The sequence below is a fragment of the Xyrauchen texanus genome, chromosome 29 (genome assembly GCF_025860055.1).
Source record: "Xyrauchen texanus isolate HMW12.3.18 chromosome 29, RBS_HiC_50CHRs, whole genome shotgun sequence".
Taxonomy (NCBI): domain Eukaryota; kingdom Metazoa; phylum Chordata; class Actinopteri; order Cypriniformes; family Catostomidae; genus Xyrauchen; species Xyrauchen texanus.
Window position 1 is genome coordinate 28,897,023 of NC_068304.1, and position 71,193 is coordinate 28,968,215.

At 40.8% G+C, this 71,193-nt stretch overlaps 5 protein-coding genes across 5 annotated transcripts; all 5 read right to left on the reverse strand.

The window, feature by feature from the left end:
• Positions 1-11,950: 11,950 nt before the first annotated feature.
• Positions 11,951-19,109, reverse strand: LOC127622816 (extracellular calcium-sensing receptor-like). Its single transcript, XM_052096918.1, has 6 exons — positions 18,889-19,109; positions 18,474-18,765; positions 16,951-17,745; positions 14,434-14,661; positions 14,117-14,240; positions 11,951-13,997 (listed from the first exon to the last, which is right to left on the reverse strand). The coding sequence occupies exons 1-6, from the start codon at positions 19,107-19,109 to the stop codon at positions 13,084-13,086; spliced, it is 2,574 nt and encodes an 857-aa protein (XP_051952878.1). The 3' UTR covers positions 11,951-13,083.
• Positions 19,110-24,918: 5,809 nt separating this feature from the next.
• Positions 24,919-34,117, reverse strand: LOC127622817 (extracellular calcium-sensing receptor-like). The gene is made up of 6 exons (XM_052096919.1): positions 33,897-34,117; positions 33,482-33,773; positions 32,056-32,850; positions 26,255-26,482; positions 25,948-26,071; positions 24,919-25,832 (listed from the first exon to the last, which is right to left on the reverse strand). Exons 1-6 carry the CDS (start codon positions 34,115-34,117, stop codon positions 24,919-24,921), a joined length of 2,574 nt encoding a protein of 857 aa, XP_051952879.1.
• A 5,023-nt stretch (positions 34,118-39,140) lies between these two features.
• Positions 39,141-42,515, reverse strand: LOC127622825 (extracellular calcium-sensing receptor). The gene is made up of 6 exons (XM_052096926.1): positions 42,310-42,515; positions 41,940-42,225; positions 40,737-41,549; positions 40,419-40,646; positions 40,184-40,307; positions 39,141-40,054 (listed from the first exon to the last, which is right to left on the reverse strand). The coding sequence occupies exons 1-6, from the start codon at positions 42,513-42,515 to the stop codon at positions 39,141-39,143; spliced, it is 2,571 nt and encodes an 856-aa protein (XP_051952886.1).
• Positions 42,516-43,879: 1,364 nt separating this feature from the next.
• On the reverse strand, positions 43,880-47,249 carry LOC127623044 (extracellular calcium-sensing receptor). The gene is made up of 6 exons (XM_052097252.1): positions 47,047-47,249; positions 46,568-46,856; positions 45,656-46,474; positions 45,313-45,540; positions 45,090-45,213; positions 43,880-44,790 (listed from the first exon to the last, which is right to left on the reverse strand). The coding sequence occupies exons 1-6, from the start codon at positions 47,247-47,249 to the stop codon at positions 43,880-43,882; spliced, it is 2,574 nt and encodes an 857-aa protein (XP_051953212.1).
• A 1,336-nt stretch (positions 47,250-48,585) lies between these two features.
• Positions 48,586-52,585, reverse strand: LOC127622833 (extracellular calcium-sensing receptor-like). Its single transcript, XM_052096935.1, has 6 exons — positions 52,280-52,585; positions 51,735-52,023; positions 50,839-51,594; positions 50,472-50,699; positions 49,660-49,783; positions 48,586-49,499 (listed from the first exon to the last, which is right to left on the reverse strand). Exons 1-6 carry the CDS (start codon positions 52,486-52,488, stop codon positions 48,586-48,588), a joined length of 2,520 nt encoding a protein of 839 aa, XP_051952895.1. The 5' UTR covers positions 52,489-52,585.
• Positions 52,586-71,193: the final 18,608 nt, after the last annotated feature.

Consider the following 71,193-nt stretch of genomic DNA (forward strand, 5'->3'; position numbering starts at 1 on the left):
CGCATCAAGAATTAAGCTGCAGACAAATGTTATCAGACAGTGAGTTATAAAGTGGTATGATTGTAATGTATACTTATTGTAAGAAAAGTATTATATGATCTAAAAAACGTACTGCTGCCTTTGGGAAATGCATTATGTTGATGACCATTTCCATTATTTTATTTTATAATTTTTTTTGTGCAGCACATTTAAGAGAGACAATAACAAATAACGTCTAGGTTATGTATGTAACCTCCGTTCCCCGATGGAGGGAACGAGACGTCGTGTCAGAGAAGCGACCCTAGGGGTCTCTCTTGAGTGCCGATATATACCTCTGCTCTATGAAATAAGGCCAATGAGAAGTTGGCAGATGGTATTTGCATATCCCGCCCCCCGGACATACAGGTATTTAAGCGGGGAAAATACGGGAGTTCATTCAGGATTTTTCTGAGGAGCCAGAACAGTGGCTCGACTCAGCGACGTGGCGGGGATGACACAACGTCTCGTTCCCTCCATCGGGGAACGGAGGTTACATACAAAACCTAGACGTTCCCCTTCTGTCGCTCTCTCCACGTTGTGTCGGGGAAGCGACACTAGGGGTCCCACTTCAATCATGCCATGCGCTGAGCCGTGTACGTGAACTGCTGATACAGGAGTGGGCATGTATTCTTACATGCAAAGGCGACCAGCTGTATCAGGCTGTACGTACCCTTTCCCAATGCCCCATAAAAGTCATCAGAATCCTTCTGGTTACCCTAGTGAGGGGAACAAGGTGATGCTGGCCAACCTGGGAATGGGCCAAGCCTGGCTGGGCCTCTTTTCTCTCTATGTTTCTCGCAACTACGGCTGGGGCCCTTACATGCATTAAGGGAAGGTGGTCTTACCCCGTTTCCTATTCTTTCAGGGGGAGAAGACCCTGCAGAGGCCACACCTACCCTGCAGGGGAGGCAAAGAGTGGCAAATACATCACATGGCTGCTTAGGTCCTATATGGGAAAGTTAGCGCGGTGGTAGATCCAGCCTCGTGTAGGGTACAGCAGCTGTAACTGCCTAAGGGAGACACGGGAGTCCGCTCGTGAGGGGACAGTACTGCAGAATTACAAACAGGGGGAGTGCGAACAGGAGGCCTTAGCCTGTGGAGCACCTATTCCAGTACAGGGTAGATTGAGTACCCATAGTGGCTTGGGTCGGCGAGTTCCTCCGCTGAACTGCAGACCCAAAAGGGCTAGGGAGGAATCAACCAGGGACCCGAAAGATGGGGTCTCCTGGGAACAAGGGTGCACTATTTTACCTCGGCTGAGGGAAAGGGCGCTAGCCGCAAGTGATTCACCTGGCCAGATAGTCAGCGTGTTACCGAGTTCTACGGGCTCGGACCTGAGGGACGATACTGACTCAATTCGGAGATTGTAGAGTCTCGCGAAAGTGTTAGGTGTTGTCCACCCTGCTGCTCTGCAGATGTCTGCTAGGGAGGTGCCCCTGGCCAGTGCCCATGAGGATGCAACACTCCTGGTTGAGTGAGCTCGGACCCGCAAGGGGGGGACACGGCCTGGGTTTGATAAGCCAGTGAAATGGCCTCGACAACCCAGTGGGCGAGCCTCTGTTTGGAGACATCGTTCCCTTTCTGCTGTCCCCCAAAGCAGACAAAGAGCTGCTCAGAACGTCTAGAGCTCTGCGTGTGGTCCAGATAGATACGCAAATCACGTACCGGACACAGCAACGAAAGGGCTGGGTCTGCCTCCTCCCGGGGCAGCGCTTGCAGGTTCACTACCTGATCTGAAGGGTGTGGTAGGAACCTTGGTCACATAGCCCGGACGCGGTCATAGGATCAAGAAAGTGTCTGCCGGACCGAATTCCAGGCAAGTGTTGCTGACAGAGAACGCTTGCAGGTCCCCGACCCTCTTGATGGAGGCGAGCGCGATCAGCAGGGCCGTTTTGAGAGAAAGGGCCCTGAGTCCAGCTGAATCTAGTGGCTCGAAGGGGGGTCTCTGGAGGCCCGTGAGGACGATCTAAAGATCCCAGGAGGGGAACAGGCTTGGCCGGGAGGGAGTTAGCCTCCGGGCGCCTTTTAGGAACCTGATAATTAAGTCGTGCTTACCTAGAGACTTGTCGTCTATCGTGTCGTGGTGAGCCACGATGGAGGCGACATACACCTTGAGGGTGGAGGGGGACAGCCTCCTCTCCAGCCTCTCCTGTAGGAACACGAGCACTGACCTAACCGTGCACCTCTGTGGGTCTTCAGCCCGGGAAGAACACCAATTTGCGAATAAGCGCCACTTTAGGGCATAAAGATGCCTGGTAGAGGGGGCTCTGGATTGGTTGAGAGTATCTACGACGGTCGATGGTAGACCGGCTAGATCTCCGGCTAGATCCCGGGACAGACGTGGAGGTTCCAGAGGTCTGGGTGCGGGTGCCAGAGCGTGCCCCGTCCCTGAGGAGAAGGTCCTTCCTCAGGGGAATTCGCCAGGGAGGGGCTGTCGCAAGAAGCGTGAGGTCTGAGAACCAAGTCCGGGTGGGCCAGTAGGGGGCCACCAAGATGACTTGCTCCTCGTCCTCCCTGACCTTGCACAGCACCTGTGCAAGAAGGCAACACTGGGGGAAATGCGTACTTACGCAGCCCCGCGGGCCAGCTGTGTGCCAAAGTGTCTGCCCCGAGGGGAGCCTCTGTCCGGGCATACCAGAGCGGGCAGTGGGAGGTTTCTTGGGAGGCAAACAGGTCTACCTGAGCCTTGCAGAACCGGTCCCAGATCAGCTGGACCGACTGGGGGTGGAGCCTCCACTCCCCGCTGGGCAAGCGTTGTCGTGACAGTGCGTCCGCTATCACATTGAGGTTGCCGGGGATGTGAGTGGCGCACAGTGACTTGAGTCGCTGCTGGCTCCAAAGGAGGAGATGACGGGCGAGCTGTGACATGTGGTGGGAGCGTACTCCGCCTTGGTGATTTATGTAGGCTACCACTGTGGTGCTGTCTGACCTGACTAGGACATGTTTGTCTCAAATTAACGGGAGAAACTTCTTCAGGGCAAAGAAAACAGCCAGCAGCTCTAGGCAGTTGATGTGCCAACGCAGCGGGGCCCGGTTCCAATGGCCTGCGGCTGCGTGCCCATTGCACGCGGCGCCCCAACCCAGTTCGGAGGTGTCGGTTGTGACCAGGACGCTTCGGGACACCTGCTGCAAGGGTACTCCTGCCTGTAGAAAGCAGAGGTCTGTCCAGGGTTTGAAGGTTTGGCGGCAGGCGGTGGTAACTCTCCATGCTCGTCTCGGGACTCGAGTCTGGAGCCAGTGCTGAAGTGGTCTCCTATGCATCAACCCTAGCGGTGCGGCCACCGCGGAGGATGCCATATGCCCCAGGAGCTTTTGGAAAAGTTTTAAGGGGAACATGGTGCCTGGCTAGAAGGAAGTGAGGCATTTCAGCACCGACTGTGCACGCTCGTTGGAAAGACGTGCTGACATTGAGACTGAGTCCAACTGGGAAAAGCGAGCTTGCGCTTTTTCCAGTTGACCTGAAGCCCCAAACGGCTGAGGTGCCTGAGCACCTGGTCTCTGTTCGCGCATAGTAACTCTCGCGAGGGGGCCAGGATTAGCCAATCGTCGAGGTAATTGAGTATGCATATGCCGGCTTCTCGGAGCTGGGCAAGGGCTGCCTCTGCATCTTTCGTGAAGACGTGAGGGGACAGAGACAGGCCGAAGGGGAGGACTTTGTACTGGTACGCCTGACCGTCGAACGCGAACCGTAGAAGGGGTCGGTGTCTTGGCAGGATCGAGACGTGCAAGTACGTGTCCTTCAGGTCTACCGCTGTGAACCAATCTAGATGCCGGATAGAATTTGTTTCTGGGTGAGCTTTTTTCAATGGGAGTTTGGACAGAGCCCGGTTGAAAACTCGCAGGTCCAAAATTGGTCGTAAGCCACCGCCTTTCTTGGGTACAACGAAGTAAGGGCTGTAGAAACCCTTCTTCGTTTCGGTTGGAGGGACAGGCTCTATCGCGTCTTTGAGTCTTTGAATGGTCCGGTGCAGCCAGCGTGACGGGTTGGGCAGTGAGAGCCACGCCTCTAAACACCGTGCTAGGGGCATCAAGGGGACGAGTATTTTAGATGTACCCGGCGGGGCTTCGCAGCGGGGCGGAACAGGTAATACGGCGTCGGGAGGCAGTGAAGCGTCCCGAGGCTCTGGTGCTGAGAATAGACTCTAAGCACTTGCCTTGCTCCGCGCACCCGGCAGGGGGCGGGTTCATGACTGAGGAGGAGGTCTGATGTTGGCGTCCTCTGGACTCATCTGAACCGGCCGGCCGGGGAACAGTCGTGGGGCTGAGGGTGGGTGTACCGCGTTCAGGAAGCTGGGACTGTTGAGATCTGGAAGCAAAGTGCAGTGAGAATGGCATTTGTGGGCCAGATGACCCAGAGACAAAGGAAATAGCTTTTTTATTGAGAATTTGGGTACCGCAGCCCTTGTTAGGGGGTGGGCCCGGGTTGAGGCGGAGCATCAGGTTTCCTAGCCGCAGGGGGACGCCCTCGGCGAGCAGACGGGGCATGGCCCAGGGCGGCAGGTTTGCGGCGGGGCATGATGTGTGAGATGGCCTCCGTCTGCTTCTTCACCGTGGAGAAATGCTGGGTGAAGTCCTCGACGGTGTCGCCGAAGAGGCCAAACTGGGAGAGAGGGGCGTTGAGGAAGCGAGTCTTGTCAGCTTCACGCATCTCGACCAGGTTCAGCCACAGTTGACGTTCCTGGACCACGAGCGTTGCCATCGCCTGCCCGAGTGCCTGCGCTGTGACCTTCGTCGCTCTCGGCGAGGGCGGTCGCTGAGCGCCGTTCCTGCAGCGTGTCGGGATCAGGGCCACCCCCGTGTATGTGTCTGAGTGCCTTGGCCTGGTGGACTTGCAGGAGAGCCATGGCATGCAGGGCATGTTCTGCCGTCAAGGGTGGTGTGACGAGTGGAGAGGGGTGCTCTCCACGATGATGTCAGCTCATCATGCACCTCCAGAAAAAAGGCTGTGAGGGGCGCCCGGACCCCAGGAACCAGTCGTCCAGCCGTGATGGCTGTGGGGAGGATGGAGGGTTCCAATCCAAGCCCACGCTAGTGGCTGCCCAGGAAAGCATGTCGGTCATCTGCACGTCGGCCTCAGCCTGGGCATGCAGGCCCGAAAGCAGCAGCCCAGGGGAGTCCTCAGCGTCAGATACCGTGCTCTCCAATGCAGCGGAGAGCTCATCCACTTCGGTCTCAAGAGGATAGGCAGAATGGCTGTAAGGCGAGCCGCTGTTGCCTCGAGCACGGACGAGAGTCATCGAGCGTGCCGGGGGCGGGTGGTCCGAGGGGGCATACCCGGCGGAGCTGCACCCGCTGCCATCCCCAAATCACCTCCATCGCAACCGCATTGTCCTCAATCCCGTGGGAAGAAGGAGCAATGCGGGGGGCGGCTGGAGTGGCTTGCTTCCGGTTGAAAGCAAGCCGCGACCGCAACATTGTCATGGTCATGTTCTTGCAGTGAGAACATGAGCCATCCACAAACGAAGCCTCGGTGTGATCGCTACGCAGACACACAAGACAAAGCCTGTGGCCATCTGAAGCGGAGAGCACTCTACCGCATCCAGGAACAACACAGGTGCGGAATGGCATCTTTATAAAGACAGGTCCTTAAAAGGACTTTCAACGCCACTGTGTTTTGCTCTTTTAGAGGAAATTACTCTTTTAAATAAAATCACTCTTTTATGAAAAAACTCGTCTGAGTTTTTTTATCTGCGCTGTCGAAGCACCCAGGGGCAAGAATGCACAGCCGTGCACGAAATAGAATGCCGCTGTTGTGCGCCGTAAGATCCAACAGCATGCAGAGCATCAGAGGAATAACAGGAACTTGGTGTGTAACTCGCAGCAACTGCATACACGACCATCGGCTCCGAAGAAATTTCCTGAATGAATTTGCCCCACTTAAATACCCGTATGTCCGGGGGCAGGATATGCAAATACCGTCTGCCAACTTCTCATTGGCCTTTTTTCATAGAACAGAGGTATATACACTCACCTAAAGGATTATTAGGAACACCTGTTCAATTTCTCATTAATGCAATTATCTAATCAACCAATCACATGGCAGTTGCTTCAATGCATTTAGGGGTGTGGTCCTGGTCAAGACAATCTCCTGAACTCCAAACTGAATGTCAGAATGGGAAAGAAAGGTGATTTAAGCAATTTTGAGCGTGGCATGGTTGTTGGTGCCAGACGGGCCGGTCTGAGTATTTCACAATCTGCTCAGTTACTGGGATCTTCACGCACAACCATTTCTAGGGTTTACAAAGAATGGTGTGAAAAGGGAAAAACATCCAGTATGCGGCAGTCATGTGGGCGAAAATGCCTTGTTGATGCTAGAGGTCAGAGGAGAATGGGCCGACTGATTCAAGCTGATAGATGAGCAACTTTGCCTGAAATAACCACTCGTTACAACCGAGGTATGCAGCAAAGCATTTGTGAAGCCACAACACGCGCACAACCTTGAGGCGGATGGGCTACAACAGCAGAAGACCCCACCGGGTACCACTCATCTCCACTACAAATAGGAAAAAGAGGCTACAATTTGCAAGATCTCACCAAAATTGGACAGTTGAAGACTGGAAAAATGTTGCCTGGTCTGATGAGTCTTGATTTCTGTTGAGACATTCAGATGGTAGAGTCAGAATTTGGCGTAAACAGAATGAGAACATGGATCCATCATGCCTTGTTTCCACTGTGCAGGCTGGTGGTGGTGGTGTAATGGTGTGGGGGATGTTTTCTTGGCACACTTTAGGCCCCTTAGTGCCAATTGGGCATCGTTTAAATGCCACGGCCTACCTGAGCATTGTTTCTGACCAGGTCCATCCCTTTATGGCCACCATGTACCCATCCTCTGATGGCTACTTCCAGCAGGATAATGCACCATGTCACAAAGCTCAAATCATTTCAAATTGGTTTCTTGAACATGACAATGAGTTCACTGTACTAAAATGGCCCCCACAGTCACCAGATATAGAGCATCTTTGGGATGTGGTGGAACGGGAGCTTCGTGCCCTGGATGTGCATCCCACAAATCTCCATCAACTGCAAGATGCTATCCTATCAATATGGGCCAATATTTCTAAAGAATGCTTTCAGCACCTTGTTGAATCAATGTCACGTAGAATTAAGGCAGTTCTGAAGGCGAAAGGGGGTCAAACACAGTATTAGTATGGTGTTCCTAATAATCCTTTAGGTGAGTGTATATCGGCGCTCAAGAGAGACCCCTAGTGTCGCTTCTCTGACACAACGTGGAGAGAGTAAAAGAAGGGGAACCAAGCTTTGATGCCAAAACAAACCAAGGGCAAACAAGGGTAAGTAAGGGATTTATATGTAAATTGGTAAAACTTTTGACCATTTATTTTTTAGTTTGCATCCATTTGTGGTAGATGGATGACACAGTGCCATTAATAAACAAAAAGTGGTTTTATTGAATTTTATTTCAAAGATGGAAATTTGGTTGACAAGGACTCTGGTCCAAGACTCTTAATTTAATTGGAGTAGATCCAGTATACCTGTTAAAAGGTTTTATAAAGGGCCGTTTGATGCTGGAGTATGCATATTATGAAATGGTTGTAAAAAATTTTTTGTGTGTATATATATATATATATATATATAATGTTGGATTTACACTTTTAAAGAAAATATGTTTCTAATTACATTATTTATTTGTTAAATAAAGAGATCTTAAAAGTCAAAGTCTCTCTCTCTCTCTCTCTCTCTCTCTCTCTCTCTCTCTCTCTCTCGCTCTCGCTCTCTGAAAACAGAACAGGGGAATGAAGCCATGAAAAGAGTCATTTAACCATCTGAAAGAACCATAAGTTTCTTCCTTCAAAGCACCTTTGTTAACAAAGGTGTTTACAGCTTACACTGAACCTCTGTTTAGTTAGTTAATTGTATGATACTTGCAATGCCTTGATATTAAGAGAGGCCCGGATGCAGTCTCAGGAGAAAATCTTGACGGTTCCTTGAGTCGATGGTGTTGAAGTTGCAATCAACTTCTTCTGCGTTGAATGAAGAAATTATGATGAACTTGTGGTGATAGTTTGAGTGTTATGGTCCAGATAGTTACACATGGCTTGATGTGTTGAGGCCTGCCGGCCTGTTTCCGGTCCGAAACTTCCAGGAGAAGGAGGAAGAGAGCGGGAGGTCACTCCGACAGTTCCCTTTAACTCCTGAGGGAGGTCACACCTCTTGAGTTTGACTCGACCAATGAGAAAGGTGCAATTTTCCAGTGGGAAAAGTTCCTTTCTTTGGAAGCTGACTCATTTGCATGATTAGAGTAAGCTGGCAGTTTGTGCCAATTAATAATTGTGTTTCTGATTGGTCCAGATGCTACAGGTGGTTTTAATTTTGTGACTGATCGGTGTAGATATCGTCTTGGTTACTGATGTAACCTCTGTACACTGGTGGAGGTAACAAGACGATGTGTCGATGTAGTGACACTAAGGGTTTGCTCTTGAGAGCCACAATCACCTTTGCTTTATTCAGAAAAGGCTAATGAAAATTGCAGTGGAATTTGCATGCAGCTCTCCACCCCGAACATACTAGTATAAAAGGAGATGGCATGTACCACTCATTCAGATTTGTGCTGAGGAGCTGAGAGAGAGTCCTGACCATGTCAGCGGTCGGTTCAGCGCCACGGCAGGAGGGACACAACGTCTCGTTCCCTCCATCAGTGAACAGAGGTTGCATTAATAACTAAAACAATCCCTGTCTGTCACTCACCTGGCGTTGTGTTGATGTAGTGTCACTAGGGTTTCCTATATAAAATGGCGCAGGCACTGAGCCGTGTCACAATGTACGGAGGAGTGGACATGTGCAAGCTGCTGCATGCCTCGCAGGGTCTTCCCAGTGGTATCATTCCATATCTAAAGAGAGGGTACACAGCAACAATGGCCGAGGCAGAGTGAAGCTCCATTGAGGGGAAACACAGGATTTACCTGAGGGGAAACCTAACGGTGGAAATGTATCATACAGTATTACCGAGGGGGAATCACCACGTATGGAGCACTGAGCCCAAGTATGCAGGCTCACCTGAAAAGTCACCGAACAGTGCTTAAGAAATTAAAGAAGGGTCCAGTGTTCACCAGTTGCGGGGAACTTTTGTAGAAAAAAAAACAAACACATTATCCCCTAAAAAGGGGAAAGGCGCTGACACAAGCAATATATCCAACCGGCTGTCTGGCCTACCTGTTGTTACCACCGTAACCAGTTCTATGCACAGGTTGTAGAACCTAGCAAAGGTATTGGGTGTAGCCCAACCCCCTGCTCTGCATATGTCTGTTAGAGAGGCGGCCCTTTCCAGTGTGCTGGAGGACGCAACACCTCAAGAAGAGTGCACACAGACTCCCTAGGGGCATTGGTAAGCCTCAATCCCATGGGTCATCCTCAGTTTGAAGACAGCTTACCCCTTCTGCTGTCCTCCAAAAAAGACAAGGAGCTGCTCAGAGCGTCTAAAGCTCTTTGTGCGGTCCAGATAGATGTGCAGAGCACGAACTGGACACAGCAACGACAAGGCCAGGTCTTCCTCCTCTGAAGGGAGCGCTTGCAGGTTCACCACCTGTTCCCGAAAGGGAGTGGTGGGAACTTTGGGCATGTAACCGGGCCGAGGTCTCAAGATAACTTGAGAGTGTGCCGGCCCAAACTCCAGCCCTTTTCTGGTGACAGAAAGTGCCTTCAGGTTCCCAACTATCTTTATAGAAGTGAGCGCCACCAGGAAGGCTGTCTTCAGTGACAAAGTGCTGAGCTCTGCCTGCTCAAGGGGCTCAAAGGGGGCACGTCTTAAGGTCAATATTAGGTCAAAAATGGCACAAAAAAAAGAAACCGCTTTCTCTAGAGACTTATCAGTCAATCATTGTATTTAGGAATGAATGCTATATAATGCTTGAAATTGCCAAAAAAACTGAAGATTTCATACAAAGGTGTATACTACAGTCTTCAAAGACAAAGGACAACTGGCTCTAATAAGGACAGATGGAGATGTGGAAGGCCCAGATGTTCAACTTAGCAAGATCATAAGTACATCAGAGTCTCTAGGATGAGAAATGGATTCTCACGTGTCCTCAGCTAACAGCTTCACTAATGCTACCTGCTCAACACCAGTTTCATGTACATTCGTTAAGAGAAGACTCAGGGTTGCAGGCCTTATGGGAAGAATTGCAAAGAAACAGCCATATTTGAAACAGAAAAACAAAAAGAAAAGGTTGAAGTGGGAAAAGAAACACAGACATTGGACAACAGATAATAGGAAATGAGTATTGGAAGTAAGTGGATCTTAACCCACTGAGCTTTTGTGGGATCAGCTAGACTGTAACGTGCATGAGAAGTGCCCGACAAGACATCTATGACAAGTGCTACAGGAAGCATGGGGTGAAATGTCACCTGCGTATCTGGACAAACTGACATCTAGAATGCCAAGGAATACCTGTTGATTTAACGCATTAATTCAGTGCGATTGATTATATTATAAATATATTATAATAAAAATTAACACAATTTCCCAGGGCCATAAAAAAAAAAAAACACACTCAGGCTTGCTTAACACAAGCAATAGCACAAGATGTGAACATGTTCTTGCTTTCAAGATCAGCTGGATGAAGCATAATTCTGAATGCAGGGATCACAAGACATGTTTCTTGACAGTTTAATTAATGCTTTTAAGTCGATTAACAGCCCTGAGATTTATATACAGTGTATTTAGAAAGTATTCAGACCCTTAAAAAAAATGTCACAGGTCAAATCAATGTACTATAGTAGTTTTATTCAATTTGTTCTCATGTTGGTCCAAATTAATTTATTTTAGCAATCATTGGTATATGCCAATTGAGCAAATGTAAGGACAGTGAAACTATTGAAACGTTTTCAATTTAATTGCAATTGCTTATAGCGAAGCAGCGCTCAAATCAAGGATCACTTGAACATGAAAGTCCATCCTCACCTGAAGCACAAATGCCATTCTTCACCACAATGATAACCCTAAAAACTCCAGCATAACAGACTCCTTTTTGACCAATTTAAAAGAACAGTGAGCATTATGCATGATGAGAATATAAAGAGATTTGTTAAAGCACTTAATTTCAACACTTATTCTCCCTAGACAATCCCATTCAAAGCATGAAGGGAAAATGAATTCTGCAGCCCAGTTTCATCAATGCTACATTAAAGCCACAAAAAGTATTCATGTGATGCCAACTCGGATGAAGTAATTTCAATTTCAAATAGATAATGTAGAACACAATAACATGAAGTTCTAGAATTATTTTGTTTTAGATCATTTTAATTAAGGATACTGAACAAGCAGCAAAAATAATTTGTGTGTAGCCTACAGTCAACAGTATTAGTTAAAAGAATTGGATTTGCATTTGTAATGATGTGGAAGGCTTAACTCATATGTACATATTTAGACATAAACTTAGATTCATACACAAATTATAAACAAAATAAAATTACTGTAATGTGTAAAATATTGGATGCACTGATAGGGATGTTAGTTTACCAACACAATGGAGTGTCTATTTAAAGACATGATCTGAAATCCTTCAGAGACCTTTTGGCCATTTGTTTTCTACAAACACAACAAAATGGAATTACTAATCATAAACTGTTAAACAAGACACATTACTCATAACAGACAGATCAAACAATTCACACAAACTTGAATCTAAATATACTTTTACCAAACACAATATCATAAAGGAAAATATTTAACATTTCCAATACAAATCAAATAACTTACTTTTGGTTCACACAACAAACATCATACAATGAGAATTGAGCAAACCACAGCCTTAAATACTCAATGGAAAGAGCTCTAACCAATCAGTGGTTGATTGAATAATTAAGGTAATTACTGTAGGTAGCCAATCTCACCCCCCTTTCTTTCTTTCTACATAAGGTTTACTCTAAGAAATGCATAAAATTTAATTTCCATTTTTTGTCAAATGCAAAAAGTCAATGTCATTTTTTATTAAGTAGTACACAATGCAGGTCCAGAACATGGCTGTCATGGAGATGGTCATTGAGAGTCCATTGTGCCTAGTGCTGATTTGGGCTACACGGCACAGCCTCCCACAGCCTGTGGAGAGCAGAACTAATGGGTCAGACAGCCCTGATAGTAACAGTGCTATTGTGTAGCCAACATTACTCATGATATGTTTCCACAAAATAAAACTCTCCAGTTTAGTTGTCTATAAAGTGTATTTTTGCTGTATGTCCAGGCAGTAATGTTTAACCTTTGAACCTTTAACGCCGGTTTCATATATCCTCCATGATCGGGACGTGAGCAAAATATGAGCACCAGGAAAAACTGTTAGGTTGACTCTATTGTATGACATGAAGGCATGACAAATATTACAGGAAATTCAAACATTATATTACCATCTGCACAAATCTGCGAAAGCCTTTTCCTTTTCTAATAAATTCTTGTATAAGAACTTCTGAGGGTTGCACAGCATTTTGTCATTTTCAACCTCCACAATCAATTGGATCTCGTCCAATGTTGTGGCCATGCAAATCCAAATTAGGTAAGTTGTTGCTTCAACGAAAACGGGCAGGCAGTCATGTGCATTTGTTTGTTATTCATTGAACTTGGTGGTGATCTGTTAATATTGTAAAGCCCATACTATATCCACATAAACAGGCTAAAGGAATGCAGTTTATGTGTTCGTTCTTTTATTTGGTTAATTTGTGTAATTTTTTTATGCAGATTGTAGTGTGTTGTAGGCTCTGATTATATATTTGTATTAAATTTGCTTTTGGTTATTTTCTATATATATATCCGCTTGATGCCTCATCTGGGATGCTTCTGTAATGCGACACCTCTTGATTCACATCTGCAATGTGAAGAGTGTAATCTGTTAATATAGGTGCCAAAACAAAACGCGCTGCTCACGTTTTGCTCACGCCCTGTTCATGGAGGAAATGTGAAAATTGGTCTAAGCCTAAAAACCCACAAGCGCATATGTTTGTCCTTGAAAGAGAGAACTGATTTAATAATTTTTTTTGTTAAGTATCTGTTGATTTCAGATATGTAAAAGGTACATACATTTGTTACAGCTATATTGTTGGATTACATGATTTTTCAAGGGTTTAAAGAGTTTTGGATGCAGATTTCCCCATCATTTGTTTCTTTGTGTTTTGCTCTGGTTTTAGCAAAATTATGTAACATTTTGGAGCAAATATACAAAATAATAAACCAAAGCTTGAAGCTAAAATAGCAAATATCTCCACAGCTACAGTGAATTTTCCTGGGGAACTGACATATGCTGGGATAAATGTAATCCAAACAGCACAGAATATGAGCATACTAAATGTAATGAACTTGGCTTCATTGAAGTTATCAGGAAGCTTCCGAGCTAGAAAAGCTAAAACAAAGCAAAGGAAAGCTAGAAGACCAATATAACCCAGCACAGCACAGAAACCAATAGCTGAGCCTAAACTGCATTCTAGAATTATCTTTTCTCTGTAATGCTCCAAATTCATATGTGGGAATGGAGGGGATATCGTTAACCAAAGCACACAGATAATCACCTGTATTGAAGTTAAGGAAACAATGCATAGTCTTTGCTGCAAGGGCCCAAACCATTTCATGACATTGTTTCCTGGAAGTGTAGTCTTGAAGGCCATTAACACCACTATTGTTTTTCCCAAAACACAGGAGACACAGAGTACAAAAGTGATCCCAAATGCTGTGTGACGCAACATACAAGACCACTCAGTGGGCTGACCAATGAAAGTAAGTGAACAGAGAAAACATAGTGCCAGCGAGAAGAGCAGCAGGAAGCTCAGCTCTGAGTTGTTGGCTCTGACAACAGGTGTTTCTTTATGAAGATAAAACACAAAATATACCATTGTCGTTAATAATGCCCCAATGGACGAAAAAATAGAAAGCACTGTCCCCATGATTTCTGTATAGGAAAGAAATTCAACCACTTTTAACACACAACGGTCTTTGCTTTCATTTGACCAATACTCCAAATCACAAGGAAAGCAGTCACTAGAATCTGTGAAGGAATTTGGAAAAAAAGATTATCTGAATGTAAATTGCACAATGAAGTCACTGGCCAATGGACAGTGTTACACTTTTTTTTTTTTACACTTTTGGTATTCAATGTAATTTTACCTGTCTCATTACTGATTTCTCCCTCTGCACATGGAATACAGTCATAACAGCAGACAGGCCTTCCTTTTTGAATAGCCTTCCTAGTGCCAGGGAGGCAGCTCTCACTGCACACGGATACAGGCAACTATGAAAAATTAAGCAGTTGTCATATAAGATTCTTTAAATACATTTTCATTTCCTATATTTATCCCAACTTTATGCAACTCTGCTTTCATTTGTTCTATTTAGATTTATATTCTATATAAATTGTAACTTTCAGAATAAGACCAGGCATTTCACATGCCTTCAGTAACTTGTCATTATAAGTATTGATGTACCTGTCCACTGTTCCCTGCCCATACAATGTGTTTCTGATCAACTTGAAGGCATTGCTTTGAAGGCAGTGAGCTGTCATAAATGCCAACGTGCTTAAACTGCAGACCTCCATTCTCAGCAGGCTGCCAGTTCACCAGGTCATATCTTGCCATTGGATCACCACTTGCATCAAAGAATATTTTCTCACCTGTTTTGGCAGAGAAGTTGACATCTCTCATATACTCCAGCACCTGATCAGAAAGGCCAAAAAAACAACTTGATTCAATATTTTTTTGACATCATATTTGTGGTCCTAAAGGGGTAGTTCGCTCAAAAATGTAAATTCTGACATAATTTACTCGCTCTCATGTTATTCCAAACTAGGGCTGCACGATACATAAATATATTGAAATATCGCAAATGTAATGTACATATTGTGATAACGGAATGGTTTTAATTCTTAAAAAAGTAATATTTGTTCGAGCAAAAATTCAGAGAGAGAGCCCCCTGTTCTTTTTGAATTGGCAGCTACTGCTATTTATCACACACAGCATTAAAGGGCATCAAAAATCATTTATTCTTTGTAATTCATGTAGGGTTTGGAAATGTAATACTTTAATTTCTGCAATTAATATTTTTTTTTTAACGTGTAAATACAAATAATGCAATTAATGTAATATCCATTTTTGTTTTTTATTTCATGACACTTCATGCAGTTGGAGAAAGGTGTCCCAAGTTGTTCCTGGCTGGCTACTCAGCCTTATAGGCACTGATTTGGGTGGAGGTCGGGTTAGGGCATCTGCTGCCTGGCAGGAACAAACCCAGGCCCCTTTGTACAATGGGCAAAAATTCTATAATGATTTACCCCACTTTCTGTGGCTAATATTGGCATATGTACATTTTCAGGAAGTAGCCTACATGCTCGACTCCGAACACAGAAACTGATTATGTGGAGCAGTGCACATATATTCATTATGCTCAAAGCATGTCCCGTGCATAATAAACACGGGAGTGAATTTACTACAGTATATGGAGAATGGAGACTACACCTGCATATGGTGAACCAGTTGCCTGCACATCCATTTCTTAATTTTGCTTGTAATTTCACAACTATGGTCTTTTGAGCCACTGTCAAAAGTGAAACCCCCAGAGAGAGACCCTGCATGTGTGACAGAGACTGTGAAGGACCTGGCTATTCAGCAAGCTGCAGCCAGGTATACTTGTAAAGACTGAATGACAGCCAGAGAATATAATAGTTTTGAGATTTTAAACTTCAGCAAACTAAACTTTAGCATTCAGTGTTTTATATCTGTATGTACAGTATAGTGTCTAATAATGCATTTGCAATGTACCAAAACATTTTGATATTAATTGAATCTTCCCATCTGATCCTATTAATAAAAAGGAAGTCCACTGGAAAACGCAATATGTCCACTGATTTTATGGCTATATCAATGGATGATTTCAATAAAGGGATTGTCCTGTGAATCATTCCTCTCAGTCTCAAGTTGAGAGCTTGTACTAAAATCATGCAGAAAGTGAATGTATTAATTTTACATGGAGCGAGATAATCCCTCATGGGCGCTGACATGCAATTGAGGTATGACCACTAATAATGACAATAATAATAAATTTACTTGCTATAGTTACAGTATTTCAGCCAATGCTCAAACATAAAAGTACATGCAAACAAAACAATATTACAACAAACACAATATACTTACTACAGACAATGACGGAGCCAGAGTCAACAGTATAGTCCAGAGTAATGGTATCAGCAGGATTGTGATCCAATAGACAGTCCAAACAGAATGAGTGCAATTGAAAAGAAAACATTTCGAAACAAGGAGTAATGAAACATTCTGCCATGTCCTGCAGTTCTCACGGTGTTGATAACGCATAAACGGCTTGATATCAAATGGCAATCATGAGCACAAGGCGGTCTACATCTGGCAGAGTTCGCAATCAATCTACGGGCGTCCGGCCACAGTCCAGCGCACAACAACGCGCAAAAATTTGTTTGGATTAAATTCAAGAATGTCCATAATATGAATGTTGTGACAAGGAGGAGGCCGTGTCCGGGCCTTGATAGTGCACAGCTGTTGCTGAGTCATCTAATCAGCCGGGAAGGGGATTAAGACAAGCCAGGGACGCCAGTTCGAGAGAGAGAGAGACACACGGGTCTGATTAATTTAATATCTGCTGCATGGCTAATGGTTAAACTGTTTACTGTATAATATACACAGTCTATAGGCAATTTGGAACAAAAGACAATATTTTGTTTTCTAGGATAGATGGTACATTTTTTATTCCAATCGAGTTCTGCTTGTTAAAATGATATCATCATAGGATTATTTTATGACATAGTGCATTTTCTAACAACTTATCGCATATAACATGCAGACTTATTCCAAACCCATATGGCTTTCTTTCATCAGTGGAACACAAAAATATATGTTATAACATCCTATGCCTAATAACATGAGGGTAAATAAATAATGACAAAGTTTTCATTTTTGGGTAAACTATTCTTTAATTACCTTTTGTGGTGTGGCCCACTCTCCTTTGCTGCTGTTGGTGGAGGATTTGAAGTCTTTCAATATGTTATGTAGTGTATGTCCGATAGCATATACTGCCGTGTACACTTTACTTGCTATTCGCAGCTCTGATGCATCTGTATATTCAATTTTCAGCTCTGCCAAGCTTTCTGAGCCACTACAGTCAACTTTACCACTCCTGCTGTTCCTGAAAGAGCACTGAAATGCTGTTTCCCAGAATTCTTTTAAAAGTTCATTCTTTGGTTGTTGATTAGGGTGCACATTAACTAGAAAGTCTCTCAGGCCATCAAGCTTTGCATTTGCTACAGCAAAGCCCACAGCTCCGTTGAGAAATCTATATTCCTTTGTTTCTGCAAGAATTCGAGAAGTGATCCATGATTCACTGCCAACCCACTGCAGCCCTGTGATGTTCTGTTGTGCAATTACTTTCATGAGGGAGAAAATATCTCCCAATGACATAAAGGCCAGCACCACCCTGGAGGTTGCCTTCTTTATCACTTCCACTGTCTTCAGGAGCTGTGATTGTGGATCAGTTCTTAATATGGACTCTGAGTATTCAATACAAATACCCTCTTGTTGAGCTGCTGCTCCAAATGCAGCAATGCCATTGTTACCATAGTCATTGCGACTCCTGACCGTACCAACCCAGGTCCAGCCAAAGTTCTTGACTAGTTGAGCCAGTGCTCTGCTTTGGTAATAATCACTGGGTATTGTTCTGAAGAAGGATGGATATCTTTTTCTGTCACTCAGACATGCACATGTGGCAAAATGACTGATCTACAAGAAAAAAAGCAATGTATATTAATTATGCATTCTTAACCCACAACATTGAATGAATACCATACATGGAAAGTGTGACACTAAATTTAAAGAAATAAATCACCCAGAAATGAAAATGCTGTTATCAATTACTCACACACATGGTGTTCCAACCCCCAGTGGCTTACTTCCGTAGAACACAAAAGAAGATGTTAGGCAAAATAACAGCCTGTCACCATTCACTTTCATTTTGAAAAAAAAAAAAAAACAATCAAAGAAATTGAAAGGTAATTGAGAATATTCTGCATAACATCTCCTTTTATCTTCCACAGAAGAACAAAAAGTTATATGGGGTTGAAGCATGTCAGTGAGTATATAATTACAGAATTAGCATTGAACTAGTGTGAACTAATCATTTAATCATCTAGCATTATGTCTAAACTAAATCATACTAAAAAATCAGTATGCAATGACATTTGATGTAGTTATGTGGATATCTTAAAACAAAGGCTATTACAAATCAGCAGAAAGTGTCCCACTTTGCCCATATTCATCCTATCACTTCTCTACAAATAGTCTGATTGTCATCAACAGACTACTACAATCTCAACACGTAACACAATGCTTTCTGTATTTACAACAACAGTTGTTCTGGGCTTGAATAAAAAAATTTGCCTACTCTTCCAGAGGTTCATCATATATTTATTCAACATAGTAACAAGAAGCAGATAATTAAGAGTTCTTACAAGAGGGATGCTGAATGGGCCTACTACAGAGGCCAGGCCCATGGTGGGAGAGGAGTTTGACTCTCCAACAATGGCAAGAACAGTTGGTGGTCTAAAGCAGGACTCATTACTCAAAGTCTCTTCATTGCCATTCATCAAAGCCATGCCTGAGAGGATAGCCTGGGCTACAGTATTACAGGCATCATATATCTTATAGCCCAAAGAAACACCAGACAGCAGTTCTGTGCTGTTATTGATCTCCTCAATGGCAAAAATCAGTGTCTGAGCAAATTTAAACTCACGCAAACTGAAACTGTGGAAAAAAGCATCAGTTGTATGGTTTACAGTTAATTCGTCACACATTCATGTTCAGGTATTTTTTCAGTATTCATAATATAACTCAAAGCGTAACTCAAAGAGTCATTCGCATACAGACCTGCTGCATGTTGTTGGCCCTGGTTTGGAAGTGAAAGGATGCATCTTTAGCACAGCACTTGTGTGGAGTGAGAAAATCGCCCCAATGTTGATGTCTCTTTCAGCAGAAAGTATTGGGAGGGCAGGCTGGCTTAGTAGTCTGCAGACCTTCGCTGGGACAGAGATAAACTTGCCATGCACCACCAACAGCAGTAGCAGCAGTGACTCTGTCCTCAGTGCCATGCTAATATGCAAGGCAGGAACCTCTGAGCCAGAACAGGGAATGTTTGGCCTTTTATCGTATTTTGGAATGCCCTTTGGGATTGGCATATTGAATCATCATGCCAGTTTGCTTTTTTCATGTTGCATTATGCAAGAACCAGCAGTGCTGTGAGAGATAATATTTTCACTTTTATTGTTTCCAAAGTCTGCGTATACAAGAAAACAATTTCTAAAAGCGTTTCAGGGTGCTTTCACACTTGGTTTGATTGCTTGGACTGAACCCGAGTTCTTTTCCCTCCCCTCCCCCTGCCGGTCTCTTTTCACATCATAAATTTTGGGTCCGAACCGCTGTCTGATTACGTCATCAATGTGAGTACAAGCAGCAGCTGTTTACCACTGTAACTAGGCAACAACTCAAGAAGGCATCAGCTTTGCGGTGTTATTAACGGATTTACCACCAAAACTTTACATGCACAAAACAACAATTATGTTTGTCTGCCACTGATGCATTGAATGTGCAATGATGTGAAGAATATTAGAGTTTTTTAGCTGCGAGCCCACGGATGCTTTACAAGAGATGTGAAGAATATGAGCTGCTCTCTGAAGGTAATTTATTTGGACACAAGCAGGTGTGAGAAATACATTAAACAATAATAATTGCAATCGGGAGCCTGCAAAGATGCAAATTATGCATCATAAATAGTAGTTTACTTCTGTGATTTGCTACGATTGCATTCATATCAGCAGTGAACCGCACCAGAGTTCAAATGAACCGTACCCCAGACCACCTTTTCAAGCGGACTCGGGTGCGGTTCGTGGGTGCTCAAAGTCTGTGTATACAAGAAATCAAGTCATTCATACTTTCTTTATCTCTTTCCTTTTTCTTTCCTGTTTATGTACTATGCCTTTTCATGCACAAATATCTCAACAATGTTGCTTTTCATCTCAGTTACACATGACTATAACACCGACTATCATGAGCATCCTGTGGATAGTCTTAGGAAATGGTGGCCCTCCACCACTTTGTTGAGGTGAGTGAAGACAAATACAGTAGTTGTGGCATCAGGCCTTGGTGAGGCACAAAAAGGGGGGTTCTGATTTATATGATCACAATAATTTATATGTAAAATTTGCATTCACTGATGACATGACTAATATATGATATCTGTGTTTACATTAATCTCCTGACTAAACTGGAATGATTCCATTACTGATCGATTTCACATATGAGTGCCATGATTCACCCATGATTTGAATGCCCTTGTGGTATTTCATATTTTCAAAAGTTGGCAGAAAACTCCACCACCCCACCACCACAAGTTGAGGCTCCTCGCCCCTGCCTCCTATCTCTGGCAGGATATGACGATTCCGAGTACAACTTCTTCGAACTGCCAGACGGGGTCTACGCCAATGAGAGACATTAGTTTTCTGTTTTATATTCATCAAAAAAAATGTCATTTTAAATTTCACTCAAGTCTGCAAGTCTTCCTGATAGAAAGTAATTATTACTGCGGATGTCTGAAAAATTTATAGTTGATTTGCATGGGATAAGCTTTTTATATGTAAAAATCACAGAGTTGGGTGTGCTACAGCATTTACATACTACTGTCACATGGAACTGATCTATTACAAAATGTATGTACTGTGCTGATTAACTATTACAAAATATTAAACATGAGCATATACTGTATCTGTCATTCTAAGAAACTGATTGGAATATCTGTCATAATACAACATAATACGACCTGGTGACATTAACAAGCCTGTAATCTTATATTACACACTTGAATTAAAAATATGGACAATTCCTTCACATTACGTAATTTTATTTGACCCTTGGTTACCTAGGATGAAGGTTAACTATACAATTTGTTAATACAGTTTAGCCTTTATTTAACAAAAGTATTTGACCATAGACCAGAGCCTTGTAAGAAGTACTGATTATTTCCACTCAATCTCAAATAATAAGTACCTAAAACAAAAATATGAATATAATGAGCAAGTGTGAGGACAGTGAATCTACTGCACTGTCAATTTTTTTGCATCTGCTTATAGAACTAAGAAGCACTCAAATGAAGAATCATTTGAAAGTGAAAATCTATCCTCAACCTAACCACAATGGTAACACTTTTTTTCACTCTTTTTATCCAATATCAATATAACAGAACATTGAACATTAACAAATCTCATCATATTCTTATCTTTGTTAAAAATGCATGAAACACTTAATTTCAACACTTATTCTCCCTATCGAGTCCCATACAAAGAATGATGAGAAATGGAAATCTGCGGACTGGTTTCATCATTGCTACATTAACACTACAAAAAGTATTCTTGTAATGCATACTCAATTGGATTAAGTTATTTAAATTTTACAAATTTAAATGGATAGAACACAATAAAATCAAGAAGTTCTAGAATTGTGTTTCTTTCGTTTATATTAAGTAAACTGAACAAGCAACAAAAATCACTTTGAGAGTATGCAGTCAAAAGTATTTATTTAACAATTCCGTTAAAATTCGAAGACAAAAGAATTTAGTTTGCATTGTTATGACACATACGTAAGGCTTAAACCATAAAATGTATACATTAAAGGCATACACTTCGATTCGTACAAAAAATATAAACAAAATAAATTGCTATTAGTTGTAAAATATTGGATGCAATGATAGGGAGGTTAAGTTGCCAACACAATGAGGGGTATCTGTTTAAACACATGATCTGAAATTCTTCAGAGATATTTATTTGCCAGTTGTTTGTTGGTTTCTACAAACACAACCTAAGTGAAATAGTAATCATAAACATTGACCATCATTAATATAACAAACTGTTAAACGAGACAAATTACTCATAACAGACAGATCGAACAATTCACACAATTTAAATCTGAATAAACATAAACTCAAAATCATAAGGGAAAATATTATACATATCCAATTCAAATCAGATACTATGAGAATTGAGCAAACCACAGCCTTTAATACTCAATGGAAAGAGCTCAAATCAATCAATGGTTGATTGAATAGAAGGTAATTAGGTAGCCAATCTCATGCCTCACCACAGTACATTGAAAAGGAAACCAGGAACTTCAACTTTTATGCTGGATTTTCTACATAAAGTTTACTTTAAGAAATGTAATTTTCATTTGTTGTTAAATGCAAAAAGTCAATGTCATTTTTTATTAGGAAGTATACAATGCAGGTCCAGAACATGGCCGTCATAAAGATGGTCAGTGAGAATCCATTGTGCCTAGTGCTGATTTGGCCTACAATGCAGAGCCTCCCACAGCCTGTGGAGAGCAGAACTAATGGGTCAGACAGCCCTAGAAAGAAGCAGTGCTATTGTGTAGCCAACATTACTCATGATATGAACTGTTTCCAAATAATCAAACACTCCAGTTTAGTTGTCCATAAAGTGTATTTTTGCTGTCTGTCCAGAAAGTAATGTTTAACCTTTGAAACTTACTGTATGTTTGTGCTTGAAAGCTTTCTTTACTAAGTTTACTGATTTACAAAAGAGAGAACATAAAGGAATAGTTCACCAAAAAATGAAAATTTGCTGATAGTTTACTCACCCTCATGCCATCCAAGATGTGTATGAGTTTCTTTCTGCATCAAAACAGAATTTAAGATTTTTAGGATTTCATTTCAGGCCTCCTCCTTTAAACATTACTAGTGAATGTACTCCAAATTTTGACAAATCAAAATGCATATTTAGGGTTTATCAAAATAATCCACATGACTCCAGTCGACAAATAAAGTTCTTCTGAATGAAAACTATTGATTATTTTTTAGAAACAAAGCAATACTTATATACTTTTTAACAAAAATGTTTAGCTTCAGTACATCTCTGTGATGTGCACTCATAAGAGGGATGATGTGAGCTCGTTGGTAAGGTCATGTGTCATGTGGAGGAGGAGGCAGGAAGCACATCATTGTTTACAAGATAAACTTGCACAGACCAAGCGCCGTTCACAAACCAAATCAGTCCAAAACTATTTCAAAACTACATAAAATAATAAAATATAACCATCTGTGCAGTAACTAACCTATCCTTTATTTTGTAGCAATGCCGTTGTGTTATCTACTTGTGTTTTTCTTTAGAAGAAATATATAGGATATGACTGTCATGAATTCCAGCCACACAAGTTGTAGTTAGTGAAACCAAGTGCGAGAGCGTTTACTGAGATTCACAGGATTTACAGGGTTTACACAGTGAGATCAATGGTACAGGTGATATCACACAGAAGAGAAGTTTCACAAACTGAAGAAGATGTAACAGGCAAAACAGCAGAGTAAACACTAAACAGATATCGACGAAGATCAAGAGCAAATACAGACAGGTAAAGTGAAGGTGAGTTATTTATGCAGGCAGGGATGAGCGAGTGAATTGAGTGCAGGTACGTTGAATTAGAAATCGGGTGATGAGGAGCGGGGTGCTGAGGGAGGTGCAGAGCCCAAGGGAGGAGTGATGTATTATATATCCAGGTTCAGCGCGATAAGCTTGTGCTTTAATCGCTCATGATCACGCATAAGCAATCGATGAAAAGTTAATATTTTTCCTGATGTGCATTTTCATTTGTTGAAGCATCCAGGATGCACACGCCAAATGACAATTTTGATCAATACACTTATACAAATAAAAATCTACAACAAAGACAATTAAACGTTTGAACAGCTCTCCTTATCTTGTAAACAATGGCTGTGTCTCGTTTCGAAGGCTGCGTGCTATGTAGGACGCATCCTTTGAAGGCTGCAGTATACCAAGTGTCCTTCTTTTAACAAGCCTTATTTAAATGAGGCGGCCTTCGTAGGACAAATGGAAATGTAACATGGTTGCTATGACAACATGCCACTCTTTAACAAGTGTGAGCGCTTTAAGTGAGAAGGGAACAAAGTCCCTTTAGAAGGGCATGTATGAGGTACATTATAGTAGAGTTATAATGATGTAAAGAGAAAATAATTTAGATTTTACAGGTGTGCTTTTAGTCTAATACATTATTTTAATTATATATTAATATATTATCCATATTATATACTCTGCACCCATCTACTGAGATACTTCAACTTGGGAATTAACATTACTTGCGTTTGAACATCATATTTATGGGCAAATTGGCATAATGTTTTTAGCCATTTCCATTGACGTAAAGAAATGTGGGATGTAAGTGCCCACGAAGGATATACCTTGTGCATCCTCCGAATTCCCATGAAAGAAGAAATTCGAAGGCTGCATTCAAAGTGTCCTACTCGCTTTTCTGAAACGAGACAGCCTCGATTACGTATCCGGCCGACAATCAGCCTTCCAAACGAGACACAGCCAATGACGCACTTCCTGCCTCCTCCTTCACATGACACGTGGCCTTACCAATGAGCTTACATCATTCCTCTTATGAGCGCGCATCACAGAGATGTACGGAAGTGAACATTTCTTGTTAAAAAGTATATAAGCATTGTTTTGTTTCTAATAATAATAATCAATCGCTTGGGTTCAGAAGAACTTTATTTGTGAACTGTTGAGTTGTGTGGAATTTTTTGACGCACCCAAAATATGCATTTTGGTCCGTCAAAAAATGGAGTACATTCACTTGCATTGTTTAAATGAGGAGACCCGAAATGAAATCTTAAAAATCTTAAATTCTGATTTGATTAACAAAGAAACTCAGATACACCTTGGATGGCTTGAAGCAGAGTAAATGATCTGCAAATTAAAAATTTTTGAGTGAACTATAAAAATAAATTTTCCAGTTAAGGATCTGTTGGTTTCAAATATGTAGCAGGTAATATTAATTATTTTCAGCTATATTTGGATTACATGATTTTTCATGGGTTTAAAGAGTTTTAGATGCAGATTTCCCCATCATTTGTTTCTTTGTGTTTTGCTCTGGTTTTAGCAAAATGATGTAACATTTTGGAGCAAATATACAAAATAATAAACCAAAGCTTGAAGCTAAAATAGCAAATATCTCCACAGCTACAGTGAATTTTCCTGGGGAACTGACATATGCTGGTATAAATGTAATCCAAACAGCACAGAATATGAGCATACTAAATGTGATGAACTTGCCTTCATTGAAGTTATCAGGAAGCTTCCGAGCTAGAAAAGCTAAAACAAAGCAAAGGAAAGCTAGAAGACCAATATAACCCAGCACAGCACAGAAACCAATAGCTGAGCCTAAACTGCATTCTAAAATGATCCTTTCCCTGTAATGCTCCAAATTCATATGTGGGAATGGAGGGGATATCGTTAACCAAAGCACACAGATAATCACCTGTATTGAAGTTAAGGAAACAATGCATAGTCTTTGCTGCAATGGCCCAAACCATTTCATGACATTGTTTCCTGGAAGTGTAGTCTTGAAGGCCATTAACACCACTATTGTTTTCCCCAGAACACAGGAGATACAGAGGACAAAAGTGATCCCAAATGCTGTGTGACGCAACATACAGGACCACTCAGTGGGCTGACCAATGAAAGTAAGTGAACAGAGAAAACATAGTGCCAGCGAGAAGAGCAGCAGGAAGCTCAGCTCTGAGTTGTTGGCTCTGACAACAGGTGTTTCTTTATGAAGATAAAACACAAAATATACCATTGTCGTTAATAATGCCCCAATGGACGAAAAAATAGAAAGCACTGTCCCCATGATTTCTGTATAGGAAAGAAATTCAACCACTTTTAACACACAACGGTCTTTGCTTTCATTTGACCAATACTCCAAATCACAAGGAAAGCAATCACTAGAATCTGTGAAGGAATTTGGAAAAAAGATTATCTGAATGTAAATTGCATAATAAAGTCAATGACCAATGGACAGTATTACACTTTTTTTTTACACTTTTAGTATTCAATGTAATTTTACCTGTCTCATTACTGATTTCTCCCTCTGCACATGGAATACAGTCATAACAGCAGACAGGCCTTCCTTTTTGAATAGCCTTCCTAGTGCCAGGGAGGCAGCTCTCACTGCACACGGATACAGGCAACTATGGGAAAAGAAACAGTAGTCATATACGTTTATTTTAATTTCAGCTTGTATGCCACTCTGCTTTCATGCATTGTATGTAGATATATTGGACTAAATTGTTCTTCATTTACTGTCTTTTTCAGAATAAGACCAGACATTTCACAGGCCCTATTTAATTTGTCTTTATACATAAGTGAGGTACCTGTCCACTGTTCCCTGCCCATACAATGTGTTTCTGATCAACTTGAAGGCATTGCTTTGAAGGCAGTGAGCTGTCATAAATGCCAACGTGCTTAAACTGCAGACCTCCATTCTCAGCAGGCTGCCAGTTCACCAGGTCATATCTTGCCATTGGATCACCACTTGCATCAAAGAATATTTTCTCACCTGTTTTGGCAGAGAAGTTGACATCTCTCATATACTCCAGCACCTGAGCAAAAAGACCAGAAGCATACAGTTATCGTGTTTGTGCACATAAAGTTTATTTCACTCAGAAATGAAAATTCTTACATAGTTTACTCACTCTCATGTAATTCCAAACTAGGACTGCACAATATATCAGATTTAATGAAATATTGCAAATGTCAGTTTGTATTTTGTGTAGTGTTGGAAAATATAACACGTTCATTTCTGCAATTACATATTGAAAGAAATGTACACAATTAATGCAGTAGATTTTTTATTTATTTTTTACTTCCTGAAACTATGCTGCTCGCAAAGCTTTCTCTTTGCTTCACCAGTAAATTCGCAAATACTGTTGTCTGAATCATTGTCAAAAGTGAAACCACCTGAGAGAAGCCTAGCATGTGTGCGATAGAGACTATGAAGGGCCTGGCCGTTAAGCAAGGCAGCCAGAGAAAATAATAGTTTTAATATTTTAAACTTAAATTAAACTTAAGCATTCAATGTTTTGTACAGTATATGCATCTCTCATAAAATACAGTTTCTCATACTGGTAAAGACAGTATTCAAGTGCCTGGATGGTGAAATGCATATGGTAATTCTATGCAGATGAGGATATGCATAGTAAAAACAGATGTTGTACACTCCATATAAGGTTATTTTAGGGAGGAGACGGGCTGGACGCGCAATCTTCCGTACGGTTTTATGAATCGGAAAATGTTTTTGTGCATAGGCAAAACGTCATGGTTACTGGCGTAACCTCCGTTCCCTGAGGGAGGGAACGAGATGTTGTGTCGAAGGAAGTGACACAAGGGGTCTTCTTGGGATGCCAAACGTACCTCTGAACTTGAGAAAAGGCCAATGTCAAATTGGCAGACAGAATTTGCATGCCCCACCCCTGACATATGAGTATAAAGGGAAGCGGGCAGCGTCTGTCAGTCAGGATTTTGCACTGAGGAGCCTAGAATAAGGCATGGCCGTTTACAGTGGTAGGTTTAGTGCTGTGGCAGGAGGGACACAATGTCTCATTCCCTCCATCAGGGAACGGAGGTTACGACAGTACACATGACATTCCCCTTCTGTAACTCACTAAACATTGTGTCGAATGAAGTGACACAAGGGGTCCCATCTAAAAACGCCACGCACTGACCGTGTTATGTGAACTGTCGAGACAGGTGCAAGCAGGCTACTGCGTGCTAGAAGCAACTGTGTTGGCTGCATGTAGCCCTCCCCAACGCCCTCAAAAGAGATGTCATATACACACCTTAGGTTCCCCGCACCCCAGAGGGGGGGAATAGGTGCTACATGACTAGCATGGGAGCAAGCCCGGCAGCCATGGCCTGGGCTATCTTAATGCTATGAAATGCATCGGGGAAGGCAGTCTTTCCCGGTCCTATTCTTTCAGGGGGAAAAGACCCTTTGGAGGCCACATCCTGCCCAATCTAGGGGGAGGTAACATGTGGCAAATACACCACGAGGGTTGTGAAGCTGTACGTGGGAGTGGTGCGGTGGTAGGTCAAGCCAAATGAGGGGGTGCCCTACAATCACAGCAACCGGGGCAGTGGGGCTGCCCAAGGGAAACGCAGGTTCACCGATAGGGGGACTGTACCACGAGAAATACATCACAGGGAGTTTGCCTGAGAAGGGAACTAAGCCCGTGGAGCCCAACCCCAGTACAGAGCACCTGTGACTCGTGGGGGGCGGAGGTTTCCAGTCCAGCCTTGTGCTCACGGCGGCCCGGGAAAGCGTAGCGGAGATCTGTGCATCAGCCTCAGACTGGGCGAGCAGACCCGAAGGTGGCAGCCCAGACAAGTCATCAGCATCAGAGGGCGCTGTGACACTCTCCGATGCAGCGGTGATGTCGTCATCCAATTCCGGGGGCTCAAGGGCAAGCCGCACTCATCCCGAGCTCGGACGGAAGCAAGCAAGCATGCCAGGGGCGGGTTGTTCGTGGGGATTTACCCGGCAAAACTGAGCACATCTCATCCCCAAATTGCCTTTATCGCCAGCCGGGTCGTACTCAATCCCGTGGGAAGAAGGAACGACGCGGGCCGCTGAAGTGCCTTTCTCTCGTGAGAAAAGAAAGCTGCGACCGCAATGTTGCCATGGCTATGTTCTCGCACTGAGAACATGAACCATTCATAAAATGCTGCCTGCGTGTGCTCGCAGCCTAGGCACGTGAGGCAGCTTTTATGACCATCAGAAGTGGAGAGAAATCAACCGCATCCAGGAACTACAAAGACGCGTCCTAAAAAGGACGTTCAACGCCTACTGTGTATTTCTCTTTTCTGAGTGGGAACTCAAACTCTTTTAGAGGAAATAAACTCATTTTAGGAGGAGAAACACTCTTTCAGGCAATGAAAGCGCTGTCAAAGCGCCCAGGGGCATGGACTGCACAGCATGCAGTGAGAGAGAACGCCAGCTCGAAACGTGCCGTAGATCCAACAGTAGTGCTTCTTGCCAGCAGAGGTGAGTGGAACAGTGGTGAACTCAGCTTTGCTGTTGCACAACCATTTGGCTCCGAAGAAAAAATTCTGACTGACAGACGCTTCCCTTTATACCCGTATGTCCGGGGCGGGGCATGCAAATTCTCAATTTTCTCAAGTTCAGAGGTATGTTTGGGTCCCAAGAAGACCCCTTGTGTCACTTCATTCAACACAACTTCGAGTGAGTGACCGAAGGGGAATCTGACTTTTGTTCTTACGCAAACTTTTAGGAAGAAATATTAACAGAGTTTTAAATACGAGGCCCCGTATGAGAATGAGAAGGAGGAATTGAAGATAACTAGGGGATCCCCCATAAACACAGCCAGCTAGGCTCACCCAGATATGTCCCACAGCTATCAGAGCCAATAGTGGGATTTACTTTTTGATGTAACTCCAACAAAGTTGAGTGAGATCAGGCTAGTGCTAGAAAAATCCAGTGCAACTTCAGCTCCGGGCCCAAACAGGATACCATATAGTTTGTAAAAGCGGTGCCCAACAGTTCTTAAACTGTTCTGGAGACTACTGAGAGTTGCCTGGAAGAAACAGTGCATACCCCTGGAATTGCAAAGGACAGTGGACATCTGTATACCCAAAGAAAAGGAATCAACCAACATAATTCAGCATAGGAGTTTTGTTCTACTGAATATGGGTAAGATTTTCTTTTTGGTGGTCGCAAGGAGGATGTCTAATTTCCTCTAAAAGAATGTATACATAGACACAAGCTGCCAGAAGGCAGGCATATCAGGTTGTCCTGGATGTGTGAAACATGCTTCAGTAATATGGGAGCAGATCCAGTCTACCAAGAAAAACTAGAAAGACATCAATGTAGTCTGGTTGGACCTGACAAATGCTTATATATAGGTTTCACACCAGCTCATCAGGTATGAACTGGAGATTTTCCATGTTCACGAGTGTATTAAGAGGCAGGTTTGGTTCATAAGCAGCTGAAAAAGGGTTTTGATAAAATAGACAATTGTCATGTCCCAGGCAATTACAAGGTGTGGTGTTACCAATTTACATTGTATCATTACCTGATGTGGCCACTAAAGATGTGTGAGGTCACTGCAGCTGCAGTGGCAAGGATGGACACCAAGGCCAACAGTTACATCAGGGAGTGGCTGGGCTTGCCACGTTGTCTTTTATACGATGCATTGTTTGGAAGAAATGCCTTCTGCAACTGCCATCACCCTGGGTTACAAGCAGGAGGAGACCAGGCTGTTCTTAGAACTATAGGAATCAACAGACCAGTCAGTTAGGGCTTGGCAAGCCCAGGTCCGAATAGGCCATGCCTGGAAGGCAGAGGAGGTTGTAAACAGGGTGGTTTCAAGACCGAAGCAAAAAGAGTTTGTTGGAAGTACCCAATCAGGAAGAGCAGGCCATGGATGGGGGATGGCTCCCAAACTGTGGTCAGCAGCCTCTAAAAAACAGATGAAAGTGATCGTAGTGACAGAACTAACTAAGATGGAAGAGGACCTGTATGTGATTTGAATAGTCAGCCATTAAAAGCAAGGGCGCTGGATAGTATGGGAAGGTGCCTCTATAGAGTTTAAGGCTGGGCTGACCTGTGGAAGATACTCCAGGCCAGGCTAGGTTTTCTAATAAGATCCTCCTATGACACTCTTCCAAGCCCTGGAAATTTGTCTCTGTAGTATGGTAAAGACGAGAGTTGTCCCCTCTGCAAGGCCCCAAATGCAAATTTGCAGCACATGTTGGCTGGGTGCAAGACCACCTTGGCACCTCATGGCAATACGATCAGGTGCTGCAAAAGCTAGCAGAGATCCTTGAGGTGTGTTGAATAAAGACCAATATGCTCCTCAGAGGAAGTACATTGAGTTTGTTAAAAAGGGAGGTGCTGCACAAGGCACGGCACAGAGGGAGGAATCCTGGCACATGGAAGTGATTGGTCCATGGTGGTCGACCTTAGCCAGCAGCTAAAATTTCGTTCTGCGATCACCATTACCTCCTTGAGGCTGGACATGTGTTATGGTCAGCATCAGCTAGGAAAGTCATTATGACTGAACTTACTGTCCAATGGGAAGAGGGACTGGAGGCAGCCTATTAGAGGAAGAAGCTAAAATAGGCTGAATTGGTCACCGAGTGTAAAAAAAATGGATGGAGGGCTGCCACTTACGGAACATCAATGCAGCACCTGTTGAAATACATTGGTATCTTTGGATCAGAGTTGAAGAATTCTCTAAAAGAAATGGCAGAAGAAGCAGATATAAGGAAATTCTGGCAATGGTTAAGAAGGAAGGATGAAAAGTAGGTTGTACAGGAGTGAGAAAGTAGGAATAGGGAGCAATTGTGAAATGAGGTGAGGTAGCATGTAGAAGAGGAAAGGGTGGGGAATAATTATTTCCGGTGACCCAGTTGGTCCTTATCCGTGGTTTCTGGAGAGGGATTTCGAAACTAGGCCAAGCTAGTCAGAGTAGGGTTGGCTGACACAGTCTCATGGCCTTTCCTACTCACTCTCCTACTTAATCTGTTGGAGGACTGGTTTAAGGATAGGCACTGGTGGGTGTAGGCAGAGATTGATAGCTTGTGTTTTTTCTAACAGAGAAGATATGAATGTAGGGTAGGTCTGCTCAGGCGGGGGTTACGAGATAAAGTACGAGATTAATGGGGTGAAACATCCGTAATAGGTGGCTCCCAGCTGATGACCATGTAGCTGGACAACTGAAGGCACCGGCGGAGGTGCATGTTTAGACATCTACCTGTGCATCTGAGTAATGCACAGTCTATGTATATGCAATTTGGAATAATTTGGAACAAAAGACAACTATGTTTGTGATCTCTGGGATAGACAGTAACTTTTTATCCAATAAAGTTCTGGACGCTCCAATGATGTCATCATAGGATTATTGTATTGTGTATGGCATTTTCTAACAATTTACTGCATATCACATTTTTCCCCTATATCATGCAGCCCTATTCCAAAACCATATTGCTTTGTTTTGTCAGTAGCACATAAAAGGAGATGCTAAGCAGAATGTTAGGGGGAAATTATAATGAAAACAAATGGTGAACATAATGCCTAACATCCCATGGCTAATAACATGAGGGTAAATATATAAATACAAAGTTTTCATTTTTGGGAAACTATTCCTTTAATTACCTTTTGTGGTGTGGCCCACTCTCCTTTGCTGCTGTTGGTGGAGGATTTCAAATCTTTTAATATGTTATGTATTGTATGTGCAATAGCATATACTGCCATATACACTTTACTTGCTATTCGCAGCTCTGATGCATCTGTATATTCAATTTTCAGCTCTGCCAAGCTTTCTGAGCCACTACAGTCAACTTTACCACTCCTGCTGTTCCTGAAAGAGCACTGAAATGCTGTTTCCCAGAATTCTTTTAAAAGTTCATTCTTTGGTTGTTGATTAGGGTGCACGTTAACTAGAAAGTCTCTCAGGCCATCAAGCTTTGCATTCGCTACAGCAAAGCCCACAGCTCCGGAAAGAAATCTATATTCCTTTGTTTCTGCAAGAATTCGAGAAGTGATCCATGATTCACTGCCAACCCACTGCAGCCCTGTGATGTTCTGTTGTGCAATTACTTTCATGAGGGGGGAAAAATCTCCCAATGACATAAAGGCCAGCACCACCCTGGAGGTTGCCTTCTTTATCACTTCCACTGTCTTCAGAAGCTGTGATTGTGGATCAGTTCTTACTATGGCCTCTGAGTATTCAATACAAATCCCCTCTTGTTGAGCTGCCGCTCCAAATGCTGCAATGCCATTGTTACCATAGTCAGTGCGACTCCTGACCGTACCAACCCAGGTCCAGCCAAAGTGCTTGACTAGTTGAGCCAGTGCTCTGCTTTGGTAATAATCACTGGGTATTGTTCTGAAGAAGGATGGATATCTTTTTCTGTCACTCAGACATGCACATGTGGCAAAATGACTGATCTACAAGAAAAAAACTATATTAACTATGCAGTTTTAACTGTAAACATTGTGTGAATACTGTACATTTAAAGTGGGACACAAAACTTAAAGAGATAGATCACCCAGAAATGCAAATCATGTCATCAATTACTCACCCACATGGTGTTCCAAAATGGTATGACTTCCGTAGAACACAAAAGATGTTAGACAGAATAACCATTCTGTTTAATTTGGAAAAAAAGATAAACAAATGACAGACAAAGAAATTGAATGTTAATTGATAATACATGCAAAACATCTCCTTTTGTGTTCCACAGAAGAAGAAAAAACATCCTATGGGTTTGGAGTTAATAATGACAGAATTTTCATTTTTGTGTGAACTAACATTTAATCATCTATTATTATGTCTATATTTTTCCATTACTATCCTTAGAAATATGGGATTATATTAATGCAGTGTGGATATCTTATATTCACCCTGTCACTTCAAATTGTCTCAAATAGACTGCTACAATGTCAACACTTTTAACACAATGATTTCTGTATTACAACAACTGTTGTCATGTGCTTGAAATCACATTTTGCTCATTTATTGGTTAATCACACATTTATTCAACATGATATCAAGTAGCAGAAAACTGAAAATTCTTACAAGAGGGATGCTGAATGGGCCTACTACAGAGGCCAGGCCCATGGTGGGAGAGGAGTTTGACTCTCCAACAATGGCAAGAACAGTTGGTGGTCTAAAGCAGGACTCATTACTCAAAGTATCTTCATTGCCATTCATCAAAGCCATGCCTGAGATGATAGCCTGGGCTACATTATTACAAGCATCATATATCTTATAGCCCAAAGAAACACCAGACAGCAGTTCTGTGCTGTTATTGATCTCCTCAATGGCAAAAATCAGCGTCTGAGCAAATTTAAACTCACGCAAATTGAAGCTGTGGAAAAAAGCATCAGTTGTATGTGTTACAGTACAATCATCACATGGTCATGTTCAGGTAACTTTTCAGTATTGATAATGTAGCTCAAAGTGTTACTCAAAGAGTCATTCACATACAGACCTGCTACACGTTGTTGGCCCTGGTTTGGAACTGAAAGGATGCATCTTTAGCACAGCACTTGTATGGAGTGTGAAAATTGCCCCAATGTTGATGTCTTTTTCAGCTGAAAGTATTGGGAGGGCAGGCTGTCTTAGTAGTCTGCAGACCTTCGCTGGGACAGAGATAAACTTGCCATGCACCACCAACAGCAGTAGCAGCAGTGACTCTGTCCTCAGTGCCATGCTAATATGCAAGGCAGGAACCTCTGAGGCAGAACAGGGAATGTGTGGCCTTTTATCATATTTTGGAATGCCCTTTGGGATTGGCATATTGAACCATTGCTCCAGTTTGCTTCATGTTGCATTATGCAAGAAACAGCAGTGCTGTTAGAGATTATATTTTCACTTTTATTGTTTCCAATGTCTGTGAAAACAAGAAATCAAGTCATTCATACTTTCTTTATCTCTTTCCTTTTTCTTTTCTGTTTTATGGTTTAAGTATGCCTTTTCGAGTATTTATTTTTCAGTCTATCTCAAAAATTTTCTAAGTAAAGCTGTTCCAATGGCGGCCCTCCACAACTTTGTTGACGTGATTAAAGGCAAATAAAGTGGTTGTGATGTCAGGTCTTGGTGAGGCAATTATTTTAAATAAATGTAACATTAAACATGGGGTTCTGATTTATATGATTTCAATAATTTATATGTAATTAATCATGCTACTCAGGTATGACACTCTTTAACCATTTGTTTTCCCATAGATTTACAGTATGTTACCTATTTTATAGCTGAAGTATGAAATTTCTGCACCACTAGCACCACCAAACAGAATTTCAAAAAATGAGATTTGTTTTAAAAACAGCTTTCTGAACACGGCATTTGTTGAGTAAAGTTGTTGGGGCAGGTTTAACCGGGTTGCATAAAAAAAACAGAGCAAATTTTAAAGCGCTAAAGAAAGATAGTGCTTACAGTTATTGAGAAAATGTACGTGTGAATGGCTCACTAATAGTTGTCTCTGCATATTAATGCTGGGATAAGAGAGAGTTTTTGAACACAGAAGACTGAAACATTTATATTGTTCAGCAGTTTTCCAAATATATTTGCCTTTTATTTAGCATTTTATGGAGGCGTGCCTGATGTTCCTGGTTTATTAAAGGAAACCCACCAAAATTGAGATGAGACAATTTTGCTCATCAAAAGAATGACATTTTCAGCAGAATGCATTATTAGTTCTGCTTGTGCATTTTGTTTTTGTGCAAGTTTTCGTGTGTTTTTTACAAACACACCTTTAGTTAAATAGGGCCTACAGTATATAAAGTCAACACGTGTTGATAAAGTATGTGTTGTTCTATACATGTGTTGAATGCAGCCAAACAGTGTAATTTGTTCATGTGCCATTGGTCCATTGGGTTTGAATAAACATAGTTATGTGTTTTGCTGAGTGTACTGACTGAACTGGAATATTTTATTGTAAGCTTTCTTTGTAGCCACATTGGCCAAAGTTGAAAACATATTGACATATAGTAATCATATTCATTTACCTTCACCTTTATCTGTTGTAGTTAAATCATTTTTTTTTTCTTATTGAATATTATTATTGAAAACATTTACTAAAACAGAGACCTGTAGCATCCTAAGTTTACAAGATAATACATATAACTATGTATACTAAGATGTTCAGTAAGAAAAGTATGATAATAATCAGCATAACTTTAATATATTCTGTAAGTAACAACATTGGGGTAACAATTCCATCTTTAATGACATTAATGTTAACATAATTGTTCCTCAAGTATAGATGATCTTTTAATATATTACAATCAAAGGGCTCCCGGGGGTACTTCATCCATTAAACGTTTATTTGGCGCTTATGTCTGGTTTCAGAAAAATAATATAGCATTTTGGAATGAAGATGGAATGAAGAGGCTAAAATTGCAAATAAAATGGCTAAAATGTCAAATATCTCCACTGCCACAGTGAATTTTCCAGGAGAACTTGCATAAGCTGGAATAAAAGTAATCCAAACAGCACAGAATATGAGCATGCTGAATGTGATTAATTTGGCTGCATAAAAATTATTAGGGATCTTTCGAGCCAGAAAAGCCAAAAAGAAACATAGAATAGCAAGGAGTCCAATATATCCCAACACAGCCCAGAAACCTATAGCTGAGCCCACGTTACCCTCTAAAATGATCTTTTCTTTGAAGTACTTCAGAGTTTTTAAATGGAAAAGGGGGAGATATTGTTAACCAAAGTATACATATTATGTATTATTACGTTTAAATAATAATACAAATAAATAAATGCTACACTGAATGGCTAAGCTGAAACAAAAGATTAAAAATGATTTTTTAATGCATGCTGTTTATGCAGATGTCTTAATAATCACTAACACATTTTAATTTTGCTACATTGTATGTATTATTAAATTTAAATAATAATAATAATACAAATAAATAAATGCTACACTTTTATTTACATGAAATTATGCACCACATGTATTTTAAATAGACCCATTGTCCTTGCAATGTCTATAGTGGATGTGGACGTAGTATCCCCAAGGATTTACACAGCTCTGTTCTTCCTCCATTTGTCCATTCATTAGAGATAGTGATGCTCTAACAGAGAGAGGGAACCTTGGGCAAGAGCCATAGATGCGGTAGCTAAGAGTGAAGCCAGAAAGTCTGTGCAATTGTTTATTTCCTCAATGGTAAACATCATTATCATTGCATACTGCAGCTGTACAGGATCAAGTCTGTTATCAAGTCAAAATTAGATTCATGAGGGAAAGGTTTCTGTTTTGAACCACAGCAGAGTATTTAAACAGAATTAAAGTTTTAGTTGTTATGTTTACTGCAATGTCATCTGTAACATTTGTTATTTCTGCATCAATATATTACAATATATTAAATAATGTTATATTTTGTTGAAAAGTTTTGCTTACCAAGTAATAGGAGATTATTATTACCATTTTACCCATAACACCAGATGTTTCCTGGATAGATTGAGAGTGTTGGATTTATATGAAGTGTATATTGGTGGAATGATACCTAGCTAGCTGATTCCACGAAAGCTCAATGGGGTTAAGATCCATAACACTCTTTTCCAATTATCTGTCTAATGTCTGTTTCTTTGCCCACTCTAACCTTTTACTTTTTTTTTGTTTCAAAAGTGGCTTTTTCTTTGCATTTCTTCCCATAAGGTCTGCCTCCCTGAGTCTTCTCTTTACAGTTGTACATGAAACTGGTGTTGAGCGGGTAGAATTAAATGAAGTGATCAGCTGAGGACATGTGAGGTATCTATTCCTCAAACTAGAGACTCTGATGTACTTGTCCTCTTGTTTAGTTGTATCTGGGCCTTCCATACCTCTTTCTGTCCTTGATAGAGCCAGTTGTCCTTTGTCTTTGAAGACTGTAGTGTACACCTTTGTATGCAATCTTTGTTTTTTGGAAGTTTCAAGCATTGTATAGCCTTCATTCCTCAAAACAACGATTGATTGATGAGTTTCTAGAGAAAGCGGTTTCTTTTTTTACCTAATATTGACCTTAAGACATGTCTATTGCACACTGTAGCAACTCAAATACAAACACAATGTTAAGCTTCATTTAATAAACCAAATAGCTTTCAGCTGTGTTTGATATAACGGCAAGTGATTTTCTAGTACCAAATTAGCAATATAGCATGATTACTCAAGGATAAGGTGTCGTCATTCACAAAGATGAAACTGCCTGATTCCAGCCTTGCTGAAACACCACCAGATCATCACCGATCCTCCACTTGGTCGTCTAATGGTTAGACGGAGACCTGGAGAGGCCTTCAAGCCACATATATATCTCTGCGGGAGTGGTGGTGGCGTAGTGGTCTAAAGCACAGAACTATTCATCAGAAGGTCGCTGGTTCTATCCCCACTATCACTACCATTGTGTCCTTGAGCAAGGCACTTAACTCCAGGTTGCTCCGGGGGATTGTCCCTGTAATAAGTGCACTGTAAGTCACTTTGGATAAAAGCATCAGCCAAATGCATAAATGTAAATGTAAATATACATATATATGTGTAGCCGGGGACACCAGAGAGAGAGAGAGAGAGAGAGAGAGAGAGAGAGAGAGAGAGAGAGAGAGAGAGAGAGACGCACGTGGCTGCTGTGTGTGTTTGTCAATGTGTTGTTATGTTTCAGTTCCCCATTCTATGTAGTAAATAAAGTCTTGTTGATTGTTAATCCGGTTCCTGCTTCCTCTATTCCCAGATGAAAAGAGATCATCCTGAGCTCAGTGATAGTGATATCCTTATACATAATATTTTTTCCACGTGCAAATTAAGTATTTCACGGTTTTTAACCGTGGTTTCTCATTTCTTAAGGTTAAATTAACCATGATATTTTTAATCACGGTTAATAGTAAAACATTTATAATCCTGTCATCCCTAATTCAGTGCATACTCTTAAATATTTATGCACTGTATCATATCAAACAATCATTAGGGTTAATGTTTCAGAAAACAATTTACTCTTTCAGAAAAATACAACTCTTACCTGCTCATCTGAAATGCCTGTCTGCTTTCTTCACAATGAAAAACAACTGATCATTTCTATGGACACCTTTAACAACTTCACTGACTCCATATATGACTGATGTGATCTATTTCATGTTTTCTAAATTCATACAAAGGTTTTGTGTGGGACATACAGACCGAAATGGCACGTTGCACATTACATTTAGCACATGCAAACCCCTCACTGCTGACAGAAGAAGCTAAAGTAAACATGTGGCGTGCAATGCAGGAAGCAATTATATGCACGGATGCCATGACAAGGCAGTCATATGATTTTAACATAACAGGTGGCCACCATGAAAGAGCAAACTGCTTTAGATAGAATATAACAGCTTTACCAACTACAAAAGTACTTTTCATTCATTAGAGTATAAAACAGGGGAATTTTTTTATATATATATATATATGCAGTGAAAATAATAAGAAGAAAATGAACTGTTTTTACATGTATTTATTTAAGTGCCACAAGGATCAGGATTCTTAGTACATTTACTATACAGTATAATAATCTTCTTTTTTTTTTTTTTTTTAAATTAACCATGATTAATCGTATAGCTTTTTTTTTTTTGTAAAATTAGGACCAATAGCATAATACATAATCAGAACAATGCATGCCCAAATCATTGGCAACAGTAATATTGCACATCAGCATTATCAAAAGTTAGATCTTTTGAGATTTAATTGTTGTTGTAAAATATATCAAGGCCCTGGATATTATAATCAGAGGATCCTTGAAGAAACTTTTCCCATCAAAAGTTTTTTAGAGTTCATGTCTGGTTTTAGTAAAATTATGTAGCATTTGGGAATGAATATACAAAATAACATACCATAACTAGAGGCTAAAATGGCAAATATCTCCACAGCTACAGACATTTTTCCAGGAGAGCTAACATAAGCTGGGATAAATGTGATCCAAACAGCACAGAAAATGAGCATACTGAATGTGATGAATTTGGCTTCATTAAAGTTATCAGGCAGCTTCCGAGCTAGAAAAGCCAGAATGAAGCACAACATAGCCAGTAGGCCAATATAACCCAGTACAGCCCAGAAACCTATCACTGAGCCTGAATCACACTCAAGAATTATTTTGTCTTTGTAATGATTCATGTTTTTATAGGGAAATGGTGGTGAGATTGTTAACCATAACACACAAATAAGCACTTGTATGAGAGTAAAAGCAAGAACACCGAGTCGTTGCTGTGCAGGCCCAAACCTTTTCATGATATTTTTTCCTGGAAGTGTAGCCTTGAAGGCCATTAAAACCACAATTGTTTTACCCAGAATACAGGAGATACAGAGGACAAAAGTGATGCCAAATGCTGTGTGACGCAACATACAGGACCACTCAGTAGGACGACAGATGAAAGTAAGTGAACAGAGGAAACACAGAGTCAGTGAGAAGAGCAGCAGGAAGCTCAGCTCTGAGTTATTGGCCTTTACTATTGGAGTATGTCTGTGGTAGAAGAAAATTAAGCCTATTGTGATGGTGAGACATCCACCACACAAAGAGCATGTCACTAGTATATTACCCATTACTTCTTTAAAGGTCAAGAATTCAATGTTTTTGAGTTCACATTGAGTTCTGTTTCCATTTGATTTGTACTCAAGAGGACATGGAACACATGTTACTGCATCTGAAAGCATAGACAAATTAAAAGAAAATAACATAATTTCAAGACAACGTAAAAACATGTGGACTTTGGCTTGACCACATAGAAACATGATGAGTATCACTATTATTGAGAGAGGCCTGGTCATCTCACTTGTAGTGTTGCTGAACTCTCCATCAGCACATGGAATGCAGTCAAAGCAGCAGATGGGTTTTCCTTTGATATAGGCCCTGTGAGTGCCTGGAAGGCAGTTCTCACTACACACAGACCGGGGCACCTAAAGAATGAACAACATATACACATGCACACCCAAAGAAACAGTCTGAGAGGATCTATATATGTGCAATAATCTGTTTAGCATAAGATTTATGAGATATGAGTTGCTTACTTTTTTTTCATTTCCTGCCCATACTGCATTGTTATATTTCATTTTAATTTGTTGTCCCTCAGGCCAGGATGCATCATACAAGCCAGTGGCCTCAAATATTATTATTCCTTCATAGTTCATCTGCCAATTAACCAGAGCATAACGTGCAGCTGGGTCACCATGCTCATCAAAGTAAACAGTTTCCCCATTTTTAGTTGTAAAGTTCACCTTGGTCAGATAATGCAGCACCTGCAAAAAATGGTGCCATTAGTAATACTCATGGCCATGGATGTTATTGCAAAAGTTTTAAGTTTAAAACAAAACTGGTGTCACCTGTACCTGCCAAGGCTGTATTTTCCCTTTCTCTGTGCATGTATTGTTGAGGAATGGTCCTCTCCCTTTCTCACAGGCCAGTAATCCTTCTATAGCATGAGCGATGGCATATACTGCCTTGTAGACATTGTTAAGGAGGCTAGCATCAGATACATCTGTGAAACCTGTGTATGTATTCGCTAGGGACTCCTCTCCATTGCAAATCTTGGAGGCATTATTTGCGTCTGGGTTTAAAGTGCAGTCAAAAAGACTTTCCCAAAGCTCAACCAGTCCTTTGTTGCCTGGTCTCAAGGAGGGCCGGCTACTCACAATAAACTCCCTTAATCCAGGAATATGGGCATTGGGCACAGCAAAGCCAACTGCTCCCCTGACAACAGCATAGTTCATTGTTGTTGCTAGATATTTGTAAGTTATCCAGCCTTCACTTCCAACCCACTGAAAGCCAGTAACATTTTGGTTGTAAAGCTCTTTAATGAGGATGTCCAGATCATTGCCATCTGCAAAGGCTACAATGACTTTAGATGTTGACTTTTTAATTATGTCTACAACTTCCAAAAACATCTCTCTTGAATCAGTTCTGTATATGGCCACTGAGTACTCTACACAGATGCCCTCTTTCTCAGCTGCTTCTAGAAAAGTGGCCATACCGTTGTTGCCGTAGTCTCCCCTGCTTCTCACAGCCCCCACCCAGGTCCAGCCAAAATACTTGACCAGTTTGGCCAGTGCTCTGCTTTGATAGTAATCACTGGGAACAGTCCTGAAGAAGGAGGGATACTGCTGTCTATTGCTGAGACATGCACAGGTTGCTGAATGGCTAAGCTGAAACAAAAGAGACAAAAGAGTTACAAAATTGTGTCTCTTAATAAAAGTTCCCTAGATGCTATTATAGAGGTATAACTGCCTGATTTCCAGTCTTACATAAACACACTCATGTGATAATACTGTTTGTTATAATTTAACATGAACATTAAAACATCCAACTGTATCTAAAGACTAGAATAATTCCAGAGACAAATGACAATTATGTCATTATCCATTATCAAGGCATAAAAAAGAAAGAAAAAAGAAAGAAAAATAAAACAAACTAAACATGGTAATTTGATACTATTTCAGGAGATCTCTAAATCATTACCTGCTCCAACTGCTGCAATTTAGTTGTTCATAAAAAATATAGAAAATTTACACTCAGTGTAGTGTCAAATTCCTTACCACAGGTATTTTAAATGGTCCCATGTTCCTAGCAATGTCTATAGTGGATGTGGACGTAGTATCTCCAATCACAGCTTGCACAGTAGAGGGATTTAGACAGCTCTCTTCTGCCTCCATTTGTCCGTTCATCAGAGATAGTGATGCTCTAACAGAAAGAGGGATACTTGGGCAAGAGCCATAGATGCGGTAGCCAAGTGTGAAGCTAGGAAGAAGATCTGTGCTGTTGTTTATTTGCTCAATTGCAAACATCATTGTCATTGCATACTGCAGCTCTCCAAGGTCAAGTCTGAAAAAAGAGATATGTTTTGTACAACAATTTTGCTTCTTAAGTGATATGAGATAAATATTTGTTTTATTATCATCAGCTTACCCATAACACCCAATGTTTCCTGGATTGATTGAGAGTGTTGGATTTACACCAACTGGATTTTGGTGAAATGAAAAAATGCCCCCAATAGAGACATCACCCTCTTTTGAAAAATAAAGCAGCTCATCTGTTCCATAAGCTCTACATTCAGGTTGTACAGTACTGTCAGTAAAATTGATAATCATCAAAATGGTTGTAAGCAACAGCATGACTCCAGTATGTACAGTATATGCTTTGCTGCAGCTGAGATTGTGTGGAGTAAATCTTGGTTTATATGTTTAAACTGACTGTGTCAACAATAGGGCTCATATGCATAATGACATATTTACAATCGATGACCAATAAGAAAAGCAGTGCAATAACCTTCAGTTTGGATATGGTCCAATCGCAGACCTATGTTAGAATGGTCCTTATTTACTTCACTAATTAGGAAAGTGTAAGGAGAGACACTGATTAAAAATACAGTATATACTACGAAAATGTCTTTATTTTAAAGTGTGTGTTAGGGGCTAAGAAATATATTTATAGCTATACATTTATAACAAATGTTCTATTAGTATATATATATATTTTTTTTTTTTAAATATTGGAATTATTATCAATACATATAAAAAAAATGAGAGATCTGTGTTTTAATGTATTATACGGGCGGGGTAAGCAAAAGACAGAAACAGTGGAAGTGTTGTCAGGCATCAGAGAGGCATTTATTTTAAAATAATAAACAACATAAAATGTTCAAAAAGATGAAATAAAGTGTCTAAAGCAAAGAGGGAATCTGGTGTCCTTGCGATGCAATGGGGCTCTGTGAAGGTCGGGGGGTGTCCGAAGGAATGTTCCAGGACATGGGTGGGGCCCGGCAGTTGCATGCATTCCCCTCCTAAATTCGAGGCATGAGGGGTGGTGGCATTTTCCTTTGTGGCTCAACTTACCAGGGGCTGTGACGTGTGAGGGGAAGAGGCCCGGTATCCTTACTCGTCAGCCACAACACGTGCTGTTGTTCCTGGTGGTCTCCTGAGGAGATGCGACTCTACGTTTTAAAGGCAGCGTTGTTGAGGCTCTATTCACTTCAGGTGTGTTTCATCATCTCCTACCCAATCCCATTGTGAACCTGGCTGAAGGATAGCCTTTAGAAGAGGTGGGGCAATGATGACATGAGAGAGGGGCGGGTCTTTCCACCACATTCCTCATGCCCACTACTGTCAGAGTGGGCATGAAGAGGATACCTCTCCGGGCCAGCTTACCCCTCTAACTGGCACCCGGCAGGGGACAGAAGGTTTCCCAAATGTGCCATCTCCGCACACAGTCTTACCCGCATTCTTCACTACTGTGGTGGGATGAGCAAGATACAGACACATTTGGAGTGGCGTCAGGCCTCTGACACGAGGGAGGGGCAGGTTGTTTCACCACATTATACAATACTGTTGACTGGCTCTTCCAGTTGTTTAAAAAAATCTATGAATTTTTTAAGTTTTGTTCATTTAATTTATATTTACATATTTGAGTTCATGACATTTTTATGCACTTTTAAGTTGCCTTGTCCTAGTACAGACTGTTTTGAAACTGGAAGTTGAGTTTATTGTGGTTTATCAAGAGCTTTGCCCATGATATGTTTCCTAGTGTTTTTTTCTGGCTTAAGTATGATAATGTAGCATTTTGGTGTGAATATACATAAAAACAAACCAAAACTAGAGGCTAAAATGGCAAATATCTCCACAGCTACAGTGAATTTTCCAGGAGAACTGACATAAGCTGGGATAAAGGTAACCCAAACGGCACAAAAAATAAGCATACTAAATGTGATGAATTTGGCTTCATTGAAGTTATCTGGCAGCTTTCGAGCCATAAAAGCTAGAATGAAGCACAAGACAGCCAGTAGGCCAATATAACCCAACACTGCCCAGAAACCTATTGCTGAGCCTAGATCACATTCAAGTATTATTTTATCAGTCGAATGAGCAAAATTTTTATATGGCATTGGAGGAGCTAACGTCAGCCACAGGGTACATATGATTACTTGGAAAAGAGTGCAACAGAAAACACTAATTCTTTGTAAGGGCAATGAACACTGAGGAACATTTGTACCAGGCACTGTGGCCTTGAAGGCCATTACCACTGCAAATGTCCTAGCCAGAACACAAGACATGCAAAGGGCAAAAGTGATCCCAAATGCTGTGTGACGCAGCATACAGGACCACTCAGAGGGCTGCCCTATAAATGTAAGTGAACAGAGAAAACATAGCATCAGTGAAAATAGTAGAAGGAAGCTCAGCTCTGTATTGCTGGCCTTTATAAGAGGTGTGTCCATAAAGTGGTAAAACACCAGTGCAACTGCAATCGTTAAAGATACCCCGGTTAACGAGAATGCAGTCAGAAGTATTCCCATATTTTCCTCAAATGAAAGAAACTCCACCTTCTTGAGAATACAGGCACTGTGGTTTTCATTTGACCAGTACTCTAAAGGGCATTTGATGCACTCAGCCGAATCTAAAATAATACAAATAGAGCAGAACATTCCAGTAAAATAATTTGTAAGTGAATTAACAATGAATTGTGTATTTACAAGTATTTGTTAATATTCTTTTTCTTTTTTTTTTCTTCTCCCAGCTCAATTATTGCCTAAATAAGCATGTTAAAAAAATACATAGATATTAAAAAGAACATAAATAAATGAAAATGAAGAACTGTCTAATTACTTTAGAAAAAATACATTATAATTGATTTATGTGCAAATTCAACTGTGTGTCAGGAGTTTGCATATATCTATGTTGTGTTGGTCATCTCACCAGTAGTATTGCGGATTTCTCCAGAAGGGCATCGCAAACATTCAAAGCAGCATGCTGGTCTCCCTTTGATCACAGCTGGTCTGAAACCTGGCTGGCAGCTCTCACTGCACACCGAGTTTGGTTTCTGCCATGTTTATACATTCTTATTTTGCTGCACTTTAAAAATGCCTTCCTTATTTCAATGATTTATATCAAACACATACTGATGTTATTTTGTACATACCATGTGGCTGTCTCCTGCCCAAAATATATTGATAGAATTCATCACAAACTGCTGTTCACTGAGGAGTGAGGCATCATAGTGACCCACAGTGATAAAACTTATTTCCCCTGATCCATTTTTCTGCCAGTTTACCAGCTCATATCTTGCAGTGGGGTCTCCATTTCGGTCAAAGAAAACTCTCTCACCTGAAGCCATTGTGAAATTCACATTTTGAAGGGAATGTAGTACCTGTGACAATTTTCAATGATCTGTTAAAATATTTAAAACTTTTTAAATGTGTAAAATAAAAAATGTGTGTGTATATATATATATATACACACACACAAAATATGTGTTTTCTTACTTGGTTGGAAACCATCAAATCCTTTTTTCCACATGTTGTATTATCATGTGCTCCATTTGTAGTGCAAGCCAGTGTGTTATGCAGTGCTATAGCTATAGCATAGACTGCCTTATAAACATTATTTGAAATCCTTAGCTCTGATACATCTGTGAATGCATTACTCACATTGCTCAGATTTTCAGATCCATCGCAAAACTTCTCATACTCAGTTTTAGAGCTGATTGTTGGTGAGAGACGGCATCCAAACGTCATCTCCCAAAATTCCCTCAAAAGAGAATTTGTAGGGTTCTGAGAAGGACTGACCTTAAGGAGAAATTCTTTCAGGCCTGGGATTTTTGACTTGCTGATAGTAAAGCCAATTGCACCGCCGAGCACTTTTGAAACACTTTCAGTTGCCAAGTACTTCGCTGTAATCCAGGATTCACTGCCAACCCACTGTAGCCCTGTTACATTTTGTCTGATAATCTCCTCTAGCAACACATCCATTTCACCCTGTGCCAGAAATGCCACAATAACATTAGCAGTGCCCTTTTTCATCACTTCAACAACATTAGCAATCTTCTCTTTGGAGTTTGTTCTCAGTATGGCCTCAGAATACTCAATGCATACTCCTTCTCTTTCGGCTACCTCTACAAAGGTTGCCATGCCATTGTTTCCATAGTCATTATCACTTCTCACTGCTCCTACCCATGTCCAACCGAAGTGTTTGACTAGCTGAGCCAGTGCTCTGCTCTGGTAGTAATCACTGGGTATAGTTCTAAAGAAAGAAGGAAACTGCTTTCTGTTGCTCAGGCAGGCACAGGTAGCAAAATGACTAATCTGTCAAACAGAACAGAATTTTTTATTTATCCTTTTTTTTTAATTATTATTATTTTTGCAATTTAAAAAAACATTCATGAATATGTATGTTACCACAGGAATCTGAAAGGGCCCTGTTGCTCTGGACAGTACAATGGTTGAGGAAGACTCAGATTCTCCAATAATGGCTTTCACTGCTGTTTTCCCATAGCAGGTTTGTTCTGCTGTTAACTCCTGACCATTTATCAGAGCCATTGATGACCTCATAGAGGCTAGTGTTGAACCACAGCTGTCAAATATTTGGTATCCAACTGAAATATTTGGGAGTATGTTCCTCTTGCTGTTAATTTCCTCAGTGGCAAAGATCATGGTCTGAGCAAAGCGGAATTCTCTCAGATTAAGGCTAATTTGATATAGAGAGATAAAAAAAAAAAAAAGAGTAGTGAAGTTATTTGTAAAACTTGCCTAGTTACAACTGAAAATAATATTGGAAATAGAAATTATTGTCATATTTTACCAAATAAAATAGATTATATAGAAAAATATGTAATTACATTTGAAATGAGTACAATTGAAGCAGAGACGAGACAAACCTGGTGCACATTAGACGATGAGGTTTTTCAGTAAAAGAAGGCGTTTCCAAATGTATTTTGCTGTGAATTGAAAAAGCTCCTCCAATGATAATGTCTCCATCCTTTGACAGCAGGGGGTACTCTGGATTTCCTATCATACTACAGTTAGCCTCTTCCCCCTTTGCTTCAATGCTGCAGAGCAGCAAGAACCCAAAGATAAGCATCATAGAGACTATGGGCCCTTCCTTACTCCTCTGATGAAACTGTTTGTTTATATAGAGTTTGTCAGGCTCATCATGGGCGTATCATGTACAAACATAATCACACAATAATGTGGTACGAAGGTTTTTTCAGACTCTGTCCAAATTTTCAGTGATGTCACTGTGTTTTATTAGGGATGAAATAACACTCTTGTTAAACTATTATTTTTGTCAATATACAGAGCAAGCTTTTTTTCTGAAGCTATTGCAGTCAAATCGCTCACAAAGAATGATTTTTTGCCACTTACGTGAAGCGATACTGTACATAATAACGTTTTTATTGCACTGTAACAATAACAGCATGTTTTTTCATTTATTTTCCTGTTAATTTGTAATGGCAAATTACTCTGAATAGGCTACTTTAAAATGCTACTACCATCTCTATGACATCTGTTTGTGTGTAAGCATACATGTTTTGTAGGGCAGTGTTTGACCAGCGGGCATCAATTACATATGCATTATTCTCCAGCATCTTTAGACTGCAGATCAGTCAGCACTAATCAATAATCAAGCACCTTATATATTGTTTACAACAATTGTGTAAATTAATTTAGGCTACCACAGTGACATTTATAGGTTTGTAGGGGTCTTTACATTGTAAAGTAATTATTTATGTGATCACGTTTCCATGAAGTATTCAGTAAAGTAATCTACAGTTTTAAAGAAGATTGGTTTTTGAAGTTACTAATCCAACACTGGTAATCAGCCAATACATTTGTTTTATTTTTTAAATTGTATTTTTTTTATACAGCCATTAGACAAGTTTATCAAAGGTCGATTACCTCCAATATTGGTGGGCACATGTGTCTCTAAATTTCAGTGGCCTAAATGAAATAAAAATGACTCTTGGAGGCAATATCATGCCTCTGATTGATATAAACTCTATTTACGCTATTTACTCAAGAGACAGAGAGATGTGGAGAAATTATGAATTGATACACCACACAAATACTGAACAACTTTGCCTAAAGAACTATTAGTGTCAGTAAATTACACTTTTCACACATTAGAAATCACCCACACCTTACAAATTTGTTCATTAAATATTTCTGCAAATTATGATAATGCTTACATTTCTTCAAAAGGGTGCACTCTCAAAATACATTTACCATAATTAAGTCAGTTTTGCAGTATTACCATTGTTTTCCACCATAATCAGTGCATAAAATATAAAAAAGTTTCAGCTATATTTACCTTTTTAAGTCATTAAACAAATGCATGATACTGATTATTTTTCAAACATATTATAGATACAATCTATAAACCACGGCAATGTTGATATGACAATGTAGTTTATTTCTTAATAGGACTTTGATGGATTCTTTCCCATCATATGTTGCTTTGTATTTAGTTCAGGCTTAAAGAGGATAATATAACATTTTGGTATGAATATGCAAAAAAGTAAGCCAAAGCCTGAGGCTAAAATGGCAAATATCTCCACAGCTACAGTAAATTTTCCAGGAGAACTGACATAAGCTGGGATAAATGTGATCCATACAGCACAGAATATGAGCATACTGAATGTGATGAATTTGGCTTCATTGAAGATATCAGGCAGCGTGCGTGCCAGAAAAGCCAAAATGAAGCACAACAAAGCCAGTATGCCAATATAACCCAGCACAGAAGAGAAACCTATAGTTGAACCCAGGCTGCACTCAAGTATGATCTTTTCCTTATAGTATTTCATATTTTTATAGGGAAAAGGAGGAGATATTGTTAGCCAAAGCACACAAATAAGAACCTGTATGATTGTAAATGCAAGAACACTGAGTCGTTGTTGTGCAGGCCCAAACCATTTCATGATATTAATTCCTGGAAGTGTAGCCCTGAAGGCCATTAACACCACTATTGTTTTCCCTAGAACACAGGAGAGACAGAGGACAAAAGTGATTCCAAACACTGTGTGACGAAACATACATGACCACTCAGTGGGCCGACCAATGAAAGTAAGTGAACAGAGAAAACACAAAGTCAGTGAGAAGAGCAGCAGGAAGCTCAGCTCTGAGTTATTTGCTTTTACTATGGGGGTGTCCTTCTTGCTGTAAAACAGGATAGCCACTAGCAAAGTTAATCCTACTCCAAACAGTGAGAAAAATACTAGCACTATACCCATAACTTCTGTGAATGAAAGAAACTCTACAGCTTTTAAAACACATTCATTTTTTTCAGCATTAGACCAGTATTCCCCTGGACACTGCTTGCAGTTACTTGAATCTGGAAAGGAAGTTGTGTTTACTAGTGTTAGAGACAAAATGTATATAATTTTATTTATAAACTCCTTTGATAAGAAACTGCATTTTGAACAGTAGAAGGACAACACAAAAAGTGCAACTAACCAATATTCTTTGTAATTCTGAGATTGGCTGAAGATTACCTGTCTCATTACTGATCTCTCCTTCTGCACATGGAATACAGTCATAGCAGCAAACAGGTCTTCCTTTCTGGGCAGCTTTTCTTGTGCCTGGTGGACAGCTCTCACTGCACACAGACCTTGGTTTCTATATAGGGGAAAACAATATATATTTACAGTTATTTTTCATGACTTTGAAGATTCAAGATACATTTTTAATTATTATTGAGAACAGAGGATTGATTCTTTGAAACATACCGGTAAAATGGGAGCTATTGTAAGCTAGTATATTTTGAATAATTATTGTGAACAAAACAATAATTTGAAATTGTTGTTATGGAAATAGTGCACAATTACTACATACTGTCTACTATGCATAAAAACCCATTGAGTAAAGCCCTCTGCCAATGTTTTTATAAGTTTGATCAAACTGCAGTGTCACTTGGCCTTATTACTCTGAATTTATAATATCAGTTAGCTTATTTAAAATGTTTTAATGTATTTACCTTCATAATGAGGTTTCCTTTTTTTTTTTACGTATATATGCATGTATTCGCAATACAAGAATTTACCTTTTTAGATTTTTACATTCCATTTACCTGTATACTTGTAAAGGCAAGGACATTGAGCCTTTACTGTGTACCATTTTATGACATTTTGCCATTTCCTAATAATGTAGCCATGAAGGCCATTAGTAACGCTATTCTTTTCCCCGGAACACATAATGCATTTTCTTTTTTATATACTTTAAGTATTTTAAATTTAATTTAATTTAGATGAAAAAATTATGTCACTTCAGTTTAAACACACTCTAGGACAAACAAGTTGCTATTTACCTCCAGCTGTCCTCCAGCCCAAATTATGTTTTCAGTGTTAAGATGAAAGCACTGGTGAGGGGGCAGTGAGGCATCATAGTAGCCCACTGGTTTAAACTGAAATGATCCATCCGAGTCCTGCTGCCAGTTCACAATTTCATATTGAGCTACTGCTGCACCAGTGCTGTCAAACCACACATGATCTCCAAACTTTACTGTGAAATTAACTTTTTTCAGAGCCTCAACGACCTAGTGAAAAAAGCATTATAATTGAGCTGCTTTAACACATTGTCAAACAGAAATAGTCACCCTCTCGCTCTCCCCTTTTCTCTGATTAGAAATCTTTTGCTAATACAATTATTGTAATACTATAATACAATAGTATTACCTGCTGTGGTTGTATTGTAAGGTCTTTCTCACAACCTTCATGTTCTTTGCACTTGAGTAGACTGTGTAGTGCATAAGCCACAGCATACACTGCTTTGTAGACGTTGCTTGAATATCTGTGTTCAGGTACATCTTCATTGTAATTTTTCAGCATGAGTAAATCCTGATATCTGTTGCAACTTAATGCATATTGTGAAGAATTCTCAGCTCTCTCTGTGCATGGAAAAGCTGTGTCCCAAAATGTGTTTATAACATAATTTGAAAACCCTTCAATGTTGATTTTTCTCAGTGCAACCCCCAGTGCCCCCCCAAGCACACGAAAGCTTTTTGGAGTGATATAGTTATTTGAAGCGACCCATCCCTCAACGCCAATCACTTGGAGGCCTGTAATGTTCTGAATACTGAGCTGCTCAATTAATAAGCCCATCTCAAGAAATGAAACAAATGCAACAATCACTTTTGCTGTGCCTTTTTTCATTATGTCCACCACTTTTAGGAGTTTTTCAGGCTCTGTCCGGTAGAATTTCTCAGAGTACTCTACACAAATGCCCTCCTTCTTGGTAGCATTCAGAAATATGGCCATTCCATTGTTTCCATAGTCATTGTCACTGTTCACTGTTCCCACCCAATACCAACCTAAGTGCTTGACTATGTGTGCAAGTGCTCTGCCCTGGTAGTAATCACTAGCAATAGTTCTGAAGAAAGAGGGATAATCTTTCCGATTACTAAGACATTCACATGAGGCTGAGTGGCTTATCTGAAAAAAAAAAAATAATAATAATATATATATATATATATATATATATATATATATATATATATATATATAGAAAACAGTGAAACAGCAGCAGTATGTTAATTGTGTCATATGTTAATGGTACTGTTATTGCCTCTTACCACTGGAATTTTAAAAGGTCCTGTAGTTCTGGACAGAATTACTGTAGCAGAAGACTCAGTTTCCCCTATGATAGCATGTATAGGAGATTGTCCATTACATCTGTCACCTGCTGCAAAGTCCTGATCATTCATCAGTGACATAGTTGCACTCATTGAAGACAGTCTAGAACCACATGTATCATAAATTTTGTAACCAATAGAAACATTTGGAAGAAAACTTTGACTTCTGTTAATCTCCTCAATGGCAAAGATCATGATCTGTGCCAGCCGAAAATCTCTCAGAGTGACACTGTGAAAACATTAAACCATTTGGCTGAAAAGAAACTTAATCAATAGCTAAATAAGGAAACACTAAGGATATTCTTACTATTTAAAATTTCACATTTGGTTCATACTTGAAACACAATAACATCCCAGATGTTATGCTAGATTGTTTTTATTAAAAATATTTATAGATATGCTACAATGTGTTGTCATTAAAATATGTTTTAATTAAATACATCATCTGCTCAAAAGTTTTTCATGTAGTTTCCAATGTAACAAACCTGGAGCATGATAGAAGCTGAGGTTTGTGTGTAAACTGAAATGAAGGTAATGTTTCTTTGCTGTGGATTGCAAAAATTCCTCCAATTGTTATGTCTCCATTCTTGGACAGCAGTGGGTATTTAGGGTCTCCCATCATTTGGCAAATGGTCTTTTCTGCCTTTACCTGAAGATGATAGAAAAGGAGGAGTGTGTAGAGAATGAAAAACATCCCAAAGATTGAGCTCAACTGTGACTGATAAATGCAATTGATCTGATACAATATTTGCACTTTTATATACCTAATTAATATGGATGAATGATTCAGAAGGCAGGCAATGACCTCATAGGGCAGGACAAGAGCGAGGTCAATTGGGGTGAAAACAGTCAAGCTAATGTTTTGGCTTTCAGGCTTTCATTTGAATGATTTGATTTATTAGAAGTAGTAATTGTAAAATGGAATATTGGAATAGTCCATTTTTACTGTGCACATTGAATTGGACCTAGTATCCATTAAAGCCTTTGAAAAACTTACATATTCTTTTCTACATATTTTAATACATTTTTCTTTAATTTCTTAATATTTTAAGAATATTTAGGTTTATTTTTCCATTGTTCACTGTAATGATTAACCAATATAGTGCAGAGGCGATATATCATCTAATATTCTGTATTTTTTATTTATTGATACATTGTTCCATTTGGCTGATTAGTCTCTCAAGTAGCGATGGCATAGAGAATTGCCTGTTTGCATATGCAGGAGCCGTATGAGACATGTTAATGACCAAACACAGATCATATTGAACATATGTGCCATCATTTTACTGCAGTAATAGACTGGAGTTAAACAACGTCTCATTTAAACTGTCCTGAGAGTCATGACATATTTGCAGCAGCTCATGATGTTTAAAGTGCTCATGTGTTTCGTTATCTCTCTCCTCAAAAGTTAACTGTAAATTGTAACTGTTTTATCTAATGATACTAAGGAAAATATCTATAAAACTTCTGTAGCCAAGTGGAGAAATTTCATGTAATTTCACTCTAGTCATAAATAGTACGTGGCCCCTTTAAGAGTTTTGCGAGATTCTCTCTCTGGCTTTTCGGCACTCTCTTGTGTTACACACGTGTGCTGTTAGAGACGTGAGATCATCCATTGTGCAAGAGAGCTCATGGTTTTGTTTATCATTTGATATAATAATTAAAATACTGTGAGTGCTTAAGCATGTTTAAACGTGTTAAATGCATAAAATGCTTTGAGTAATTTAAGCATGTGTTAAATGCACAAAATGCTTTGAGTGATTTAAGCATGTGTTATATGCATACAGTGCTTTGACTGATTTAAGCATGTGTTAAATGCATAAAATGCTTTGAATGATTTAAGCATGTGATAAATGCATAAAATGCTTTAAGTGATTTAAGCATGTGTTACAGTAAATGCATAAATTGCTTTGAATGATCTAAGCATGTGTTAAATGCATAAAATGCTTTGAGTAATTAAAGCATGTGTTAAATGCACAAAATGCTTTGAGTGATTTAAGCATGTGTTATATGCATACAGTGCTTTGAGTGATTTAAGCATGTGTTAAATGCATAAAATGCTTTGAATGATTTAAGCATGTGATAAATGCATAAAATGCTTTAAGTGATTTAAGCATGTGTTACAGTAAATGCATAAATTGCTTTGAATGATCTAAGCATGTGTTAAATGCATAAAATGCTTTAAGTGATTTAAGCATGTGTTAAATGCATAAAATGCTGTGAATGATGTAAATGTGTATTAAGGTGATGTATACTGAAGCAAATGGGTTGACTAAAGCTCTGTTTGTATTTTCTTTTGACATTAGCCATATTTCCTTGTACCACATTAAATATTATTAAATGTATAAAACATTTGAAATTTTAGTTTTTTTATACAATATGACAGATTTTTTTATTTATTTTGTAAACTGCCTTTAGAATAAAACCCTAAAAGGTAGTTTTTTTTATCCGTGTTTTTTCTTTAAAACCCACTGGCTACACTTCTGTCATATAACTTTTGCTCATGATTTCCTCCTAGCCCTGTGGCAGATGAGTTTGCAGAGAAACTCACTGCCAGCCCAGTACTTGTGCTAACTACACCCCGTATGTCATATTGATATTCAAGGCATGATGAATTGCGAACTTGACTCAGTAATGTCCAAAGTGCAGAGAGGAGCATTTAAGTGTCCCGATATTGTCCGCTGAATGGGAGCTTGCCCTCCCTTATATATATATATATATATATATTCATCCACAAACAAAGTCATCAAATGAACACAACATCACATTCCACAGATCAGAGAGATCACCAACCGAGCCATTAGAGAGTTGTAATGACAGAGTTGACAAATAAAGAAGATCCTTCAGCATGCCCTTCTGAACTTCCACACAGAGCTAAAGCAGGTTTTCTTTTAAAGGTTTCCTTGTGAGATCTTCATGAGATCCTAGTACCAGTACTTGTGATATAACCCTATAAAATATACACCATACCTAGCCTTGCAAGATAATTCTGAAAATGACCTGTGATCACTTGTATAACTGACAAATTAATGATTATAGCCGATGTACCTTTTAAAATATGTGTAGTGATAGGTAATCACTTTTAACTGACAAATCTATGATTATAATCTTTAATCTGGTATGATTCATCTCATTCTTCTAAGAATGGTAGCTATTCAACTGGATATTATACCCTGACAATCATGTTTCTCATAACATGTAATGTATTATCCATGTTTTAAAACCAATGAATTAACCAGTATAATTTATAACCAGGGATTTTAATGTTTTGTTACTTACACATTTAATATTCATGAAAGAATGTCATGCCATGTAGTGTCCAAGGAAAACTCCCGAGGAAGCCTCTCACTCTCTGCTCTACGGTTCACACACCCAATGGGGGCCGCGAGTCCTCCTTGCAGAAGGCCTCACTTCATCCAGACAATAACTATCCGCGATCATAACAGAGTCCAAGACATCGATGAAACAAACTTTCTACAAACGCCAAAGAACCAAGCAACATGAGGAAACGCAATGCAAGGAAATGCAACACAAGGAAATTCAATGACACTCAAGTACATCTCCAGGCTTTTGCTCAAAGTACTGGTGTATTAGTTGAATACTTTGGGTAATCCAATTGCAAATTGATTCAGACTCAAAGAAGGATAAATGGCATTGTCAACAGACTCCATTTAATTTTCAATGCATTGATCATACTGTCAATTTACTCACCAACCTGTTTCATGTTGTATGTGTTAGATTTGTTTATGTTTAGAATAGCAATAATGTTTTCCTATATCAAAGATAATTTTACTGTGGTATATTTTGATAAATAATCTCATCCCTGTTTTTAAAAATTTTGCTTCAAAGCTATACCTAAATATGTCTGATATTATTTTTAAAAAGCCTTGAGAATAATATTACTGCAATAAGTGAATTAATCATAATTCTCTTAATAAAGCTAATACAATTGTGAGTAGATACAACGAGACGTTATATTACGATTTTAACGGTGGATAATTTTATTCAGACAAATAATGAAGTTATTTGTTGTTTATCTAATTTATAATGGTTGTCCAACGTGACTAATTCCATTATACATTTCCTTACATAATAATGTATAATAAGGACAGTTTAATTTAATTCCTAGCTCACACATACTGTTCCTAGATATAACGGTGGAGAATTGCGGCACTTTAATCCATACTGTGTACATTTATACAACTAAATTTCCTACATATATACTGTATTATATTATATATATATATATATATATATATATATATATTTTCCACAAAATGGATGCTGACTAATTAATATTTTTTTATTTATTTTAAATAGCATGTTTTATTTACAACTCATTCAGCTGATATGTATTTTAAAACATATTTCACATTTCAGTGGCCAGAAAGAAACAATTATTTATATCTGATCTAACAGGTAGTTGAATGATGTGTTTGTTTCACCCCTTCAGATGTTTATAACAATAATATGGTATAGCTTCCGGCTGTGCTTTAATTAAACAGTTTCTTATTTATGTTTTTTCATGTTCGTGAACACCTATCAAATTTGCTCCCAGGTGAGTACATGACACTAGAGCCTTTGCATCAGCCTGTTTTTCAGGCTTCATTGTGTCACAGTTCAGTGTCACAGCCCTGAGGCATTGTGATTCTACTTCTATCACTTGAACTTGACCCCTACCCCCTGATCACAAACAAAGGCTAAAAAGTATAGTAAACAGTGAAAAGATAAGCAGGAATCTCAGCTCTGTATTACTGGCCTTTACAAGAGCCATGAAATAGTAAATACTAGTCCATTGCAGTCATATTTATTCCCATATTATTCTCATGAAAAGAACTCAACTTTCTTGCAAACATATATTGTATAGGTCAGTCTTTATTTGACTTCACAATCTAACATAAGACTAAAATGTAACATGATGAAGTTTGTTCTGACAGTCATCAAAGCCAAGGATGACATCATTGGCTGGTGTTGAGAAGGTGCTAAATATTTGGTATTCAACTGAAATGGTTGCGAGTATGTTCATCTTAATTTCCACCACAGCAAAGATCAAGTTCTGAGAAAGCTGCATTCTCTCAAGCTAAATTGAGACAGTTGTAATATTAATGTTTGAGGCTTGTCCCAGGACAGGCATGTTGGAAACAGTAACTAATGTAATATAAAAATGTGTATGTACAATTTTAAATGTGTGAAATAGAACTGCAAAAAAAAAAAATGCGTACGTTAGACAGTAAGCTAATTTAATAATGGCTTTTTTAAATTTATTTTACTGCATTGGAAAAACTCCAGTGATTATAGTCGCATTAACACAATGTCACATCCACACCGGACTCCCCCTCTCACTCCACACTCTCTCACCAGAATACTAATCACTCACACCTGATCCCAATCCATCATACAATCACCTTCCCTCTATAAATACTCAACCCCCACCACTCTATCCTTGTCTAGTCTCCGCAAGGAACACTCATTCTTACCGGCTGACCTTGAGTAGTAATACTTGCGTGAAGCTGCATTAGTGTCCTCAAATTCCTCGTCCATGATATCCCAAGGGCTAATCTTCCTCCTTCGAATTTCTGGAGTGGCGCTCCTTCCTCAATCTCCCTGGCAACACGAACTCTGTCATCATTAGCTAAGTTATCTATCCCTCCAACAACTGTTGTATTACCTGAAATGTTATCATCTTCAGTACAGCTCCAGCTACTAGGTTCAACTAGGGTCATCTGTGTTGTGTCGTGACACAAGCAATCTCTAGATTTACTTTTCAGATTACAGCATGCGTTATTCAAGCAAGCAATTGCTCTCTCTCTCTCTCAATTAGTGATCCAACCGTGAATTTAATTTGATAATAGCTTTCCATAGCATAGCTAGCAGGCTGAATCAAGATAATGGATTTTCGACTGCTGTATCACTAGGCTTTAAGCTTCAAGCTGAGGGTATTCTGACCACTACAACAGTTCCAATGGGCATTGGGATGGATGGCACTGCGGCCGCTGTCATCCCTCTGGGTTTGTTGTGAATGAGGCCTCTCTAGTACTTAGTAGATTCTAGAGTCCCTTCTCACATGTGGTGACATAGTCGCTTACATCTTTTAATGATGCGCTGCATTTTAGCTATGCTAGCTATTTGGAGAACACCTGAATCCTACCAGAAGGGCATTGCAATTGGCCAATCACAAGGTTGTCACAATGTATGCATTCATCACAGGCAGGGGAAATCTGATGCTTGCTAGAATGCGTTTTTGCGTCAGCATCTTGAACGTTAGTCTGGGTAAAGCCCGGTTTATTACTCGCAGGTCCAAGATTGGCCGCTACCGCCTTTCTTTGGTACAATGAAGTAGGGGCTGTATAACCCTTCTTCATCTCGGCCGGAGGGACAGGCACTATCGCGACCCCTTCTGTAGGAGGGTAGCAATTTCCGCATGCAAGGTAACGGCACGCGGAAATTGAAGGGGCTATAGCCCTGTGGCCATGCTGAGTCGAGGGACATCGAAGCACTTACCTGGCTCCTGATACCCACCAAATGATCGTCAGGATGGGGGAGAACTGCTGGGCAAAGTTCTCGACGGTTTTGCCGAATAGGCCAGTCTGGTAAATGGTGGCATTAAGGAACCGTGCCTTGTCGGTCTCTCTCATCTCGACCAGGTTGAGCCAAAAGTTGGCGCTCATGGACCAACAAGGTGGACATCATCCACCAGAGAGACCATGCCGAGAGGGTGAGTGTGGTCACAAAACGCAGTTCCTGCATCAATCCTGGTTGCGGAACTACCCTCATGCAGCTCTTTCAGCACCTTGGCTTGGTGGACTTGCAGGAGAGCTATAGCGTACAGGGCGGAGGCGGCTTGTCCATGACCTTGTATTCCAATGCGATTAGCTTCCGTGGTAGCTCACCTCAATGTGTTGGACTTAGAACTTGGAAGTCCACAGCTCAGTGTTTGGAACCAAACACACAAGCTGACACTTGAGGCTAGTGTCATAGTAGTGACACAAAATGACAGGGTGACTAGTCATTTCACATTTTGTTCTTGGACTTTATCATTGGTTAGGTTTAGGTTAAAGTTTTAGGTTGGAGAGTTACATTTAACTTTTTTTTTTATCATTCTACAGTTACTGCTCCTGTGTTTTAATGCTATTTTGATGTCCTTTTGTTTTAAAGCTGCAAGAACCAAAGACAAAAATCACAGATTACTTTTTTCTGAATGTATCAACTTTTGGCTATGGCAAAGTTTGACCCTTTATTTCTTGATGTTTATTTCTTGATGTAATTTACAAAGCTGTATGAACTTGTGTTTAATATATAAGTTGATGGTATATGTTTTAATAATTTTACTTTTCAATAAAAATTAAACCACTGCAATGTTAATATAGCTCTGTTTTATTTCTCAATAGGACTTTGAGGACATCTTTGACATCACAAGTTGCTTTGTATATTGTTTAGGATTAAACAGGATGATATAACTTTTTGGTGCAAAAATGCAGAAAATTAAACCATGTCATACCTCGCCTCCTTTGTTTGCTTATTAGAATGTTAGCCTCACCTGTTAACCCGTTTGAATTCTCCCTATTTTAGCCGCCTCGTGTGTTCTGTCCAGTACCAGTTCTTCTTGTTTCCAGTCTGTCTTGCTTCCATTCCTGTCTGGTCAGTCCTGATTCCCAGTTACCCTACCCTGGATTATATTTCCTTTTGTTTTTCCCTCTTTGGGGTAGTTGGGGACGTTTATATTTTTTCCCCTGTTATTTATGCATTTAATAAATTCCCTGTTTTTTTTACCCTGGTCCTGACCTTAACCCCATTGAAAGTCTCTGGGATGTGATGGAGAAGACTTTACAGAGTGGTTTGACTCACTCATAATCAATACAAGAACTCTGCCAAAAATGTATGGATGGAAATAAATGTTGAGATGTTGCATAAATTTGTCAAAACAATGCCACGACGAATGTGTGTGTGGTAATCAAAGCTAAATGCTGTCCAACTAAATATTAGAGTATGTTTTGAGCAGGCAGTGTAATTTTCTTTCTATCATTTCAAATGAAAATGTGAACAAACGTCATAATTATTGTTACGTTACAAGCACTGGTATTTCATTCTGGAAAAGCATGTCTATTTTTTACGGTCAATGATAATAACCAAGTTCGGGGAGTTAAATTTGCGACACTACTATGTAGCTAAATTTTTCAGTATTCCGATTCACACAATTGTGTAGCTTTACCAGTAACAAGCTACATTTTTAGTTGAGTAGGGCCAACATCACATTATATTTTATTTCAAACGCAGCAATGGAGCTAAGAAATCAAACGTGCTCACCTAAACGTCCTCGTTCTCACATGTAGCTCTAGGTAATCTAAATAATTTTAGTTTATTGATTCTTTCGGACATTTTATGTAAATGAATCAGTTAAAACAATACATTCCCTTATATTTAGTGTTGGGAACTAATGTATTTTAGGAAGCCATTTCTTTCGGACATTGATTATGCCACAGACAAAACATAAAAAAAATTCCAACACATTATAATAGGCAAAAGAATCCTGAAAACATTTATTCGTTTGTTTTGGAAAATTTGATTAATTAGACTTTCTTTCTTTCCATTATTGTTGTTGTTTTAATTTTAATGCTTTTAATTTCTTAATTTATGTTCCATGTTTCATTCATATAATGTTCACCATATGACTGTAATGTGAAAAAAGTATTTCTGGTGATTTGACTAGAGAAGTTTTATTTTTATTTTTGACATTATATGTATTGTTATTTTTTTTGTGTGGACCCCAAGAAGGCTAGCGACCACTTTGTGGAAGCTAATGGGGATTGAATAAAGAATTAAGAGACATTGAGTCTATCCCTCACAGCCTCTTTTTCACATAAAAAATAATAAATGGTGCTCCTGTGAATAAGTTATTTTGCTGCTGTTTATTACTATATTTAGATACAGTTATATTAAATAATATATAATAATATAGCTTTAACCACTATGCCACCATGGGAGTGGTGGTGGCATAGTGGTTAAAGCACAGGGCTGGTAATCATAAGGTCAGAGGTTCTAACCCCATGGCCACCACCATTGTGTCCTTGAGCAAGACACTTAACTCCAGGTTGCTCTTGGGGGATTGTCCCTGTAATAATTGCACTGTAAGTCGCTTTGGATAAAAGCGTCTGCCAAATGCATAAATGTAAATAGTTGTTTCTAGTTTTATTGGCATATATTAAGTATAAATGTATGTTTTATTTAATGTTGTTACCCTTAACCCGTATGAAAATAAAACATGGGTTAAACAAATAGCCATTGACCACTTACTATAGTAATATTGTAGTAACCATGACTGTAGTAGCCATGCTTTTTGGCAGAAAATCATAATTTTGATACAATTAATCATGGTTTTACTACAGTTGTACTGTAGTATCTATATAGTAACCATGGCTTTACTATAATAATTGTCATGACTGTACTAAACATGTTTTTCTATAAATACCATGATTTTTACAAGAGAATGTTAAACTTATTAAACAGTGTAAATATTTGGTGATATTATTTAATTTTAAATTAAATAATATCATCCAATTGTTAAACATCTAAAGGTGTTTTCTTACATCTAAAGTTAGCTACTTTTTGTTAGTATCTTGTAGTGTAGCTATTTTAAATACTTCTTTTTAAAAGAGTTGCTTGACTTTAGTTTAACAACTTTCATTTATGAGTAGCTTGTAGCTTGGAAAGCTACAATTTTAAAGTGCCTCCTAAACACTGATTATTACATGTCCCTGTTGTTCAGGCCCTAAAGATGGTATAGATGTTCTGGTATAAGGCTGCACTCTGGGTTTTAAATGCCTGCATATTTCTGCCCCTTCTCAACTTCATATGCCTTCTGTTGCTGATGAAAGCACTCATCACATTTACACTCTTTTTGTTTTCCTAAGTTTAAATGTGTTATATTTACACATGTTATATTTACACATTATTTGATACTGATGTGAATTTCAGAGACCAAAAATAAACAGCTCAGCAATTAAACTTTCAGTTGCATCATTTGTTTGTTCAGAGCTTTTGTTGTTTAGAACAATTTTACCCCTTCAGATATTTATGAAACTTATAAGGTGTAGCTTCCATCTGTGCTTTAATTAAAGAGTTTCTTAATTGTGTTTTTCATATTTGTGGAAACACCTATCAAATATGCTCCTGGGTGCATTTGCATCATCCTGTTTATCAAGTTTCAACATGTTACAGTTAATGTCCTCAGGCAGTGTTTTTTGTGCCCTGCCAAAAAACTTTCAGAACTTGCAACCATGTCATCATGTGTCTAATATAAGAACATTGTAGTTGAACTTCCTTGCTGTATTGTATTTTTAATATGTGTAAATGGCCCACTTACACTTTTTATGATTTATCTATGATAAACAGGGGTATCCAAACTAGGGACAAAGATTTTAGGAATACAACATTACATTACTCGCAACTGAAAATGTATTTTAAATTGAAAGTCTAAACACTGGTTGTCGCTATTACATACCGCCAAATCTCACAGTGAGTTAAGTCCACTAGTGCATTGTCATGGCAGCCACCAGCTTATTTCAATGTTCAACAGGAGTTCAGAAACTAGATTTCCAATGATGAAGTGCCACTTAAATAGAATGGTGTGAAACTGTAAAAGCATGACTGTAAAAAAATTCCTTGCATTTCAAGATAAAAGTATAGTTTTTTATGTTTAAGTATAGTGATTCACACCCCAGCTTTAGGTTTGTTTCTGTGACACTGAATGGATATCACATTTTATTACACTGCTCTCTGGAATACTCAATTCTGATTAGTCAATAGCGCCATCCAACAGTCAGATATTGCTCTGTAACAACCGCTCATCTGGGTTCTTCAAGCTATCTCTCTTGCTTCTTGGCTCACTTTGTGATCTCTACAAGTAAGCTAATAAAATAATTTAAACACAAATCAATGTGTAATTGAATGAATTGGTCTGATTTCAGCTGTTCAGCTATTTCTTCTCACATATTTACACAATTTCAGTGCAAATCAATGTTTCGTGTGCATTTATTTGTTTATTTGGCAAGAAGTCTTGTAATAGGCTGAATAATGAAGAGTCAGAACACAATTCTGATGCAAACCAGAGCCTGATTTCAGCTGTTCAGTGATTTCTTTCTTCTCACATTACATAATTTGAACGCAAATCAATGTTTTATGTACATGTATTTATTTGTTTGTGTAATAAGCAGGATAATGTAAAGTCAGCTGGTTGTTATTGTGTAGATGTGAAGGATCTTGTTTCACCCTGAAGTGGTTTTATGTGCGATAACACATAACTCAAGGGCACTGAAGGTAACAGAAGCTCTTACCCATTACATTGTGATGCAAGTGGCTAGATTCTTTCCCATATTTTATATTTTTTGCTTATTGATATTATACTTGAAACCAACAATAATCAGAAGCTATGTAATCATATTCATATATTCACACTTATGTACACAGTTTTATATTCATATAATCATCTCTGGCATTATGTGTCCAATGTTTCCATGAGAACTAAATGCATGCATCTTCTAGTAAATCAGTTTGTTAACATTTTGACCTGTTGATTACCCTTTTGTCCTAATGAGGTTTCAGATCTGGAACGAGAGAGCATAGTTTATGTCTGCTATTGTTCTAAGAAACGTGCAGACATAGAACAGACTTAGACCTAGTACATTTCGCTGAGATAAGTAAATTTACGAGTAGTTAGCATAAACAAATGTATGAGTGGAGTTATAGTCGATCTTTCCACTCAAACCACAAGTTTCACACTTCTATAAGCCCTAACTGCCTGACCAGACGCTTAGGATCATTCCATCATTGTGCAGAACTTTCTGCACCTAGAAAGGAAATGCCTGCTGGCACAGTCCCAAGAGGGTATAAAGACCTTAACGAATATCTGGGTGTCAGACTAACACCTCAGCTCTCTAGCTCTTTGCATCTGATCTCTAACTTTGAGGCCTCATCTCGATTCGTCTCTTTACTTTAACTTTTTTCCATTTACTTTCTTAGTTAATTAGACAAAAACAAAACTTTGTGTTATTAGGTTTGTTCCAGGACTTAGTCCATGATTGTCACATGTATTAAAATGAATGAGAATAGCTTTGTTAGCAAATAGTTATAACGAATAGCTAAAAGTTTGTCAACTGCACTGAGAAAGGGAATTACTTTACATATATTTCTATATGAATCACTGATTAGTTGTGGTGAAAAAGTTACTTTTTGTTATTGCAAGTCAACTGAAAGAATACTTAATCATTTACCAAAATATATATATATGGATTATATAGTTTATATAGTACCACTTATCACTTAATACCACTTAGTTTTGACAAAATTAATAAAATCTTTAATTCATTCTATTGGTCCAATTAGTACTGTACTTTTAACTGTATTTCCTACAGAATACTCATTCACTGGCACTGCCAATCAGTGTTAGTCTTCTGTTGTGGTCTACAGTGCCCTCTACTGATTCTACACTAATATAGACTAACTATAACTAGAAGCAAAGATAATGCATACTGTATCTTGATCCATTGCTTTCATTTGCTAGTTTTTATTTTCTGTTTTGTCACTTAGAATGAAGACTTTGCCATGTATATTATATAGCATTTTTTAGACTGTAATACATTCACATATTCAGGTTTTTATATACACTACCGGTCAAACGTTTTGAAAAACATACTATTTTTGTATTATATATATATTAGTATCTTCAAAGTAGTGATCACCCTGGGATGCTTTATAAACAGTATTGAAGGAGTTCCCAGCTTGATGGGCACTTATTGGCTGCTTTTCTTTATTATTTGGTCCAAGTCATCAATTTCAAAAGCTTTTTTTGTTATTACATTTTAGTTCCCCTTCTGTCGCTCTCTCCACGTTGTGTCAGAGAAGCGACACTAGGGGTCTCTCTTGAGCACCGATATCCACCTCTGATCTATGAAAAAAGGCCAATGAGAGTTGGCAACCAGTATTTGCATGTCCCGCCCCCGGACATACGGGTATTTAAGCGGCGCAAATACGGGAGTTCATTCAGAAAATTTCTTCGGAGCCGATGGTCGTGTTTGCAGACTGCTGCGTATTACACACCGAGTTCCTGCTATCCTCTGCTGCATGCTGTTGGATTCTACGGCGCACAACAGCGGCTTTCTCCTGTTTGCACGGCTGTGCACTTCCTGCCCCTGAGCGCATCGACAGTTGCAGATAAGAAAGATCTCTCACGAGTCTTTCATTCATAAAAGAGTGATTTTATTTAAAAAAGTAATTTCCTCTAAAAGAGCAAAAACACAGCAGCGTTGAACGTCCTTTTAAGGACGCGTCTTTTTAAAGATGCCTTTCCGCCCCTGTGTTGTTTCTGGATGCGGTAGAGTACTCTCCGCTTCCGACGGCCACAGGCGTTGTCTCGTGTGTCTGGGCAGCGATCACACCGAGGTTGCGTTTGTGGATGGTTCATGTTCTCATTGCGAGAACATGACCATGACAACGTTGCGGTCACGGCTTGCTTACAACCGTAAGCAAGCCACTCCAGCCGCCCCCCGCGTCGCTCCTTCTTCCCACGGGATTGAGGACGATGCGGCTGGCGATGGAGGCGATTCGGAGATCGCAGCGGGTGCAGCTCCGCCGGGTACGCCCCCTCGGAACACCCGCGCCCCGGCACGCTCGTTGACCTCACAGCCAGTCTGCCTACCCTCTTGCGATGGAAGCAGATGAGTTCGCCGCGACATCGGAGGGCGTGGGCTCTGACGCTGAGGGCTCCTCTGGGCTGCCGCCTTCGGGCTTGCACGCCCAGGAGGAGGCCGACGCGCAGATGTCCGATATGCTTTCCCGGGCAGCCAACAGCGTGGGCCTGGATTGGAACCCTCCATCCTCCCCACAGCCATCACGGCTGGACGAGTGGTTCTTGGGCGTGGGGCGCCGCTCACAGCCTCGCCCCCCCCGGTTCCTTTCTTCCCGGAGGTGCATGATGAGCTGACGTCTTCGTGGAGAGCACCCCTCTCCACTCGTCGCACCGCCACCTGCTCATCCGCCCTCGCCACCCTCGACGGCGGAGCGCGCCACGGGTACACGGAGATCCCCCAGGTGGATAGAGCTGTTGCGCTCCACTTATGTCCCGGAAGCACTACCACCTGGCGGGGCCGCCCTGTACTCCCTTCCCGGTCCTGTAGAGCAACATCCTCGCTCACCGCGAAGGCCTACAGCGCTACCGGACGCGCCGCTTCCGCCCTGCATGCCATGGCTCTCCTGCAGGTCCACCAAGCCAAGGCACTTCGCAACATGCACGGGGGTGGCCCTGATCCCGACACGCTGCAGGAACTGCGCTCAGCGACCGACCTCGCCCTGAGAGCGACGAAGGTCACAGCGCAGGCTCTCGGGCAGGCGATGGCCACCCTGGTGGTCCAGGAACGTCAGCAATGGCTGGACTTGGTTGAGATGCGTGAAGCCGACAAGACTCGCTTCCTCAATGCCCCTGTCTCCCAGTTCGGCCTCTTCGGCGACACCGTTGAGGACTTTGCCCAGCAGTTCTCCCTGGTGAAGAAGCAGACGGAGGCCATTTCGCACATCATGCCGCGCTGCAAGCTTGCCGCCACGGCCCAGGCCCCACCTGCTCGCCGAGGGCGTCCTCCCGCGGCCAGAAGACCTTCTGCTCCGCCCCAACCTGGGCCCAGCTCTCAGCCCCGGCGTCGAGCAAACCGCAGGAAGTGTACGCCCCCTGCCTCACGGACCCCGTCAAGGACCCGGAAGGCTCCCAGGCGTCCCTGAGGCAGCGGACCCAGAGGACGAGAAGTTAGCTCCGGAGATGGTAAGACCGCTCCGTCCCCCGGTGGAGGGCCAGGAGGAGAATCTTTTGTTTTTTCATTTGCCGCACCCCCTGACGGGGCTGCGGTACCCAAATTCTCAATAAAAGAGCTATTTCCTTTACCTCTGGGTCACATGGCCCGCAAATGCCGTTCTCACGGCACCTTGCTTTCAGGCCTCAACAGTCTCGGCGCCCAGGACGCAGTGCTTCCGCCCTCAGCCCCACGACTGTTCCCCGGCCGGCCGGTTCAGACGAGTCCAGAGGACGCCAGCATCAGACCTCCTCCTCAGTCACGAACCCGCCCCCTGCCGGGTGCGCGGAACAAGGTAAGTGCTTTGAGTTTATTCTCAGCACCAGAGCCTCGGGACGCCACAGCGCCTCCCGATGCCGCGTTACCTGTTCCGCACCGCTGCGAAGCCCCGCCGGGTACGTCCAAAATACTCGTCCCCTTGGTGCCCCTAGCACGGAGCTTAGAGGCATGGCTTTCACTGCCCAGCTCGTCACGGTGGCTGCACCGGACCATCCGACTCGGTTACGCAATTCAGTTTGCCAGGTCTCCGCCCCCCTTCGTGGGCGTTCGTTCCTCCGCAGTGCACGGCGAACATGCCCACTCCCTGCGCGAGAAAATCGCCTCCCTTCTAATCAAGGACGCGATAGAGCCTGTCCCTCCGACCGAAACGAAGAAGGGTTTCGGACGCGCTGTCAAGACAGACCTTGCCCGGCGGAGCAAGGTCCAGCTGATTTGTGACAGGTTCGTCAAGGCCCAGGTAGACCTGTTTTCCTCCCAGGAAACCTCCCACTGTCCGCTCTGGTATGCCCTCACAGAGGCTCCCCTTGGGACAGATGCTCTGGCGCACAGCTGGCCCGCGGGGCTGCGCAAGTACGCTTTTCCCCCAGTGAGCCTTCTTGCACAGGTGCTATGCAAGGTCAGGGAGGACAAGGAGCAAGTCACTCTGGTGGCCCCCTACTGGCCCAACCGGACGTGGTTTTCGGATCTCACGCTCCTCATGACAGCCCCTCCCTGGCGAATTCCCCTGAGGAAGGACCTTCTTTCTCAGGGACGGGGCATGCTCTGGCATCCGCATCCAGACCTCTGGAATCTCCACGTCTGGTCCCTGGACGGGACGCGGAGGATCTAGCCGGCCTACCTTCGGCCGTCGTAGACATTATTAACCAAGCCAGAGTCCCTTCAACCAGGCATCTTTACGCCCTGAAGTGGCGTCTGTTCGCGGACTGATGTTCTTCCCGAGCCGAAGACCCGCAGAAGTGCGCAGTTAGGTCAGTGCTCGTGTTTCTTCAGGAGAGGCTGGAGAGGAGGCTGTCCCCCTCCACCCTCAAGGTGTATGTTGCCGCTATCGCGGCCCACCACGACACGGTAGACGGCAAGTCTTTTGGTAAGCACGACTTAATCGTCAGGTTCCTAAAAGGTGCCCGGAGGATGAATCCCTCCCAGCCTAACCTGTTTCCCTCCTGGGATCTCTCAGTCGTCCTTATGGGACTCCGGAGACCCCCCTTCGAGCCGCTTGACTCAGTTGGACTCAGGGCCCTCTCTCTCAAGACCACCCTGCTGATCGCGCTCGCTTCCATCAGAGGGTCGGGGACCTGCATGCGTTCTCTGTTAGCGATGCTTGCCTGGAGTTCGGTCCGGCAGACACTTTCGTGATCCTAAGACCGCGACCGGGCTACGTGCCCAAGGTTCCTACCACACCCTTCAGGGATCAGGTGGTGAACCTGCAAGCGCTGCCCCGGGAGGAGGCAGACCCAGCCCTTTCACTGCTGTGTCCAGTACGTGCCTTACGTATTTACCTGGACCGCACACAGAGCACCAGACGCTCTGAGCAGCTCTTCGTCTGCTTTGGGGGACAGCAGAAAGGAAATGCTGTCTCCAAGCAGAGACTCGCCCACTGGGTTGTCGACGCCATTTCCCTGGCTTATCACACCCAGGCCGTGCCCCCCTTTGCGGGTCCGAGCCCACTCCACCAGGAGTGTTGCGTCCTCGTGGGCACTGGCTAGGGGCACTGCCCTAGCAGACATTTGTAGAGCAGCGGGCTGGGCAACACCTAACACTTTTGCAAGATTCTACAATCTCCGAGTTGAGTCAGTATCATCCCATGTTCTCTCAGGTACCAAGCCCGTAGAACTCGGTGGCACGTCCACGATCTGACCGGGTGAATCGCTTGCACCCAGCGCCCTTCCCCCTAACCAGGGGAAACAGTGCGCCTTCTTTCCCAGGAGATCCCAGGTTTGGGACACTGGTTGACTCCTCCCTAGCCCTTGTGGGTCGCAGTTCTGCGGAGGAACTCGCCGACCCAAACCACTGCGGGTACCACTAGCTACCCTGTACTGGTATAGGTGCCCCACAGGTAAGGCCTCCTGTTCGGACTCCCCCTGTGTGTAAAACCACGGTTCTGTCCCCTCACGAGAGTTGACTCCGTGTTTTCCTTAGGCAGTTACAGCTGCCTCGGGTGCCGTGCTGTATGCTTCCCCCCTCTGCGAGGCTGGATCTACCACCGCACTACTGTTCCGCATAATTCAATTCAATTCAATTCAAAACACTTTATTTGTCCCCAAGGGGCAATTAATAAGGCCACATAGAGTAACGTAACCATTATACATTATAACATCCTACATTAAATAAATAACACAGTGTACATGAAATACATATTAATGAATACCTAATATACATATATTAAAAAATAATGAAATCAAGACATAATAAACAAGAGGGCTAGAGACGGTAAGACCTAAGTATAGGCCATGCGATGTATTTGCCACTCAAAATGTGCCTCCCTCCCGGGTAGGTGTGGCCTCCGCAGGGTCTTCTCCGCCCTACTAAGGGCTAAGACCCCCTTCCTTCAATGCGTGTAAGGGCCCCGGCCGTAGTTGCTCTATGCGAGAAACATAGAGAGAAAAGAGGCCCAGCCAGGCTGGCCCATTCTCATGTTGGCGGCCGTCACCTTGTTCCCCCCTCCAGGGTAACGATAAGGAATCCTGATGGCTTAAATGGGGCATTGGGGAAGGGTACGTGCAGCCTGATACAGTTGGTTGTTCTGCACGTAGGAATACCTGCTCGCTCCTGTATCAGCAGATCACGTACACGGCTCAGCGCATGGCTCTTTTTAAGTGGACCCCTAGTGTCGCTTCTCTGACACAACGTGGAGAGAGCGACAGAAGGGGAACGTCTAGGTTACGTATGTAACCTCCGTTCCCCGATGGAGGGAACGAGACGTTGTGTCTCCCCTGCCACGTCGCTGAGCCGAGCCCCTGTTGTGGCCGGACCATTTCCGGCTCCTCAGAAAAATCCTGAATGAACTCCCGTATTTGCGCCGCTTAAATACCTGTATGTCCGGGGGCGGGACATGCAAATACTGGTTGCCAACTCTCATTGGCCTTTTTTCATAGATCAGAGGTGGATATCGGCGCTCAAGAGAGACCCCTAGTGTCGCTTCTCTGACACAACGTCTCGTTCCCTCCATCGGGGAACGGAGGTTACATACGTAACCTAGACGTTTTATAATGAAAAAAATGTATATGGTGGCACAACTATATTTTTGTCTACAAAACTATTTTCAAACATTTAAGCATACGCCTTCAGATCAAAAGATATTTAAGATCATGAGAAACATTTCAATTAAGTGTTTCAAAACTTTTGACTGTAAAAGTGTATACAGTAATCCATTACAAAATTGTGTTTATTAATAATATACAGGCTGAAACTGTGCATTTATAATTTATTTTTAACATACATTTCTTATTATCAATCATTTATAATGCAATTTTTGACAGAACATCTGCATACTCCCTTATAATTACTCCCAACAAAAGACATTTAATGCTTTCATCTAAAATCACCATAAACTATGTATGTCTACAAAATATTTAATTATGTAATATATACAAATATAAGTAACACAGTGACTGGAATATGAAAAAAAATACTGTTATGTCATTGGATGTGTCTGTTATGGGAAATTATTTTCATAAAGAATCATTTTTGTTATAAGAAGTTTTGAGTGTTAAGACCTCTTAAATCAAGCCTTTATTTGCATTAAGTTACTCTTGTTGGTACACAAAGGGGTTGTATATGATTTAGTCATTCATTTACAATTTTACATTTACACCAAAACTGTCCTATCTATCCCTTGCATTTCATAAGCTTTTAAAAATGCAATCTTTAAACTTTGTTATTTGTTGAGAGAAACAAGAAGTTGTTTATGGATCTGTAAAATAAACTTTGATGAACTGATGAACTTTGCAAAAGGTTGAAGAGTGGTTTATAGTTTCACAACTTGCTGTTTGCTATACATTAATTACATTGTTAACTTGTGTACTTTAATTGGGAAGTTTTTACCTCTGGGTCCAGCCTCTCATACAGAAGCTCATAGTCATTAATGATGTTTTGATTGAAAAGAACAATTCTCAGGATACCTCTTGACAGTATCTGGTTTTGCCTAATCACTCAGCTGCCTAGAATGCTTAGTCAAGCTGTTAATGAATTATGATGCAATGCTGCTACTGCTGTTGTTTATCCATAAGGTTATCCTGGGTTCTTATTTCATCACCTGAGTAGGAATCACTTACATGTTAGCACATGTCAAG

What these genes read in the sequence shown, in the direction of transcription:
- LOC127623044 (XM_052097252.1), bottom strand. Translation starts at nt 47,249, where the DNA reads ATGCTTATCTTTGGGTTCTTGCTGCTCTGCAGCATTGAAGCAAAGGGG. An exon ending in CATCGTCTAATGTGCACCAG is followed by an intron (nt 46,857 to 47,046) that starts GTTTGTCTCGTC and finishes ATATCAAATTAG; the next exon opens with CCTTAATCTGAGAGAATTCC. An exon ending in ATTTGATGGTTTCCAACCAA is followed by an intron (nt 45,541 to 45,655) that starts GTAAGAAAACAC and finishes AAATTGTCACAG; the next exon opens with GTACTACATTCCCTTCAAAA.
- LOC127622833 (XM_052096935.1), bottom strand. Translation starts at nt 52,488, where the DNA reads ATGTTTTTCATTCTCTACACACTCCTCCTTTTCTATCATCTTCAGGTA. An exon ending in TTACAATACAACCACAGCAG is followed by an intron (nt 50,700 to 50,838) that starts GTAATACTATTG and finishes TTTTTTCACTAG; the next exon opens with GTCGTTGAGGCTCTGAAAAA. An exon ending in AGAGATCAGTAATGAGACAG is followed by an intron (nt 49,500 to 49,659) that starts GTAATCTTCAGC and finishes CTTCCTTTCCAG; the next exon opens with ATTCAAGTAACTGCAAGCAG.
- LOC127622817 (XM_052096919.1), bottom strand. Translation starts at nt 34,117, where the DNA reads ATGGCACTGAGGACAGAGTCACTGCTGCTACTGCTGTTGGTGGTGCAT. An exon ending in GCCCATTCAGCATCCCTCTT is followed by an intron (nt 32,851 to 33,481) that starts GTAAGAATTTTC and finishes TTTTTCTTGTAG; the next exon opens with ATCAGTCATTTTGCCACATG. An exon ending in GGGCAGGGAACAGTGGACAG is followed by an intron (nt 26,072 to 26,254) that starts GTACCTCACTTA and finishes CTTTTCCCATAG; the next exon opens with TTGCCTGTATCCGTGTGCAG.
- LOC127622816 (XM_052096918.1), bottom strand. Translation starts at nt 19,109, where the DNA reads ATGGCACTGAGGACAGAGTCACTGCTGCTACTGCTGTTGGTGGTGCAT. An exon ending in GGGCAGGGAACAGTGGACAG is followed by an intron (nt 14,241 to 14,433) that starts GTACATCAATAC and finishes AATTTTTCATAG; the next exon opens with TTGCCTGTATCCGTGTGCAG. An exon ending in AGAAATCAGTAATGAGACAG is followed by an intron (nt 13,998 to 14,116) that starts GTAAAATTACAT and finishes ATTCCTTCACAG; the next exon opens with ATTCTAGTGACTGCTTTCCT.
- LOC127622825 (XM_052096926.1), bottom strand. Translation starts at nt 42,515, where the DNA reads ATGCTGTTGCTTACAACCATTTTGATGATTATCAATTTTACTGACAGT. An exon ending in GGAAAATACAGCCTTGGCAG is followed by an intron (nt 40,647 to 40,736) that starts GTACAGGTGACA and finishes CATTTTTTGCAG; the next exon opens with GTGCTGCATTATCTGACCAA. An exon ending in AGAGTTCAGCAACACTACAA is followed by an intron (nt 40,055 to 40,183) that starts GTGAGATGACCA and finishes CTATGCTTTCAG; the next exon opens with ATGCAGTAACATGTGTTCCA.